This window comes from Diabrotica undecimpunctata, chromosome 3 (genome assembly GCF_040954645.1).
Source record: "Diabrotica undecimpunctata isolate CICGRU chromosome 3, icDiaUnde3, whole genome shotgun sequence".
In the NCBI taxonomy this organism is placed as follows: Eukaryota; Metazoa; Arthropoda; class Insecta; order Coleoptera; family Chrysomelidae; genus Diabrotica; species Diabrotica undecimpunctata.
In genome coordinates, this window is record NC_092805.1 from 2,798,783 (window position 1) to 2,870,871 (window position 72,089).

The 72,089-nt window shown below is 33.4% G+C and overlaps 4 protein-coding genes across 7 annotated transcripts in view; 2 read left to right on the top strand and 2 right to left on the bottom strand.

Moving 5' to 3' along the window:
* Positions 1-13,701: 13,701 nt before the first annotated feature.
* Positions 13,702-16,155, bottom strand: LOC140435452 (uncharacterized). The gene is made up of 2 exons (XM_072524184.1): positions 15,996-16,155; positions 13,702-14,967 (listed from the first exon to the last, which is right to left on the bottom strand). Exons 1-2 carry the CDS (start codon positions 16,113-16,115, stop codon positions 14,260-14,262), a joined length of 828 nt encoding a protein of 275 aa, XP_072380285.1. The 5' UTR covers positions 16,116-16,155; the 3' UTR covers positions 13,702-14,259.
* Positions 16,156-20,234: 4,079 nt separating this feature from the next.
* LOC140435431 (uncharacterized) lies at positions 20,235-22,263 on the top strand. Its single transcript, XM_072524166.1, has 3 exons — positions 20,235-20,710; positions 21,658-21,759; positions 22,113-22,263. The coding sequence occupies exons 1-3, from the start codon at positions 20,238-20,240 to the stop codon at positions 22,261-22,263; spliced, it is 726 nt and encodes a 241-aa protein (XP_072380267.1). The 5' UTR covers positions 20,235-20,237.
* Positions 22,264-32,100: 9,837 nt separating this feature from the next.
* LOC140435453 (uncharacterized) lies at positions 32,101-46,968 on the top strand. The gene is made up of 6 exons (XM_072524185.1): positions 32,101-32,221; positions 34,985-35,478; positions 41,321-41,422; positions 44,123-44,225; positions 44,947-45,105; positions 46,580-46,968. The coding sequence occupies exons 1-6, from the start codon at positions 32,102-32,104 to the stop codon at positions 46,637-46,639; spliced, it is 1,038 nt and encodes a 345-aa protein (XP_072380286.1). The 5' UTR covers position 32,101; the 3' UTR covers positions 46,640-46,968.
* Positions 46,969-53,474: 6,506 nt separating this feature from the next.
* Positions 53,475-72,089, bottom strand: part of Cpr (Cytochrome P450 reductase) — a 113,850-nt gene continuing 95,235 nt past the window's right edge. For all 4 annotated transcript variants that reach the window (XM_072525084.1, XM_072525082.1, XM_072525083.1 and 1 more), the window contains exons 6-11: positions 68,294-68,479; positions 67,851-68,174; positions 63,954-64,225; positions 62,103-62,322; positions 59,296-59,544; positions 53,475-54,144 (exon numbers count right to left, since the gene is read on the bottom strand). In XM_072525084.1, the coding sequence (XP_072381185.1) occupies positions 54,000-54,144; positions 59,296-59,544; positions 62,103-62,322; positions 63,954-64,225; positions 67,851-68,174; positions 68,294-68,479 (1,396 nt within the window). In that variant the 3' untranslated portion in view covers positions 53,475-53,999. The remainder of the gene's footprint in view (positions 54,145-59,295; positions 59,545-62,102; positions 62,323-63,953; positions 64,226-67,850; positions 68,175-68,293; positions 68,480-72,089) is intronic.

The window sequence follows — 72,089 nt, forward strand, 5'->3', positions numbered from 1 at the left end:
TTTAACTTCTTAACCCGATTCTTTCTTTGGGAAATTTGAATGTAAACAAAAGATACCAAAATTTATATAGCCCAGGAGTGTACTACAAAATTTTTATACTTGCATTTAAAAGGAAATTATTATGCTACAATGTGACATTTTGTGCCGTCTTATTGAAACGACAGCTCCTGCTGTCGGGTTGTTCAATTGAGGAATAAATAATGCAGTAATCATGGCTCTATAGTGCGGTTCAAAAATTCCACCATACCATAAAGCACATCAGTCAGTTGTTTTGGATGTAATGGTTTCTCAACATATATTTGAGGATTATCTTAACTTCAAATAGAGTAGTTTTGTTTCTTGACGTAGCCATTTAACCAAAAGTGAGCTTCATTGCTAAACAAAATTCTTACATTTCTATACCTCTAAAAAAACACTTTATAAGAATATTTTTTTATTTTAGCCCCATGGCAGATTTACTAACACGTCTAAGTTTATTATGTATATACACTATCGAATTTACATTATTCTATATATTACCAGCACAACTATTGACTAACGAGGTAAGAAGAACGAATTTTTATTTTTATTTAAAAATGTACGTTGCATACCGGTTACTTTTTTCGGTCTTATATCTTTGGTACAAAGTAGTAATCTTGGCAAAGTTTTTCAGCTGATTTTCCTTTAATATCCATTCATAGCAGCTTGTTGTAATAGTCTTTAGGTTAGTTAGGTTTTAGTTTAGTATTTAACCGTTAGAATTAGAAACATAAGCTTTAATGAAACAAAAAATAGAAATTCCACAAATGACAAAACAGTTAACAATCGAAATGTGCCATAGGGTCATAAATCGGTGATGAAGAGAGTGATTTCGACTTTTTTTATCTCAAATGTTGCAGAAATTTTAATAAACTGTTAATGTAAGTAGCTCTTCAGGTAAAAACATATTATTATGAAGAAACACATAAGTAGCTGATGACAAATCAGAGAAAATAAAAGAATATTCTTCGAAGACCTAGAGCAAGCCTACAGAAGATGTCCCAGAAATGATATTAAGATTGTATTAAGGGACATGAATGCAAGAATTAACAAATTGAAGAACGGAAAAGCTCCAGGATCTGACAATATACTGGCTGAATTTCTTAAGTACGGAGGAGAAACTCTACATAGACAAACATACAAACTAATAACACTTATATGGAACCAAGAGAAAATACCGACAAAATTGCACGAAAGTGTAATAATCCCCATCCATAAAAAGGGAGACATGCTCTAATTATAGAAGCATCTTCCTACTTAATACGGCATATGAAATCTTATCGAACATCCTATTAATTAGACTAACACCGTTTGTAGAAAATTTCATGGGGGAATATCAAGCCGGCTACAGATAACATAAATCGACCATAGATCAGATCTTTAGTCTAAGACAGTTGCTTGAAAAATTATGGGAATTCAATAGAACTATCAGTAATCTCTTCATAGATTTCCGGCAAGCGCACGACAGCATTAAAAGACATCAGATGTGGAATGCAATGGCAGAACTTTCAGTTCTAAAAAAACTTATCCAGCTTGTTAAGTTATGTGTGAATAGCTGTAGATCCAGAGTACAGATAGGTGACAAACTCTCAAAATCTTTCGAAATAAGCAGTGGCCTGAAACAAGGACATGCGCTGTCACCTCTCCTCTTTAATATCATATTGGAGAAAGTAGTAAGAGCAGCACACCTTAAAACAGAATTACTGACAGTAAATGGACCAAAATTACTACTAGCATTAATAAATAAATTGGAGGTAGAGGCAAAGAAAACTGGTTTATGGGTAAACGAAGAGAAACCAAATACATGTGCATCAACAGACAAAAGGGACGAAATAGAATAGGGCAAAATGTTACAATAGACCCATATAACTTTGAAAGAGCGGAGAGTTTTAAATATCTCGGAGCAACAATCACTGCAGATAACGATATCGCGGAAGATGTTAAAGGAAGAATTCAGGCAGCAAGCAGATGTATGTGCAGCCGCCACAATACTATTAAATCTAAAAGCCTAACACGAACATCAAAGATTAGAATATATAAAACAATGAATAGACCGGTGCTCATGTATGGGTGTAAGACGTAGACCCTGACCAAAGAACCTGAAAGAAAACTTAGATGTTTTGAGAGGAAAATCCTCAGAAGAATCTTTGGGCCTTGCCACGACATTAATAGCAACCAATACCGAATGAGAACAAATGCTGTGGTCAATGTAGGTGCTGGCACTGGCCACAAATTCCTGGCAGCAGCATTGATCCCCATTTGTCGACTTCTTACGGCATATATGACTGATTCGAGTTGATTTTCAGTCCATAAACTACGTTGGCAATTTTCTTTTTTGTTATACTTCGTTGGCATGGCTGAAAATAAAGTTTTCTATTAAAAATATCCTTATATAAGTAACTAAAGAGCTAGGCCATATCTCCCCACGTGCTTGACGGAGCAAGGCGATAAATAGGGGCGACTGGGGAGAAATTCTTGAGGGAGGCTAGGATCCACACAGGGTTGTAAAGCCAGAATGGTGATGAACACATAAGTAGTTTCTAGGAAAGGATTTGGTTTATTTTTATTATTTTTTATGTAAAGTCTTTAATTTGTATACTGTTTTTTATTCTATGAAACCTAATACACAATATTTTATTGATTTTAGTCCGAAAACACTGCAGAAATAGCTTTTGCTTCAAACTGGGATGGAAGTGGAAGCGATTTAAAGAAATCCTATATTATAATGATTTCAAATTTTGCCCGCAGGCCCCTGTATATTTCGGCGCTAGGTTTCTTCTCAATGACTTTTACAAACGGTCTACAGGTAATAGCTATCAACTTTATTTTGCTATCAACAAAATAGCAATATAATTTCCTCAAATTCAATTAAAAATTCGATTTTCTAAATATTTGTATATTTTATAATAATTTTTATATACACCAGGTATTCATTACACGTTAATTTTTATAATTTTTTATTTTTTAGACGTACAAGATGGTTTTTTCATACTACACATTTCTAAACAATGTCAACAATAAAAGTTAAGAAGTAAGAAAGAAGCTAAAAAGTTAAAAGGAATAACAACTGATTACACGTTCTAAGTATGGGAATAGGATTCATAATGTTTTATCTATGTTTTAAACATTTTATCATTTATGTAGAGCACTTGATATTTTGTCTTATTATGTGATATAAATAATAATAAATAAATGCTATAGAATACTGTAATTTGGAATATTTAAACGACGGGTCCCTCACTCTTGCTATTTCCAATAAACCTTCTGCTGTAGACTTAACCATTTGTTCCCGAGATATTGCCTCTCATTTTCGTTAGAATACTCTACAAGAACATTATAGATCTAATCATGTGCCAATTATTTTTTCATCACAAAGGTTCTCCGCAGCAGAAGCCAATCCAGTAGAACACATAGAATATGGAACCTTAGTAGAGCCAATTGGATGATGTATACCAGTACTTTGGAAACGATAAAAATACCATTAATCTACGAAGAATTGTTGACAAATATAATCCAGGCAGCCAAAGTCGCTATCCCAAAGGTCATATTCCGAAATCATGGTGGAACAATCATTGTCAGTTAGCAGCTGAAAAATAGAAAACATGCGTTTATAAATTTTAAACAGAATCCAAGGCTCCAAAACCTAATGGAGTATAAACGACTAGATGCTATTGCAAAGAAAATCTTCAAACAGAAGAAAAAGAAGAATTGGATTGATTTTTGCGAAAGCCTAAACTCAAGAACACCAATAAAAGATGTCTGGCGAAAAGTAAATTGTTTTAAAAACCGCAAACAAGCCAACAAAGTACCTATTGATCCAGAAGATACATGGTTGCAGGAATTCCATAGAAAATTGCTCCGGCATGGATTCCAAATGACGACACTACCAGAACTTATACAAACAGTACCCAGACACAACCACAATTTTGACGAAAATTTTTAGTTATGGGAATTGCATCGAGCCCTTGAACAAAGAAATAATACTTCTCCAGGTATTGACAATGTGTCATATTCGCTGTTATACAACTTACCTATAGAATATAAAATTTCACTAGTAAACATTTTCAACAATATTTGGACAAATAAGACATCAGTACCAAATAGTTGGAAAGAGTATCTGGTAATTCCGATTAAAAAACCTGGCAGACCAGAACGTGATCCAAGTTCTTACCGACCTATCTTCATGTCAAAAAACATTTGAAAAAATAATTAAAAATAGATTTGAACATTGGCTAGAACACGATGGTATACTTCCAAGTTCCCAATATGGTTTTACCAAGTCTAGGTCCACTCAAGATGCAACTACAGCTCTAGTTACTTCAATTCAGCTTAATTTTACATCTAATAAGTCTACAGCAGCTGCGTTCCTTGACATTTCTGCTGCTTTTGATAATGTGAATTTAGACATTCTTTGAATTGAATTTAGACCAACTTTTTTAAAAATTAATAAAGAGGAATTTTCATACCCCCGACTAACTAATGTTGGATTACCATATGGGAGTATTTTAAGCTCGATTTTATATATCCTGTACAACATAGATCTTGAAGTTAGTATACCCAACCATACAAAAATTCTTCAATATGCTGATGATGTTGTTTTATATACAGCAGGAAAATTGTTAAGTACCTGTGAGGATAATTTGAAAGTCACATTAGAAATTGTAAATCAGTACTATGAAGAAATAGGATTATCAATTTCTGACACAAAAACTGAGGTGTGTTAGTTTTCTCAAAAACATAGAGTTCTTCAAGGCAATCTTAATGTGGGAAAATTTAATTTCCCTATAAAAAACTTGTTAAAAAATCTGAAAACTCAATAAATATTTTAAGAGCTTCCGTAAAACAAATTGGGGAGCAGACCCAAATATTGCTTTGCTGTTTTACCGTAAGATGATCAGGCCGATTTTCGACTATAACTGTCATTTATTTGGATCAGCGACTAATACACATCTAAACAAACTTGAAGTTCAAAAAAATAGATGCCTAAGATTATGTCTAGGTTATTTAAAATCCACTCCAGTCCAAATAATGGAAAATGAAACGATGGAACCCCCATTGCATTTACGCCGCCAATTCCTAAGCGACAAATTTACAGTCCGAATTATGTCCAAAAATTGTAAATACTTTCAAGATCTTAATGAGCTATCAGTTTTAGATCTCACCCATAGGTACTGGAGAACTAAAAAATCTATTCCTTTGGTAGAAAGCTATCTAAGTACGGTAGAATATAACGATATTCTTTATAAAAGCCAAATTCCGCCCTACTATGGTGAAATGGCAAAAACACTATTTTCTAGAAAGATTAGGATATGTTACTTTAACTAAACAATTAGGAATAAATGTAATAATTACATGTATCAATGGCCATTCGGGAATAAAAGGCAATGAGATCGTTAAGAATTTGGCTAAATCAGCATATATGCTTGGAGAAAAAGTAAACAAAAAATTAATTCCAGCGACAGATATTGACACCGTTAGTAGACAAAAACTTAAGAATAATTGGCATTTATATTACAGAGAATGTAAGACTGGCTTTTATCATTGTAACACTAGGATACCTTCAAGAAGATGGTTCTACACAGAATCTAATCGACATTTTATAATACAGGAATTAGAAAAATGACGCAATGTGTCAGCAATATTCATTACGTATACAGAATGGATTTTACAAACACACATGTACATGGACTAGGCCTACACTACAACAAAAATTAATAACCGACTACATTATAGCCAGACAGACTTTCGGGCATCGTATGTACGATGTCACAGTTTACAGAGGGGCAGAATGGGGAACAAGCTATTATCTTGTAAAAGCATTTTTTCCATTCGCGACTAGTCCCGTCCCGCACTTTGTCCCGCGGACGGGACGGCTAAGAGATTTTTGATGCGGGACGCGACAGGGACTTTTCTGCGGGACGAGACACGAGACAGAACTGGCGCTTTGTCCCGCCGGACGTCCCGCTTCTCCCGCAAAAACTGCCTTTTTATTATTATAGGAATAATTTGGTAATTAAAGTTATACAAGTATGTGAATTATGTTTGCAACGTAAAAATATTTATATTGATAAAAGGTTTTCTGTGTTGTTTTAATAATTCATTGTAGTAAAACATAACTATTAATTGATTTAGAATAACAGAAAATTTTTAAATGTTTTCAAAAATTCCTTTTGATTTATTGTGATGCACGCCTGGTATGCAAAAAATTGTTTTGGTCTTAATAAACTGTCATCCGACATTACAGCGACACCAACAGATGATGATACCTTTGAATCTAACTGTGAACTTAATAAATAAAAAGAACTTTCTTTCCCTTAGTTTCTTTTATTTCAGTAATTCAAAATTAATGCCATTCAAGATCCAAGAAGCAGAATGAGGTTTATTAAAACCAATAAGTAAAAGGTTTCTTAAAAAACTTCAAAAAAATTATAGGCTTACTAGGAGGGGAAAAGTATATCACGGTTCCCAGTATGGTCATGTAAATAAATTTATTACTCGACTACTTCGTCAAAAAAATATTACAAATTAATGCTGATTAAAACATTGACGAGAAATTCAATTTGAAAAACTCTTTTACAGCAGCAAGAAATAAGATTATGAAATACTATAATGAAACAAATTGAATGTACTGTATTTCTCTAGTAATAGATCGCCGCCACAAATTGGAAGCTTTTGATTTATCTCAATGGGGCCGTTCCTTGAAACAAGAAACAGAGACAAAACTCAGAGAATTATATAAAAAAATATGAAAAAAGAGATTCAACCTGGAAGCAAGAAGGAAGTTGGATCTTCTTCTGGCGAGTGGCGAGTAGGATCTCAAAATTTTGTTATTGTACAAAAAAGGCACCTTGACGACGAACTGGATCCATATCTAGCAGAAAAACGAGAAGACAGACACGTGGACATCTTAGCTTGGTGGAACGATAACCAGAATAAATTTCCTACCATGGCTCGTTTGGCCAACGTCCAAGAAAAATATGACAGGAGGGCATCAGACAAGCTATGACCGAAAGGCATCTACAGGATGATGACTGGCGAATTAGAAAGAGGTGGAAACTAGGATGCGAGGAACAATCTGCGATGTAGAAGGGAAACCACTTAAGGATTAAATTCAGCACATAATTATATCCGGGATAAAGATGCCATAAGGTAAGTATGCTATTGTATTTCGTATAATTACGTATTTCTTTTAATATAATAATATAATATAATAAATTTCTTTTAAATTTTAAAAATTTTCTTTTCAGTTTATACGTACACGTCATCAATCACTGTACAGACACCAAAAAATTCTCAATATGCTGAATACCCAATAAATGATGTAGAATAGATTGGTCATAAAATTTTTATAATAGTGATATGCAAATTAATAATATAGAGTTTTGCGACAAAATTCTATAGGTAATTAATTGTCCAATGAATAATATAGCTTATCCAAGATGTTTGTATAGAACTATTTTATTGTTAAGAAAGAAAAAATGTTCTTTCAAATCTTTTTTGTTCTTTGATAATATAATATCATAAAGTATTGTTTCAAAAAATTTGAATTGTTTTCATTGCACGAATTCTTTAATTATGAATAACCACTTATCCATTGGCGGTTACTAGTATGGGAATTAAGAAGGTAATATTCTATTTGTAGAGTTAGCTTATTTTTATACCGATATTTGTTCTTTAATTACTGATTTAAACAAATATGCTGGAGATGTGGGATACAGTTGAGGGTAAAACGTAATCGCGGATTAAATCATTAAAACTATCTATCCATCTTGATCTTACAATGAAAATGATCAGATAAGAGCTATAGTCAACATATATGAGTGTAGCAAAAAATGTGGTTGGATACTAAGCAAGAACGCTGCCAAAAATTAATTAAACTATCAAACTTTTTAAAACAGAGTAATGTTTATCTAAACCCTCCATTGACTTATTATTTAATAAGGAAATTTGGCCACCTTGTGTTACCATTAAATGGTCTATAGAAGCTTTATATTCCGAACCCACGCCTTTATCTGAGTCAAATACGAGTCCGAAGAACATCAGAAGCCCCGTTAACTTGGAAAATCCAATTACTATTTAAAGTAACAACAAAAATGAAGTGAAAACACTAAAATTGTCACAGACAAGCAGGCCATCGAAATTTGCAAATCTAAGAATGCTTTCCATTCACATATTAACTTTATTAAGAAGGATGCTTTGGAACCATCGATAAATCTGGATCCTTTGACCTCACCAAGAGTTAGATTAAATAATAACTCGAACAGTCGATATCTTTTAGCAAGATTAAGAGAAGCGGATATCTTGAAAGCCATTAAGCTACATCTTGGTTTTCTATATAGCCAACCTGCTTCAGTATGTGACGAAGGATTTACCAACACAAACGTTAAACTCTAAGACTGAATATCTACGAAAAATCCTTCTAGAATTTAATGATGCCTATGAAATTGGTTCAACTGAGATGGAAGTTGAGCTTCCTGCTCTCACTTCGGAAAGAATTATTCACCTACAAAAATAAGGAAAGTCACTAAAACATACTATTCCGTTGGCTCTCCAAAACGAAAAATTATTTAAGTGATTACAACTTTAGCATGGTTCTGATTAATATACAGTCCATCTAATTTACAAACCGTTGCACGTCATTATCTACGTCAGAGATCGAAGTTGACATAGTTGCCAATATATAAAAAAAATCCTACATTCATTTTAAATCAAATAGGTCACATAATGATTATTATACTCTTTACAACGACTATTTAAATTCTTATGTGACATTTTTGAAACAAAATACACTAATTTTGTTCTAAAAAGAACACATTTTATTAAATAGGTAAAAATATACAAAAAGAGGTATTCACTTTAAAATTTAAAATAATAAAGTACAAAAAGTGTCAACACCGCAACTGTCAAATAAGTGTTACCAATTTATGCCAAAATTTCACCTTCGTTCGATTACAGTTACAGTGTGTTCCGAACAAATGTTCTTCATCAAAACGCTTTATAATGCATTTATACAAATTAAATGAAACATATTGTTGTCTATTTCTTTAAGATAACATTAATAGAAATCTTTAAATATTAGTTCTACGCGTATATAATAAAATCTGTCTAGTGGCTGTAATGCCAGTGTACTCGGCAAAGTGATTATAAAAAAGAACACACCTACCGCCAAAATATTTCGTGTTGGTATCATGTGACGTCACGGGCTATGACGCCGATGACGTGCAACGGTTTGTAAATTAGATGGACTGTATATTCGTTCTATAAGATATAAAACAAAAGAATTATTTTTGTTTCTAGAGAAATTAGGATTTCCCCCGATAGTTGCGGTTACCGAACACTGGCTTGAAGTGAACGAGCCTTTTTTGTAGAAAAATATACCACTATAATTGCTAGATATGATCGTACAAGTTCAGCTTATGGTGGCACTCTAATATTCTTTCTACCAATAAGAATCGACACATTGCACTCTTTTATATTCCTTTTCATAGGACTGATTATGCTCGTCATTTTCCCTTGTCGAAAATGCTCAGCTCTTGCAATGACCACCTATTAGATCCTTTCTGCCCAAACAGTAATGCTTCAAAAGGCAACTTAAGGATCTAATTATTAATCTAGATATGTGATATATTTTTTTAACTTTTGTGATTTGATATACTGTTTTAATGTACAAATTTTAACTGTTTACTTGTTTCTTTGTTGTTTTGATGTTTATTGTACATGATCTTTACTTTTTACTATTTGTTGTATTTTATTGTAAATGGTTCTACCGTTGAAATAAATAAATAAATAAAATAGATAAATAATGATTTCTCTCCTGTAACAGAATATGAATTTCTGTTGAATGAAGCCTTTCTTTAGTTTTCATTGGTTTATAACAAGAATCTTAATCTATACATTCTTTGCATTTATAGATCACCTGTTTCTTCCACGGAACTATTTTTCAGAACCTGCTAAATTTGTTAAACGACCTGCCCAATAAAAGCAGAACAATTCTATGCGGTGACTTAAATATTAATTAGGCTGTTGATTGTGTTACCCAATTATCCTTGGTCAATATATTTAAATCGTATGGTTTCACAATGTACGTTACTTCTTCTACAAGAATTACTAAAACAACATCTACCATAATTGGTTAGTCTCAGATTTCTCACCCCCTCGACGTACGCTCTACAATTATTAATGCAGGACTATCTGATCATGAACCAGTATATATTAATGTGATATCAAGAATTTTAATTTTAAAACTTTACAAAAAATATATATAAAACATTATTTAAATTTTTGATTTATGATTTATATCACACCTTTCAATTTTGTTATCTCAGGTTTTACTCATGCTTCAATATCTATACTTTACAGCTGATGGGTTAGGTCCAAAGAATAACGGAATAAAACAACATAATATGATATGAAAATAATGTAATAAAATAAACTGATTAAAATACCTCCAAAAATTATTAGCATACAATGTTTATCACACAAAATTCGTTCTACGTACGTGAACCTTCAATAATGCATGGATAATATAATACGATTACAATCTAAAATCCAGCTTATTATTCTACATAAACAAATCAAGTAATATTCAGTGTCCTTCCTAATGCAATTTTGGTATATCGATTGTACCAAGAAAAATTTGTATGAATTATCCAATTCTCTCCACAGCTCCGTGTCCCCTCTCAGAACAAATTTGATCTCCTTCGACTATCGACAACTTATTCACACGTTACTAATATGATATAATATTATTTGATCCAAAATTCTCAAATTGAATATATTATGAATGTTTCTGCCGTTGAAACGCTTCCTCTGCCTTGAGTTGTCCAATTCCTTGTTCTATGCAAAATTAACTATCAGTTCTCAGCAGCCTCCTATGTAATTGGCAATATTAAACAAGATATTGCAATTTAGTGTCTTCAATGCTCTCCTTCGAATGCACGTACCTTTCCAATGATGCCAGCCTCTTTTCCTCTCGCCAAACTTAATCTCCCGTTCCGAAATAAACAGCGATACGTAGAATACAAGTAGGAAAAGTTTACTTATAAATTTGTACCAGATCAGTTACCGTCGGACACACTTACTTCACCAACTCACAACTTATTCTCTATCACTTCCTACCCCTGGAGACCACCTCGAAAACCAACCATTCACTTTAAGAAACTGGAACTCTCTACCTCTCTCATCTCCTCTATCCATCCATCCAACCTCTCATTATACACACCCATCTCACCACTTTCCAAATTCTCGGCCAATCAGAAATTTGCATACCACTCCCCACATAAAATCAGAAATACCTACAAACTATCCTAATTCATATTATTTCTACAAAGACACTTAATTTCTACTGGGTATTTACAGATTCCGAAAAACCATTTACTTATTAACTATTTTTATTGTCCTGTTCATGGCGCAAACCGGGATTACGGAACACTTTATGGCTTATGGGAAAAAACCATCGTTAACTTCTATTCATTATACCCGCACTATCCACGTGTTATATTTATACAAAAGATTATTTATGACTAAGATTACCTTTGGTTAATTCCAGGCAGTTCGGAGTATTTTTACTTTCTATAATTTCTGAAATATTGATTTCATCGTACATTTAATATTTTTACTCTTCAATTTTGAATACCACAACAATATATATATATATATATATATATATATATATATATATATATATATATATATATATGTATATATATATATATATATATATATATATATATATATATATATATATATATACCGCTATTTAGGCGCCACGCCCTTCCGGTAGGATCTATGGAGGAGTATCACCGAGTTGTTTTGCAAACATCGAGCTCACTACTAACCTTACGAACAGAAGTGTGCTCATCTTCTTCAAAAGCAAGTAGAACATCTAATGTTGTAACATAATTTACAGAGGGACGACCTTATTTGTGTGCATTTTCAATGGTACCAGTTTCTCGAAATTTCTTTTCAATCTTACTTACTGTTGACTGCGTGATGGGTATTTCTGAATATTTATCATTAAATAAATTACACACTTCCATCTGAGTTCGCGATTTGTCTCCATACCCAATCATCATGAGTATTTCAATTCTTTGCTTTACACTCAAATTCATTTCTACTTGAACTTAATTCTAAGCAATAATACAGAACATTCACGAATAAATACAATTATTGTACTACTTAATTGTTATTGAACGTTACTAAAAATAATTACAGTTTACCAAAAACTAGAGGTAGGCTACTTTTTTGCAATTGATAATAAATAATTTATTTTCTAAGTCTTTCTTATATTTCAAATTATATCCATTAGACCCGAGTATTATACTTTTTTGAAATCAGTCATTTTTATCGATCTAAAAATGTCCTAAAATACAGGGTGTTACGTTTAAAAAAAGAGCAGATGACGCCATCACTGTAATGTGTATCACCTTGTATAATGAAATTTTATTGTAAAATGTAGAACAATAAATTTAAAAATCGACGTGTTTCAGATTTTTTTAAAAAGGCTTTTCATTTAGGAAATATCGAATTTATACCATACTTTACGGACACAATGTATATAAATTTGGGTATCACATGCAGGAACTTAAACTTATTAGTTCGTAAGGTATTATTATGCAATTTGCAATATATTTAAATGCATGGTTGAACATCGCCTTTAAGAGATTTACACCTCGATACATTTCTATCCATTTTAAGATTTCCGTATGTGATACACCCCTGTCTTTATTCTAAAACATATAAAAAGCTGAAACAATGGTAACTGTATTGACACTTTAACCATGTCTTCGGAGCTGTTTTTTAATATCCGCATGTGCCTAAACATCCAAAGCCTAGCGGGCCTTAATTCATTGAAGCATAACACCATGAATCAAAAAGTGCTCTATGGCTGTGCCATGCTAGTATTGTTATCTACTTTGTATTTGTGTTGTCTACAATTTGTCTATGAGGATAATTCCAATATCGTCATAGATTTACTTCGGTTGGAGTCTATTTTTTTATTGATACATGTAAGTATTAATTTAAATGAAATTTACCTTAAAATCATTACTTCACATCCTACATTCGAAGCGGTGAGTTTTTCGGCTCATCTAACCATCTCATCTGTGATTTCTCTCGATTTAATATACAGGGTGCGGCATTAGTTCGAAGATAAAATGCTCTGATCAAAAGATATCGAAGTTTTACTGTCAAATTAATACAAATTTTACACAAAACGATTTATTTTACACAAAAAGTGCTGATAAACATTTTTCTTCAAAATTATTTCACCTGCATTTATTATTTGAAATATTTTTTTCTACGAAGCACAAATTCTTGATTTATCGATTTTTTCGGTTTACTTCTCTATGAGGCGGGGGTTATTTTAGGGAAAAGCTGAGGGGTAGGAATAGTAAACTTTTTTGGGGTCCCAAAATTAATATTCTCTAAAAAATTCAGCTTGTGCGTATAATTTTTAGAGATTCAGTGGCATTTTCTTCCCTGACAACTGGAGTATAAATAAATTAATTTATTTATAACAAAACTAAAGAATCTCTGGCATTTGGTAAAGGCGCGTCCACACTGGAGCAACATTTGGCAACTTGTAGCAATTTTATGTTGCAACAAGTTGCTAAATGTTTAATTTATTAAACTTTTGACATAAAACAAACTGTCCTCACTAGTGCAACAATGTTAATGAATGTTTGAACTTGTTGAATCACAAATTCAGTTGAGTACAACATTCTGTCCATACTGCTGTAGTTTTGTGACATGATGGAGGAAGACTTATTAACTGCTACCGCGTGCTTTCTAATTTTGTGTGGTGATTCACGAAAACGGAAGCGTAAATGTTGGGTCCGTCCAAGTTTGAAGAAAAGGGAAAAATATGGTGGAAAGGAAATATTATCGGATTTAAACAAAGATGACGTTTTATTAGAACTTCGAACCGATGGGTGCTTCAAAAATTTTTTGCGCATGAGTAGTTCAGATATGGAATTTTTGCTGCAAAAAATTGCACCAGTGATAAGAAAAGCAGATACTAACTGTAGAAAGGCTATACCTCCACAAGAACGATTAGCTGTAACATTGCGCTTTCTGGCAACTGGAGATTCCTACAGCAGCTTGATGTATTTATTTAAGATTTCGAAACAAGCTATCTCAAAGATAGTACCAGAAGTATGTGCTGCGCTAGTAAATGCAATTAAAGACCAAGTTAAGGTAAGTAAACTTTATTGTACTTTTTTATTGATAACTTTAGAAGTTTTACATGTTACTTAATTGAAATGCCTCTGCGAGAATGTTTGAGGAACCAAAAGCAGTAGAGGAGTCTGAAGAGTTTTGTATGTATGTCTCCGCTGGTGATATAGCTGGTGTGCTGCAATACGATGAATCTGATTGTGGTCTCGTGGAAGGTTGCATTGATAAAATTGGCTCATATGTGTTAGTTGATTGTGGCATTCCATAATCATATTTACCCATACTTGCATCGAACAAAATATTACCTATAAGATGTTCTACAATATTTTGTGCGCAGGTGGTATTCAAATCCCTAATTTTACACGCCATATGTTCTCCAAATACATCGAATTTGTCTCGCTGTTGTTTATTTTGTATGTCTTGAATTATTTTATATGCCTCTTCTTTTCGAGCGTTATCATCGATTTTTCTTGTAAGTGTTTGTGTGACACGTCTAGTTTTATTAGGGTGTTTAAATTCATCAAGATTTGTGCTGTTCGGATTTTCCACGGTTTTTTTACGAGGCTCTTGAGAGGATTTGTTAGATGCCGAAGGCTTCTCACAAGCAGCGTTAGATGTTGATGGGTTTTGAGAACCATCGTTATACAAGTCTTTCATGCCTTCGTTGCCATTTTCTGCATCTTGAAATTCTTGGGTCTCATTTCCACCTTCATCACAATCTGTTACTTGTGAATCATCTAAATCCGTTTCGGAGGAAGAGTCATTAAGGTCATCCTGCAAAGAAAAATACATTGTATAAAATGTAAACACTACAAAGTAGGAAAACGCCTAATATTACAGTGATCTACATTTTTAGCATAAGTAATGATATCTTTGTATTTCAGATGCCTAAAACTGCTCAAGAATGGGAAACAATTACTAATGGTTTCAGTGTTCTTTGGAATTTTCCAAAATGTGTAGGCGTCATGGATGGCAAGCACATTGCAATACAAGCACCAAAAAACAGTGGAAGTGATTTCTTCAATTACAAAACGTTTTTTAGCATTGTTCTGTTCGGCGTAATGGATGCTAATTACCGATTTTTGTATTTTCATGTAGGCTCCCAAGGGAGAATATCTGATGGAGGAGTATTCGAAAATACATTATTCAAAAAACTATTAACTCGTTGCAAACTCAACCTTCCAGAATATAGCTCTTTACCAGGACGTGAGAAATTAGTCCCTCACGTATTTTTAGGGGATGATGCCTTCCCATTATCACCAAATTTACTGAAACCCTACCCTGGGGCGCAGGACAAAGGGTCTCCCAAAAGGATATTTAATTACCGTCTCAGTAGAGCGAGAAGAATATCAGAAAATGTTTTTGGAATGTTATCTTCGATTTTTAGAATATTTAGAAAACCCTTACTTTTAGAACCAGAAACTGCAGAAGTTGTTGTTATGGCTTGCATTTACTTGCATAATTTTTTAAGGAATAGTTCAAGATCTAAAAATTCCTACAATCCCCCAGGTACATATGACGGTGAAGATAAAGATACAGGACGTGTTTTAGAAGGATCGTGGAGAAGAGAAACTCAGAGTAATACATTTACTTCATACAAGAAAGTTGCACGAAATGCATCAACTGAAGCAAAAGATATTAGGCAAGAGTTTGCACATTTTTTCGTTACAGCTTTGGGGATGGTGCCGTGGCAGAATAATTATTGAATTATAATTCATGTATAAATTGAAATTGCCTATTTATTTGTTTGAATAATTAATAACAGAAAAGTTAATATCTAAAAACATTGTGTGTTTACTTACCACGTTCTCAGCTTCACTTTCCTTGCATGGGCGGACTTTGTTTTTGTCTCGAAGAAATACTAATGCATCGTAGGCAAACCACTTGGAATGAAACTGAGCGCCTGCTCCAGATTTTTTCATGCTGCGATATTTTTTTTGCTCTCTATAAAACTGAGCCACCAAATTACGGATTTTTCTTTTTGCCTCTTCCTGAGATCACCTGAGCACCCTACAGCTGAACAAACTGCATTCCATGCATCATTTTTTGATTCTCTTCATTTATATTTAACATTTTTAGGATTCCAAATACATGGATGTTGTCTATAATTGTCAATTAAATTTAAACAATTCTCCGAAGTCCACTTAAACGCCATCACTAAATATAGACGCGGCGGTCTGTCTACTGTCTAGTCACTCAATTTGCAACAGGTCTCAACTCGCAACAATCCGTCCACATCGAAGCAATGTTGACAAATGTTTCACTTTGTTTCATTATCCTTTGATCTTTACCGCTAGAAACGGATTTATACAACATACTACAACTTGTGTTGAATCGCAACACCAACTTTATGCAACGCAACACAACATATTCCAACAAATATAAACATTTTATGTTGTAACAAGTTTTTGTTGTATTATGTTGGAAAATGTTGCTCCAGTGTGGACGCGTCTTAATACGTAGATAGCTCTATTCCATTTACGTCGAAAATTGTTGTTTTCTCCGTGTTGGAACGAATTTTTGCTCTAACGTTCTGCTATTGACCACTTGAGGTCGGTGCAATAATTTCGCTTCATAAATATAATGACTTTGGAATTTAGTCAGACTTGTGAATTTTTCGTGTTAAAAGTAAATAATTAGCGACAGCATAAAAAGTCGGTGTGTTACAAAGTTGTGGCTGGTTTCATCTATAATTTCCCTGGTAAGAAATATACTATGTTTGCTATTTAAAACTTGTGTTCACCAATCCATAAAGTTTAGATAACCTTAAAAAATTAATGTGTTTTGCTAGTCGTAAACATTGTTGTACCTTGGAACATTACGTTTGTTGTAAATTTGGCCTGGCCAGAGGTACAACTGGCAATGGCCAAAGGTACAACAAGTGAAAACATTTTATTTTTTCTAATTTATCTGTAATTTTACTGGAAGTAGACACTAAAGTAAGGCGAAATCCGCACTGACCTGTGTTTTTAATGCATAGGCAATAAATAATTTTCAAATCAGAGGAAGCTCAGTGGTCTCTTTGCTTTAATACGCACCGCAGCATTAAGAGCGTAGTAGGCTCAAAATTTCGGGCCAATGCTTTTTAAATGCATTCGTTTTTTTCGAATCTTGAGAAAACTAGTAAATATTTTTGAAAAATTTAAACGCAGAATGAAAGATTACATTATTACTGAAGACCTAAGGTCCCTGAAAACTTCTATAATGTTTATTTTAATAAGTAACAGGGGTCAAAAAGAAGAGAAAATTTAGTGTGATTTTTAATTTCAAATATCTCATTCAAAAAAAACTTTTTGTTAATTCTCAGGGACTTTCGGCCCTCGGTAATAATATAATCTTTCATTCTGTGTTTAAATTTTTTAAAAATATTTATTAGTTTTCTCAGAATTCGAAAAAAATGAATGCATTTAAAAAGCATTGGCCCGAAATTTTGCGCCTACGCTCTTAAGGCAATTTTTATCGCTCATGTGATTTATTAACCTCACTGCACTCGGCTAATAAACTCTACAAAATTGAACTTTAATGCTTTTTTACTTAAATAACAAGTAAACTGACACCAAACTTCTTTACAGAAAAAATGCCACGAAGCAAAAGTGGAATAAAAAGAGACAAAGTGGATGTAGGTGCTTTGCAGAAAGCTGTCGAAGACGTCATATTCGAATTCATGTAAACTCCTAACATCCTACATTCGAATACAACGCAAACAACGATGTTAAAAAAATGTTTTTACTTGAACAAGGGTCACAGTTAGAGCAGTACTTGACACAGGCATAAAACAAAATACATGAAAATAGGTACGCAACCACAAACACTACGGCCACTTATTATAGAAAATGACGTCATCGAAGCAGTTAACGAATTTGTATCCCTGGGAACGCTCGTCAATACTGAAAATGACACTACCGCAGAGATAAACCGCAGAATTTGCACGGCTAATAGATGCTATTTTGGGCTTAATCTCCTTTTTAAATCTACAGTTATATCAAGAAATACAAAAGTAAAACTCTACAAAACAATAATACGCCCAGTCCTAACATATGGTTCAGAAACCTGGACTTTAACAAAAAGCAATGAAAACATGTTAGGATGTTTCGAAAGAAAAATACTAAGGCGCATCTATGGAGCGGTAAATGAAAATGGTGTCTGGAGAAGACGATACAACTTGGAACTCTATAGGATATACCAGGAACCAGATATCGTAAAACACATAAAGATAGGACGTCTGAGGTGGGTAGGCCATGTAATGCGGATGGAGCAAACCGACCCAGCTAGAAAAACGCTCCTTGATAGACCTATTGGTCAAAGAAGAAGAGGAAGACCCAGAACAAGATTCCTAGATAACATCGATGAAGACATGAGAAATATGGAAATACGTGCTTGGCGGAGGAAGGCGAGGGACGACTGGAGAAAAATTCTTGGGGAGGCTAGGACCCACACAGGGTTGTAAAGCCAAAATGATGATGACGACAATTTAAAAAATATATTTATTTAATTCAAATAAATGTTTCAATCATATACTCTACGACACTCGTCGGTTATCTGTAAACAAAATACCTTCGTAATCGGATTATTAGGTTGACTGCCATATTGTATTCCTTCAGATACAAGGTGGGTTAGTCGAAAACATCTTAAACCGTCAGTTTCAGGTTGGTTTTTACTATTATATCGTATTACCTATCCTCTCTGTATTTCAGTTCTCTAATTAGGGTTAAACTTGTAGTGAGCTATCGACAAATTGTGTACCGATTGTACTAGATTTTAAGGTAATGAGCCAATAAAGTGGGAAAATATTAGAAAAACACGATTTTTTCGCAATTTGAGAATTTCTTAGTTCAAAATGATTATTTTAACAATGATAATTCATAGCCCGTAAGAAAATAAATGTAAAAGCATACATCTAACTATTTGATATTGATGTAAGATAAAAAAAAGTGCGAAAGGAATGAAAAACGTGGTATTTTCGAATTTTATCTTTATGAAAAAGTTAAATCGGGACTTTTACAAAATAATATAGTGATAGTGTGGAAGAAAAAATGTTGAATTATTAACTGAGTTTTGAGGTTATGTGCAAATAAATGAGTAAAAAACGGTTTTTTTCATTTTTCGATGCTTTCCTCTTAGAAATTAAAAATTCTGCCTTAGTCATTCAAAAGAACGAAAAAAAAATACATAAAAAATTACTATTTAAAAGTTAGCCAAAAATTATTAACATACCTATGAAATTATTGAAAATTTCAATGATTTTTCCTAAGCTCAATTTTCAATATTAAAAAAAATCAGGCTTTTTTGTATTCAAAAGATACATCTTCATGAATTTTTTTGATTTTTTAAAGCAAAATTGCGTCCAGAAAAAAAATAAAGTCTAAAAATGCTTCTTTTTTAGGTTTAAGAGGTTCTATGGGCTCTGGGAAGCTAAAAATTTGCATAAAGTCATGTTTTTATATGCTTTATTGAAAGCACAAGTCGCGGTGCTGATTGGTGCGGGGGCACTTTTGACCATCTTATCCCGCTGTAGCCTTTTGTCAAAGATTTCAATTAAACTTAAGGGTAATTATTTACCTTAAGGATTTTGAAATAAAACTTTTGAGAAAAGTTTATTAATCAAATTTAAAATTATCTTTTATCCTCTTTTACCTTTTTCCTTTTTTTACAATTATATTTATTTATTAAGGGCCTGCGTAGCGCAAGCGGTAGGATTCTTGCCTCGCAAGCCGGTGGTCCGGGGTTCGAATCCCACCGCCGGCAAGAACATCTAGACATTTTAAAAAATGTCTATAGGCCCCAGGTCGACTCAGCCTGAATAAAAATGAGTACCTTGGGTAAAACCAGGGGTAATAATAGACGGTTGAAGCGTAGCACTGGCCATGTTACCTTCCTTGTATACCGTAGGCCCTAGATATAGCAGACTACCCTGCTATACTCCCAAAGCCACGACAGCGGTATAAAACGGGAGACTATTATTATTATTATTATTATATTTATTTATTTACCATAAAAATACTAAAAGATTTTATTTGTTTAAGGCAATTGTTAAATGCACTGTGATGTTCGTAAACCACGATAAAATATCAAGCTTACTAAATGATACGCTTCTTTTCTGGAAAATCGATACATACCCATTTAAAAAAGAAAGAAAAGTAGCTCAGTTCATGGAGAAGGTCCTTAAATTCTTCTTATTTTGGTATCCAGGCGTTGCAACTGCCAATACTCTGCTTGTATTTCTTCTTCCATTGATAATACATAAAAGGATCTTGCCTGTATCAACATTCGTTCCAGAATATCCTCCGTATTGGCTACTATACTTAATAGAGTGCTATGGTTTTACCGTCATATATATTGGCGTAGTATATTTTGACGTACTGATTGGAACTTTGGTAATGATGGTAGTTATTCAATGGAAACTCTTAAACGGAAAAATTCATGATGTTCTCGAAAGACCTGTAACCAATCAAAAAGAAAAGAATTTGTTGCAAGCAGATATTAAGACTTGCATAGATTATCACAATTTTTTATTGAAGTAAGTACTAGTTTTACATGTATTTCTAGTTTGACTTTTTTAATTTTTCTTAAAATCGATGTAAATGCAGGTGTGAAATTGCTCTAAGAAGTTGTTTTGGGGATGACAAAAAACTAGCTCCAAAGATTAACACACATCTTTAATCCAACAGCCAAGAAATACAATGTAATAATATCAGCAGAAAAAAACCAAATTTATGACAACATCTAAATACTCACTAAGATGTAAAGTGATGGGAAAATAATAAAGCAGAAAGCAAGGTTTAGATATCTGGGAATAGATATAACTATTTACGGAGATAAGAGAATTAAAGAAGAAGTACGACAACAAAGCTTAAAAGCAAGTAAAGCGGCGGGATCTCTTAATGACATAATCTGGAAGAACAAACACCTAAGACAAGACGCAAAAACAAGAATCTATAAAGCAGCAATTAACCTATATTAACATACACGGCGGAGACAAGACCTGACACATCTAAAACCAGACGACTACTAGAAACAACAGAGATGGAAAATACTGCCACGAATATCAGGGAAAAGTCTGTTCGATAGGGAGATAAGCGGAAACATAAGAAGAGCATGCAATATAGAAGACATAAATGGTTGGGTGACAAAACGGAAACAGGAGTGGAATGAACATAGTACGAATAGCACGAGATAAGTCACCAAATGGACGAAGAAGTAATAGCAGAATAAGTAAATAAGACAACTGAAGTATGGGTTTAATACTTTTAAGGTTAATTATAGCTTAGGGATACTCAGCTAGGAAATACACCAATCCTTTGGAAAATGATAAATAAGGATATAATCTGTTTGTTAAGTTTATTACTATTTTCCTTAATTTGTTAAAATCATGAGCTATTTTATTTTAACCGCCGCAAAATAGAGAACATCTTTATATGAACAAGATCAATTCAATGCCTCTCATGAATTACATATTTTTTCTAGTTTTGTTGCCAGAATTAACGGGACTCTCTATGTCACATTTTTATTTTATATCGTTGTGACGGTATTATCGGCTTGTGCAGATACCTTCATCATACTAAGGGGGTAAGTTTTTAAAAAACCTTTTTTAAATGATTATATATAACTTTTAAGATAAGAATGTACATTTATTTTCTTTTGAATAATTAAAATATTCTTTCATCCTTCCTTGTCGAGTGTCTATCTTCTCCATCCCCTTACTACAATCTCTCTTATTGTTCTGCACATAATCAGAATACAAATGTCAAAAACGACGGTTTCAAATCATAACTCGGTGGTGTAGTAAAACGTGGTACTAATTGTGGATTTGATCACAATTGAATTCAAAGTATGAGGTTCTGTAACTGTTTTGTTGTGGATCCATGTTCATTCATGGATTTTACTGTAAAAAAATTTTAATTCTTAATTACCCTTTCTAGAAATTGGGGCCCCAATTGGAAAAACTGGGGCCACTCGGCTAAGGATAGAAGGCCCCTACAGAAATCTTCCCGGTCCACCAGGATTGGAGGTTGTGGCGATGGGCCTGCTCCTCATCGCACGGAAAAAAAACTGTATTGCAAAAAATCCTAGAAAGAAAACGCCGGACGGTCTTAACGGAAAACGACCCAGCTTACGAAAAAGGTTAATGAGTTTTGGAACATGGAATGTGCAAGGTACTCGGACTAAGCTTGATGAGGTGTTGAAAGAAATTAAGAGATTTCAATTAGATGTAACAGTCCTTACAGAAACAAAAAAGAAAGGGAAGGGGACAGACGAGTTTAAAGATTTTGTTCATTTCTATAGTGGAGTAGGAAAAGACAGAAGAGCAGCAGCAGGTGTAAGTATATTGATAAAGAAAAGGCTGTCACGAAATATTAAGAACTGGGAACAAATAAACGAAAGGCTAATAAAAGTTGAGATGAAGCTAAAAGGACGTGACATAGTGATAGTGGGCGCATATGCACCTTCTGAAGATGAAAAGGACGAGGTAAAGGATAAATTTTACGACGAATTGACGGACCTGGTAGAGAGTATTGGAACTAGGAAGGAAGTAATTCTACTAGGTGACTTAAATGCTAGAACCGGAAGAAAGGTAAATAGCAAAGTGGTCGGTCCATTTGGAGAAGAAAAAATAAATAAAAACGGTGAGAGATTAATAAGTTTCTGCGATCATATGAATTTAAAGATAATGAATGGATATTATCAGCACAAGAATATTCATAAATTCGCGTGGATTCAGCCAACGAGGAATTTGAAATCAATAATCGATTACTGTATATGCAAAGAAAACTCCACAATAAAGGTTATTAACGTTAGAGTCCATCGAGGAGCAGAATGTGGATCTGATCACCATTTGCTTAAAGCGTCACTACTATTTACATTTAAAGGAAGCCAACGACAAAATGAAAACGAAAGTTCAATGATACTGCAAGACATTTCAACAAAGAGATATAATGTATAAGGTTTTGAAAATGAGTCTACCCAGTTTCTGTATCGAATGAGGTTGAATCTGAAATTGCACGATGTTTGTTACTCCTCACCAATTAATACGTACAACGAAATTATGAAAGCTCTTGACGAAGCTGCAATGGAAGCTATTGGAGAAGTGGATAGCATAAAAAATAGAAATGAATGGTGGAATAAAGAAATAGAAGATCTTGTGGGGAAGAAGAAGAATATATATAACAAACGGCTAGCAACAAAGGACCCTTACTATCGACAACAGTACAACAGCTTAAACAAAGAAGTAAAAAAAGAGGTAAATAAAGCCAAAAATTAGATGTGGAATAAAGCCTGTGATAACGTAGAAAATTTTATGGGTACAGCAAGAAGTAAAGAAGCCTGGAAAACAATTAGAGGTAGTAGAACAGATAGAAAAGAATGCAGTAGGTTAACTCTAATAGCCCCAGAATTATGGGTCGAATATTATGAACAAATGCTGACAGAAGATCGAACAGAATTCCAAGATATTGGCTACCAAAAATATGATATTTCCTACCGCGAAGAAACTGAAATAACACCAGAAGAAATTAAAAAACACGCCAACGCTATGAAAAATGGAAATGCTCCAGGACCGGGGGGAGTATCCATTGAACTGATTAAATATGGCCCTGACAAACTATTTCCGCTATTGGCTTATACTTTTAATTTATTCTTGAGAGGAGAAGAGCTACCCCCAGAATGGAAAACTGCATATATCAGCAATCTATACAAAAATAAAGGCGACAGAAATGTTTGTAAGAACTACCGAGGGCTTAGTGTAACTAACTCAATCTGTAGAGTCTACGGGAAGATAATTAAAAGCCGAATTGAAGATTGCTGGGAAGACGCTGAAGATCAGAGTGGCTTTCGTACTGGTCGTTCTTGTATAGACAAAGTGTTCTGCCTAAAACAAACAATAGAAAAGCGTTTGGAACATAATATGGAGACACATGGTATTTATTGATCTTCAAAAAGCGTATGACAGTGTCCCATTAGCCAAGCTATGGCAGGTGCTAGAAGACAAGAATATTCCACCGATTTACATTAATGCTGTAAGGGAGTTGTACGATGATATGACGAGTGTAATAAAGATTGGACAAAAAGTGACAAAAAAGATAAAAGTGACCAAAGGACTTCGCCAAGGCTGCTGCATTGCACCTACACTCTTTAAAATTTATTTGGAGGGGGTTTTGGATATTTGGAAAAGAAAATGTGAACCTATGGGTGTTAAAATTGGAGACCATACACTGTAAAGCTTGCATTTTGCTGATGACCAAGTAATACTTGCAGAAGATCAATATGATATCCACTACATGTTACGAAAAATAGATGAAGAATATACAAGTGGGGCTTATCAATTAATCCATCAAAAACAGAGTACGTAGTAGTGGGAGGTGAAGGAAAGCACTTAGAACTAGGAAGCAAACAAATTTAAAATACTGATAGCTATAAATATCTCGGTGTAAACATTACAAACAATGGTCGGAATACAAAAGAAATAGCTACTAGAATTGGTCAAGGAAATTCAGCAATACGTCAACTGAATAGTATACTTTGGAATAACCACATCACCCGAAACACAAAAATTAGGATATACAAAAGTATCATAGAAAGCATTGCTACATATGGTTCAGAGCTTTGGGTAATAAATAAAAATGACGCATCCAAAATAAAAGCAATGGAAATGAATTATTGGAGAAGATGTTACCAACTCACTAGAAGAGATAGAGTAAGGAATACTGAAATCAGAGAGCGTATGGGCATAGACATTGACGTCCTGGAAACTATAGAATGCAAAAGGCTGAAATGGTATGGCCATGTAGAAAGGATGAATGATCAACGATGGCCAAAGAGAATGTTACAGAGGATCCCCACCAACCGCAGGAAAAAGGGAAGACCAAGAAGATCGTGGAGACAAGAAGTAATAGGTGCAATGGAAGATAGGGGTCTACAAGTAGATGATTGGAACGATTGCAAGCATTGGAAGCTAAGTTGCGAGAAACGGCGGCAGCTGTAATAAACTCGTTATATATATATATATATATATATATATATATATATATATATATATATATATATATATATATATTCATCGATTTTAAGGGAAATATCTTTGATTATTTTCATGAGTACTAGTCTGCTGACTGGAGTTTGAATACCTTTGGGTGGCGGTAGTCTCCATTCTCAAATAGATCGTTCTTGATCTTTTTAAAACCACTAGAAACTTCATCATAGTCATCAAGCTGTTCGTGCAACTGCTTCACGATAAAATATTTTAGCAGCATTGTTGATCGGACAGTGTCAAATTTTAAAAATGTAATAAATAGTCTGATCCGAAAACCTTATATACAAGGTTTTTTTAACTTGGCTAAAGTGCTAATCTCGCCCAAGAACCTTATACCTTTATCCGGGCTTAGGACCGGCAACAAGAGCATTGAGGTAGTAAATCTACTCAATGATCTGATAGGCGGAGTTAAAAAACGTTGACTTACCGAGATGTAAAACTACTAAGCTAAAAGACACTATCACTATAAACAAAATTTATAATATTAAAATATACATATAGCAACAGTTGCTATCATCACGTCCTCGTAGACACTTTGTCTTCTTACCAGCAACTTCGTGTAGAGTCGTACGTTGCCATGTTATCAAATCCACTGGTAACTTTAACACATTAATACATAAGATCTAATAATGTAAACTTAATTTTAACCTACAACTTTTAACGGGTTTTGCCCAGATATTTAGTGGCTTTGAACATGTATACCTAGACACTGATGATGGAATATGGATTCCGAAAACGTTTTGTCTTTATGATATATACCTTTTATATACCTTTTATAAAGGATTTTAATAAATTTTTTGTGATACATGATATACAGCCAGCTACAGGAATTTAGTTTTCTTGTGGATTTTAATTTGGCGAAATGGAAAAAGCTGAGGGAGACCTATGTCCAGCAGTGAACGGCTACAGTTTGATGTTGATGATTATGATGAAAGCATAGTTCTTAGTAAATTGAAAAATATTTCTAGCATTTTAAATTGTTTTCTCATAATTTAATAACATTATTATTATCTCTTATTATAATTTTAGTCAAGAGGAAACGAATTTATCAATACGCATGGTATTAATGGTGGGATATAATAATGAGTTTATTATGTTTTACGTTTTACCAGGACAACTTCTTACATCTGAGGTAACACACATAACAATCTTAAAAGTGCATATTATTGTGTATACTCTTTGTGTTTTAGGCTGAAAATACTGAAAAAGCTGTTTTTTCTTGCAATTGGTATGAAAATACTACCGGCTTGAAGAAAACTGTTATTACTATGATATCTTGCATAAGTCGCAAACCAGTTTATATAACTGCTGCAAATTTTCTTAATTTTAGTTTTGAGAGTGGTCTTAAGGTAGGTTGATAATATAAAGTTCAGATTTTTATACTGTATTTGAAAATTTTTAAACATACCAGTTTATTTCAATTCTTGTATAAAATTTTGTAGTCATTTTAATCAAGAAATGATCTAAGTACGTAATCTCTACAGGTACAAAACATTTACAATTTCAAAGAAGATCAATTTAAGTAGCCCTCAACATTCTTAGAAAGTCTCGGTCACTGAGGCATTCAGTTATTGGATAATCGCTAAGGGTTCTACCTTCCCCAAATCTATCTACAATTTATTGTATCTTAACAGCAGGTAAACCGCTAATAGTTTTGTTCCTAATTTAGGGATTTTCCAAAATCTCCCAGTTTATTGAATTAGGTACCTAAACATTTCTAATTTGATGCTCAGATTTGTAAATCATTTTTGTTTTGATATTCAAAGCGTAAACACTCGTTGTGCGTAACAAAAAGGAAGATTGTGATTTTATAATGCCTAAAACAACCAGTGCTTCAACTTGGATTAAACCTTATAAAGAGCTGTCTATGGATATGGGAAAAATCTACTGTTCAGTCTGTGGCAAAATTGTAAGTATCTAATATTTTCTATTAAATATCTAATATTTCATACATACAGGGTGTTTCCAAATGACACTTACAACGTTTGACTGTAGATACTTCTCGAAAAATTGAACAAAACGATATAGTTAATGAGGGGTCAAACTTATTTACTTTTCGAGATACAGGGTGTTAAAATTAAAAAAAATTAAATTCTTTTAGTTAATAACAACAATAACTTTAAAACCAATAAACGTATTTACTTGAAATTTAGTACTCGTAGGTTGTTTTTAAATGAAAAATGCTTCCTTTAGTGAGAAAAAATTGTCCATGGTACAATACAATGGTGTGTATTTAGAAAAAATTTTCACCTTTACTTTTTTTTATGAAGTCAGCTATTCTAAAACACAATTATTTTTATTGTAATTGAATTAACAAAAAAAAAACTTTTGTTGAATTTTAAAATAAGTTATATGATGTACTAATGGTTAGTAACAAAAACTAATTTGTGGATTAATACTGCATTTAAAACACTTAGCGAGTGTTTTTTTTTCCAAACCAGTTATTTGATTAACCAAAAACACCTTGTATATTTTTATATTTTAAAGGTTGGGTTAAAATAAAGGTTTTTATTTTTATTTATAGATAGCATGTGAGAAGAAATTTCAGATAGACCAACATGTGAGAACTGCTTCACACATTGCAAAAAAAGGAAAAATAGGAGGAAAACATCAAACTTCAATGGCTAAATGTTTCCAATCTACTTCAAAAAAATTAGATGAGCAAGAAACTTTTAATGAAGACTTGTGTCGCGCATTAGTGTCTGCAAACAAGGCCGCTTTCAAAATTAGCAAATGTAAATTTTAGTTCGTTTCTAAAAAAATATTGCAAACTTAATGTTCCAAGTGATCGGTCTCTAAGAAGAAATAATGTGAACGGGCTATACTCGTCGGTGTTAATTAATATTAAGGAAGAAATTGCAGATAATTATTTTTACATATCTGTAGACGAAACCACTGATTCCTCAGGAAAGTATATTGCTCATTTATTGATTGGTGTTCTTAAAGAAGATACCTTACCAAAATCTCATCTTATTTCATGCCAGCAACTTGAGAAAACAAATGCTTTAACAATTTTGCGTTTTATACAAGAAACATTAGCAACTTGTTGTCTTTCGACAACTATTCCTTCTAATAAATTACTGATTATTTTATCGGATGCTGCTCCTTATATGGTGCAAGCAGGACAAAATTTAAAAATATTTTTCCCAGATTTAATACATGTTACTTGTGTAGCGCATGGATTAAACAGAGTTGCAGAGGAAATACGAAAAAAGTTTCCTCTTGTAAATACCATGATATCCAGTGTCAAAAAAGTATTTCTTAATTCTCCTATAAGAATTCAACTTTATAAAGAAATGCTACCTAACATTCCTCTTCCACCACAACCTATTTTAACGCGATGGGGAACATGGTTAGAAGCAGCTAATTTTTATGCAGATCATTTTGTTAAAATAAAGAACATAATTGATACGTTAACAGATGAAAGTTCCCAATCTCTTTTAGATTCTAAACAAACTTTTCAGAGTAACTTGCTTCAACAAGAACTTTCATTTATAAAATCAAATTTTAGTTTTGTTCAAAAAACAATTACTCAGTTAGAATCACCAAAACTGTCATTGTTCGAAAGTACAGCATTAATAAAAGAATTTGCGTCATGTTGTCGGAACGTTAGAGGTAATATTGGAAAAGATATTTTAAAAAAATTTGAAGCTACTATGGAAAAAAATAAAGGTTACCATATTCTTTCTGAAGTAGTCAGTGTTCTAGCTGGAAATATTTCGGAAACAATTAATTTAGAACCAAATGTTTTGGTTAGTTTGAAAAATGCTCCCGTTACATCAGTTGATGTTGAACGAAGTTTTTCCATATATAAATATATGTACTTAGACAGAAACCACAAGTTTTTGTTAGAAAATTTTGAACACCACTTGGTCATTCATCATAGGAAATATTTAGTTATGTACACTTTTTTTTTAAATAAAATTGTTACTATTTTACGATTTTTTTATTTATTTGTATGCATATTTTGTAAAATATTTGCATATTTTCGAGTAAACACGTGCATATTTATGCGCATATTTTCTATTTCATATTTCATATTTCATATTTGTCTTATTTCCTTACTTTTCCGCACAATATGTTCAAAGGTTGTAACCAACACACTTTGATGAATTTCAATGATGTTACAACCTTGTTCCACTAAACTAATTTTCTATCGCCGTATATAGCCTTAAGTTTTTTATATATAAAAGTTTGTGCTATATTATCATCTCATAAATCTTTTTGTTTTCCTTATCCAATAATAAAAAGTACATTATTGATCTTAAATTTGATTACAAACGAAAAAAACGTTTCCTGCCAAAACATGATTTTGTGGGTTACAACCTTATTCGGGGCGGCCATTCAAATATACTCCTGTATATGTATTTTTTTCAAAATAATATAATTTTTATTAAATGTTTTAGGTATACAAGATGATTTTTTCCTACTGTATGTTTCTGAATACAATAACTGGAAATTGAACTACAAATATTGGAAATCTATAGAAGACATATTTCCTAGTCATCACTTATTTTAGATTAGAAATATTTTCTTAATCACCATTAAATGTACTTTTATTCTCCTGCTTTAGTATAATAATAAACATGAAATAAATTTTAATAATGTTATTTAAAACTAACAACATATTTGTTAGCTCTTGCAGATTCTTATAGATTATAGTCCTTTAATCGGCCTATTTTTTACTTTCACTTATTCGCATAGGGAACTGTCGTTCCGTGACGAATGATATCGAAATGCTATCACGAAATCTCAAAGTCGTCCGTGTAATTGTCCAGGACATGCGTGGTAATTGTTGCTTTCTGAACATACGATGAACGCCACATAAAAATTGAGACCATCAGAAAGAAAGGAGAATGTCTATGTTCAATCTAGAATTCGCTGGTGTCTCCCTTTTGCTTTGGGTATATATATATATATATATATATATATATATATATATATATATATATATATATATATATATATATATATATATATATATATATATATAGAAAAAAAGCAAGAGAACTATATGAATATTTATTTAAAAAGTAAAATCAATAAACAAATTATATATACATACAGAAGATTATATAAATCCCTAATATTTACAAATTAAAATATGCATGATAAAGATACAAAAAAAATCAGTGCTTATTCATAACCCAGATTGCTTTACAAAACACTAAACGAATTAGCGGAGAAATAGATATTTTCAAAAACTAAATACAATATTGCCCAAAAATAAACAGTACTGAAACTGAAATATAGATGTCTCTTTGTGCACGCTGTCATATTCAAATTAACTAGTATAGATCTGTCAAATAATCCTTAAACAATTAATTATTAAGGCCTAATTGTTAAAAATGGTGTTAAGTAAAGAGGAAAAATGTTTCTTGTGGAGCATTTTTTTCGGTCATACGGAATATGCCGACGTAATAGTGCAAGTCTGCAATACGAGTGTGATCAATTCACACAACGGTTTAATAAACGTTCTCCAAGTAATGCTGTAATTTTGAAGGTTATTGAAAAGTTTAGAAATACGGGTAATGTATTTTGCCAACGAAAAGAAAACTCAGGGGGTCCCAAGACAGTTAACAACAACGATAACCATGAACGTGTTTTTGAGCGAATCTTGGAAAATTCGAAAGCCAGTGAGACAAGGACAGCGTTACATCTTGGCTTAAAACGAACTTCCTTGCAAAGAATCCTGAAGGAGCTAGTTGCATTTTCGTATGTGAATTGGGTACATCAACAATTACATCCCAGGGATTATCACAGTAAAGTGGAATGTTGTGCCAGAATACTTGCATTATGAAACTTCTGAATATTTGAAAAATGTATGGTTTTCACACGAAGCCCATTTTTATTTGTCATGCCATGAAAATCGTCGCACAAATTGATTTCTGGGCTTTGCCCGACCAGATGAAGTTCAAGAAGTTCCTTTACATGGCGCAAAAGTGAGTGTCTGGTGTTCAGTTTCGAGACACGGAATCATTGGTCCATACTTTATTCAAGAAAATGTCATAAGTCACATATAATCAACAGAGGTACATACAAATTTTAACACGCTTTAATCCTGATCTACGTTAATTTTTTAAAGGTTAATGAAAAGGGTCGTAACTCAATAAAAACTGTTGTTTGAAAAAAGTGATAAGAGGCAAAAAAGTTTTAAAAATAATGTGTTAAACTAATGATGCCACAAAATTCATTTGATTTAAACGTACTCAAAAGTTTGGAGGGATTTTGGGCTGCACACCCCCCTTAAAATTTTTCTGTGCGCTTAGATTTTATTGTTTCTTATGTATAAAAAATGCATTTTTATTAAAAATGTCAAGTAGTTTAGGAGATAATGCAAAAAAACAATTTTTACTTTGGAACTTCAAAGGTCTGTAACTTTTTTTGTCTACACTTTTGTACTAAGGTAAGTTGGATTCAATCAATTTATTTTTGTCCCCGAAATGCGTGATTTAATTTATGACACACCTTTTTGAAACACCCTGTATAATGTGCCACTTACAAGAAATTCAAAACACAAAACGTATTAGATCATACTATAAATTCATTAGTCGTGAAAGAAACACAACTTTATACCCAATAATTACACATTTATAATCAATTATCTCAGTAACTTTGATCTAACTTTCAAGCTGTGTTCTGAATAATTAAAAAAAACTCCCAACGAAGATTAACCCCAATTGTAATAAAGTTTTACTTTAATTATTACTCATAATTAAACCTACATGTGACCCAAGAGTATAAAAGAGTAGACACTAATCGAGTATATCTATATTAAAAACCATGAAATTTTTTACAGTCTCATTGATACTGAAAATGTTTAAGATAATCGGTGTCCACCCAAAAGGGCATCGAAATCCGATACAACTGTTTCTGTTTCTTATGAATTCTTTTGTTTATTTAAGTACGATTTATTTGTGCTTTTTGGTTTTTGTATTTGAAAAGAATTTGGATTTATTGAAAATAACCGACACTCTTGAGTCCTTGATTCTGCTTTTTCATGTAAGTATACAATATGTAAATGTGTCTATATATATATATATATATATATATATATATATATATATATATATATATATATATATATATATATATATATATATATATATATATATATTTAAAAACCAGAGCGAAATTTATAAGGTTGATTTACACCAAAAAAAAATTACTAAAAATGTTATCGTAAGATGGGGTGAAATTGATCACTCAAATGATTGTAAATTCCCGTGGTTGCAAACGAAGAAACAATAATTCGTTTTATAGCGCTGTTTTTGTCTACTGTTTTTGTTTTTTTTTTGTCCATGTGCTGAAGGGTAGTGTTTAACAAGTTTGGAAAATCTTTCTTATCTGTTGTGGTTAATGTGGAGTGACAGTTTTTTCAATCACTAAGAGTTTTTCTCTAAGCCATCTGAAAGGGACGGAAAAAACCGACATCAAGTGGTTGGGTCAAATGTGTTGAGTTTTTGAACATATAAAACCCACATTGTTTTGTTCGCATAAAGATATCACCTCATCGGTAAAATGTGAGGAAAGGTTATCTCCTATAATGATTTTTCGCCCTTAAGACCGTTTGCATGTGGTAAAAAGGTCATAGTAAACCAATCCGTTTGATGAAAAAAGTAGAGGCCTTCGAAATGTGGGCTTACCGACGTATATTACTTATATCCTGGACTGAGCACGTGACCAACGAAGAGGTACTACGCCGGATAGGTAAAGAGAGAGAGGTAGGAATAAGTATAAAGAAAAGAAAGTTGGAATACTTGGGTCACGTTATGAGACATAATAAATATAGAGTACTACAACTGATCGTTCAAGGGAAAATAGACAGCAGAAGAGGTCCAGGAAGGAGAAGACACTCGTGGCTCCAAAACTTGGTGGCAATGGTTCGGATTGTCATCTTCTGAACTATTCAGATCTGCCGTAAACAAAGTCAGAATAGCCATGTTGATTGCCAACGTTCGGAACGGACAAGGCACATGAAGAAGAAAACCAATCCGTAAATGTCTGTGAATCTATCCATCCATGATGGATGCGATTACATTGAGAACCTACAGAGCAGCATATGTTAGTACAGCAAGGTGATTCTTTTGTCCATTTTCAGTCAATTGTAACCACATTTGTTCTGCTTTATAAATTAGATATGGTGGTAACAGCAATCCTGAAGCCAAAGTACACATTATTATAGTCGTTGCTACTTTAGTAAAATTAAAAACCTGTTTGGGATATTTGGTGCCGCGTTGAAATATCATTTTCTTATTTCCGGCAACTAAAGTTTCTTCTGAAATATTAGCTCTAGGTCTTTTAATATTGATCGCCATTTTTTAAGTAATTTCTCCTTTATGCCGTATCAATAATGAATATACCTAGGCAATTATAGGTAAATTGTTTTTGAAAAGAGGCATTTGTCGAACCTGGGTACCCAACACATTTTGTGTTAAATATATTATATCTCAATATTGTTCTGAAGCTATTTTCTTGTGGCATTTTAAATTAATTTATATTTAAATGGGAATAAGCCACAATTAAAGGTTAAAATACGTTTATTGACGTTTCAATTTCCACTTCGGAAATCGTTCTCAAAATACAAACATTAGTAAATTAAACAAATTTTTTTTTTTTGTTAAAAAAAAACAAAATTTGTTTAATTTACTAATGTTTGTATTTTGAGAACGATTTCCGAAGTGGAAATTGTTATTCCCATTTAAATATAAATTTATATTATATCTCGAAAGTCAAGGTCAAATCCCCACTCGCCGCATATTGCAGCACGCTGTATAATGGTTTTTTCTTCGTTCGCGAAAAATACAGTCTGCCCATCAACTAAGCAAAAATCCTTGGCGAATTGGTTTCTAGTACTCACTACTACTACTACTAGTTGAGGAGATATGTTGTGGAATGCAATTTTAGATTCCCCGTGTCTCTAATTACATCTTTATCAACGTCTGTTTTGCCTTGCAATTCTTATAAGGCACAGATTAAAGCAGAAATCTGAATTTGGTTTCGACAATTAGAAATCTTTGGATTTCGTTTCGTATTTTATTATTAGATGTCGCTATTGCGTCCATATCGAAGCCATTTGCTAAAGGAAAGATTGTTTTCACATTCAAAGCAATTGTAAATAGCCGCTCCGAACATTCCTTTTAGGATGAAATACGTATAAGCGGATATACGGAGGCACTATACGTGAAAACAAATCTTAACTGTCTTTCTTTTTATTTCGGTATACTGTTTATGAGTACTAGAAACCAATTCGCCAAGGATTTTTGCTTAGTTGAGGAAACATATTGTGGAATGCAATTTTAGATTCCCCATTTCTTTAATTACATCTTTATCAACGTCTGTTTTGCCTTGTTAAAAGTTTCACATATATTCTAGAGTGATTATTCTGGATCATATGTTTGCTCCATATTTCTTAGCCATTCTGAAAGAATCCATGCGACTGTATTCTTTGTTTCCTTATCGTTTAGTCTTCTCATATTACATTTTTTGTTACTATTCTTTTTTTTTTAACCTTGTTAAATCTAAAACTAAATTCACCAATAACAGGAATATGATCTGACGATCAGCACCGGGCATCCATTTCGGAATCTCTTGTTCACCATTATGTAATCAATTTGATTCCTTATTATGTTTCCTGGTTGATCCTGCAAAGATACCCTAGTATACAAACGTCTTGGTGGTAGTTAAACCTATATTACAAATACAGCAAAGAAATTAAATACCCTATGTTAACTGCACCATATTAATCTAACCTTTTAATTCCAGGGACTTTTAACATTGGTAGCTGCATATATGAAACACGCAGAGATACTAGATTTGATACGTGATATGAAAAATTTTTGGGAACTGGATGATGTACTAGACGAAGATGAAAGAAACGCTAACTTCGCTATATTAAAAACAGTCAAAATCATATTTATTTACTTTTTAGGTTTTGCTGTAATACCTTCATCGTTTTTCTATTTTAGACCATTCATTTTACGAAAGAGGGTGCTAGCGTTCAACAGTTATATTCCTGAAAGTATCCCCTACCCACTATTGTATCTTCTTGAAACTTACGCATTTGTTGTGATAGATTTTTCTTGCATGGCTTGGGATGGATTCTGCGCAACCGTTATCATTTTGGCATATGTGCAATGGCGAATCTTAAATCGAGAAATTAGAAGAGTGTTAGAACTCAAAATTGAAAGTGAAGAAGATAAGGAAACGATGAAGAAGAAAGTGAAAAGATGCATCGATCACCATCATTTTTTGTATAGGTATTTTATAAAACATTATAAAAACAACGTCCATTATTGTTTAAGTAACGTTTAACAGGTTGACTGCCAAGCTGATTGAGCATATTGGTACATAGCACCATTTGCCAACGGCTAAGTGTGTACCTATATAGTGTACAGCAAGCTGATGTAGTCGATCATTTTATGTACCTGTGTAGATGCACATGCTTAATATTTTATATGAAAATTTGAAACAGTTGGCCTCCTACACCAATTTTGGAAATATAGCCCATTATTTTTTGGAAAGGGTGTTTCAAAATAATACACTATTTTAAGTGAAAAGAAAAATAGTTTATTCATCGAATAAAAACATATCAAAAATACGAATTAATGCAATTTAAAAAAACAATCAGTTCAAAGGTATTTACAACAAATCGGACAATGTGTCCACACTTTTTTGGAAATTTGTTGTGCTTCTTTTCGTCCCTCTTTCTTCGCGACTTCCTTATAGCAATTTTGGCGTCTTTCTCTTTTGTTTGTTTTCTGTAAAATGTGACGATTTATATTTTCAGAACTTTCTGCTGTCTTTTTTGTTAAGTCTTTTCACCAACTCTTCTTTAAATTCTGTAATTTTCAATTTTTGTTTTTGTTGTCACTGAATTATACAGATACATTGCACTACAGCTGTATTTAGAAAAATCTCGAATGCAACTTTTCGATACCATTTTACAGATCTTCTTAAAGCTCGATGGTAGGATTCCATCTGGTCAGATAAATCAATAGCAGATTTGTCGATATTATATTCTATTATAGCATATGGTTTAGATTTTATGCCACATCGAGTATGCACTTCTATATGATCTTCTTTTGATCTGTATGTTTAGTGGTTAATAACAAAACATCTCTTTTGTCTTTACATTTTGAGAACTGTAATACCACAGTTGTTTTGACGAGCAACAACATCGTTTTTCTTTAACTTATCTTTTACTACTTCAGATGGTATTTGCTATATATCTTAGAAATAGGCAAGATAAAGTGACGGGAAAAAATTTTAAAATTAGTCGACCATCACATATTTACAGAATTGATTTTGGATTACGATTGATGTTAATACATTCTTTGGATCTACGATAGGCTCAGCAACAACATTTTTTTTTATTTCAATAGGGTAAAGATTTCTTGCAAACCGGTCTACTTTTATACGGGTGGCATTCAAGTATTACGTAACGCAATTTTTGAACACAACATCCCATAATTTTGTTTTTATATCTAACTATAGAGTCAATGACCACATATCACAGTTTAAGACCAATTCACTAGAAGCAAGTGCGGTCTTCCTTTTTCTTAATCTCTTGAGGATTGGTAGTCTATTATAGCACTTTTTCTTATATTGCCTTATAAGGACAGCTAGTTTCTCTATATATTGTTTGCATGGGCGCCCATAGGGGGGGGCAAGAGGGGGCAGTTGCCCCCCCCCCCCTATCATTAGTAATATTATTTAAAAAATCAGTATGTATGTAAGTATATTAAAAAAAAATACATTATTTACGCATATTGTGGCGAGAAACTTGCAACAATACCTGAAAACAGCAAACAACCGGAAACTAATCTAGCGAAATACCGAGAAATGCGGTAGGTACTTCCTTAACAATGCCTCGAATGTAGCTACCTACCATAATAATATTGTACAATGCAAAGAGGGATTTTGAGATGTCGTAGGTATCAAGCCTTAATTGGTAGAAAGTGAACCTGTACCAACAATTTTAAACTTTATTTCGTCCCATGTCAAATGCAAAATTTACTCTCACAAAAAAATATCCGCTTAATAAATGCTACACGTTTTTACTTGTTTGACTTAAATATTTGGTATAGTGGCCTAGTAAATTTTATTGAAATCAAAAATGTTTTAGAAACAATAATAGCAGATAACAAATTTAATTGCTCAACAAGATCAAGAGCACAGCAGCTTTCATGTGCCACATCTGATTCCACTTTTATAATTTTCCTAAATTTGATTTCCAAATATTCTTCTTTCTTAGAACCCATAGTAAACATTTTACAAACTAAATCAATAGATATGCTGGCAGTTAAAAATCATATACAGTTATTTCTTGATATGATAACAAAGCACAGACAAGAAGCGGAAACAACTTTTAAAACAATTTTTGAAAAGAGTACAAATGATGCCGAATCTCTAAGTATTACCCTTGAAAAACCACGAATCGCTCCTAGAAAGCAAACACAACGGTCAAACCATGCGGTTAATTCCGCTGAAGACTTTTTTAGAGTGTCATTATTTATTCCGTACCTAGATTCTTTAATTAGTTCTCTTGGTGTCAGATTTTCAGAAGACAATGATCCTGGTATGTTATTGTATAACTTGCATCCCAAAAACATAATAAAATTAACTGAAGAAGACCTCGCCAAAATAATAGAAATCGTAAATAATTTATACAAAATTACTAATCTAAATGAACAGGCATCATTGTAGCTCTATTATTGGAAAAATCAAACCAATTTAGATGTAGAAGATATTTCAATGATAGAGCTACTAGACCATTGCTTATTTTACCCAGCTATAGCCCAAGCTATAGAAATTTCTCTGTGCCTTCCTCCCACTACATGCACGATTGAAAGATCATTTTCAACTCTTCGAAGGATTAAAACCTGGATTAGGTCCACTATAAGTGAACAAAAATTAGATGGACTATGTATGATGAGCGTTCATAGAAATAAAATAGAAAACAATCGAAATAATTTTATTAAAAAAGTAATAGATGAGTTTGGACAAAAGCCCAGAAACCTTCAGTTTTTATTTTCACAAGATACAGAGCACTAGCCTTCAATATCAAGTTTACTTTTTACGTTTTGTTGGGTTTAACATTTTACCATTTTAGATTCTATTGGGAAATTATTCGTTTTAATAAATTATAATACATACAATACTAACTGAAAAAAAATGTTAATTTTTTTATAATAAACTATAACAAATAAATTTTTAATTAAATTTCTTCAATTGTTTACAACATAGTACAAATTTTTAATGTCAAATATACATAAGTTGGCACTCAGCGAAGTATTTGAAGATTGCACACATTTGACTATTTATGCAATTTCGGCTAAGCATGGTAGTAGAAGGGTGTACTGTACACTCTACCCTAACCCTTTCAACGTAGTACAGTTTTGAATATTTGTTTTAATTTCCTAGTAAAAGAAATTTTTCAATTCAGATATTATGTTACTTACATATTATTTAAACTACACTATTGCTTGAGTTGCATTTCGTATCTCAGAGTACCTGCCTTTTTTATTACTATTTTTTAACATCCTTGCTTAAAATTGATTTTTTTATTCCTACATAAAAAATTTTGTATAATAAAATTTGTATGTATAAAGTCATACCATAAAATATGTTGTTAATAATTTTTTGTTTAAGATTAATTTTACTTTTCTGGTATTTCTTTACTGTTTGTAAATCATGTTTATATTTTTGCATTTTTGCAATCCGCTATTTTAGTTTTTATTAAGTTGTATGGGTCAAAATAAAAATTTGAGTTGACTTGCCCCCCCTGGATTTTGATATATGGGCGCCCATGATTGTTTGTAAGAGTTGCCTCTAAATTGACTATTTCTTTGATCCTGTCGTTCTTATTAATTTGATCTTGAAAATAATATATTTGTGCAGCACCTTCGCCAAAAAATGCTTTCACTGCGTTTACTTTTCCTTTTGATATTCATTACTTTATTTTCAAACATCAGACTCTGCTATTGACTACACATCCATCACTATGTTATAGATCAGTATTTTTTTATGTTTTATTCTATAATAATAAGTTTAACGGACTTGTGATAGTGCGGTCTTGACCTATTTTCGGCAGTTCATTTGTATGGTTTCTATGGTCAGTTTTGCATGACAAAATCAAGATATACTTGGTACGAACCTTGTAGCACCTTCTATGAGATTCAGATATAAAAACAAACTCGTTGGATGCGTCAGCTTCCAAAACATATTCGTATAAAATTTCATTACAACATTGTCAGAGTTTCAGCAAAATCGTAATAAATGTGTAACATTTTTTTCTTCAACCCCCTTTATCTTGAAAAGAATGGCGTTACAATTTTTTTTACTAAACAAACTCCAAATATTTTTCAGTGTTTTACCTATCCCAGAAACGGTGTTACCTTTTTTTGAAACACCCATTCTACCCTCTGACCTTAATCTTCCTTTAAAGATATGGTTACTCTATGGTTGTGTTGCGGTTTTGACTCCGCGTTAAATAACATGGTTAGAGAAACCATTGTTTTGACGACGTTTCGGCAAGGTAACACTTGCCATTGTCAAGTCAGATTAGTTCCACTTCTTCTAGATATTCGAGGAGATCATAATTATTCAATTTAACCGAGTCAGAATTATTATTCCATTAATACATATAGGTCAGGAAAAATATTTAGAAGAAAATACCTAAAACCGGTCCACCATTTTGTTTTTCAGTACATGTGTATGAAAAATAGCAAAAATATTATAAAAGTATATACCATTTACTTTACATTATTTTTAATCATTTATATTCAACTTTCATTAATAATAATTAAAAATTAATATAAAAAATACGTATTTTCGAAAATCCAGCGTTTGGTGAGTTCGGAAAATAGTTGCTAAAAGTGGACCCCCTTAAAAATTATTAATAAAGTAATACGATTATTGGGAAAAAGTATTAAATAAGAGAAAACATGGTCTACTTTTTAAATATAGAGTATACAAAGAGTATACATAGAGTATACAAAATAATTGGGACCATTATTAATTTATCTACAAAAATCGCAGATGTAGGCATCTTTATCAGCCCCAGTACAATCCACTTGGGCCCACAACGAACACATAATGCACAAGTCCCAAAGTTCTCCTTTACAATCTTCCAAATATTTTCTGTCACAAAACATGCACAAAGCGACATCCTCTTTAGATGGTGACATTCCCGGAATAATGTCCAATTCAGATGTTCCAGAAGAGACACTGATTTCATCTTCAATGTCTGATTCTTTTATATTTTTCTCACAATTTAAAAAAGGTGCTGCTGCCGAAAAACCTTTTCTATCGTAGTTGCTTTTGAAACCTTGAGCACGTTATTGCTGTTCAGTTTTCATGGCTATTTTAGCTTTTTTAGATTCCATTAACTTGGATTTATAAGGAGAAGATGTGATGATTGTTGAACTGCAGGCTTTCCGTCCCCTATAATTGGTCCTTTTTTGGACTATGAGGATTTTCAAATGTAAACGGTAACACAGGATTGTCCTGCCCTGTCAAAGATGTTGACGGTTGATTCGGGTCAAACTCTGCATTAACTTGTGATGACATTGATTGCAATTTCAGCTGTTTGATATTATCCTTTGTTTGATATTAAGAGCTCCATTACATCATAAGCTGTAATGATTCACTCATGTTTTTTCTCGGAAAAATTACTAAAGGAAGTACGAATGAGCCAGTGGGATTTATACAAGCAACAATCGTTATAAGGGCTCCACGTTCTCCTGATGTCAGGATGTTCTATCAAGACTAAATTCATTTTTAACGTACAAATCCTTTAGAAGTTTCTGATAAAGTTTCTGATAAAGTTTCTGCGTATTTTCCTTATTGAACCTAAGAGCCCTGCTATAAGATGTTCCAGTGGGCTTTCTTTCTGACAGTTTTGTTTAGTGCCGTTTAAGAAATAGATTGGCCAACTTTTTACTAGCTATTTCTCGGAGGTGTCAGGATTTGGGCACTTTCCTCTATTAATTGTCTCATTGTTTTATTGATTTTTTATGCTGTAAGTAGACATTGTTACTGAGACCTAGTAATTAGCGATACGTGTCTTATATTGGATAATATTTACTAATGTTTTAGGTATTCAAGTAAAATAAACGACGCCATGTCCAATATTTTGTTGATATTTTTTGCTCTTACGGTGTCAGCCAACTGTATTGAAATTTTTAAAATTTCGAATAAGTAAGTATAAAATAACACATATATCGGTTACTAATACACTAAAGGATTACTATTTTGTAAATGTACAATTTTTATACAGTTTTATTCATTTAAAACACTTTTTTTACTCTAATTTAATTATTGAAAAAAAAATTTTGAAGGACGTTTGACAGAGTAAGACGCAAAGATGTAATCCATTTCTGTATAATACATAAGTTCCCTTAAATAATATAAAAACTATCGAAAACATCTACCAAAACAACAAAATGAAAGTCAGAATAGATGGAAAACTTACAAAACCTATAGAAATAGGCAGCGAAATAAGACAAGATTCATTGAGCTACATGCTCTTCAATTTAACCATGGATGAAATCATCAAAAGCGTTAACAAAGAAAGAGGATACAGAATAGAAAACAAAGAAAGAAAAATACTCTGTTTCGCAGACGACGCAATATTGATAGCCTAAGATAAAGATAGTCTGCAAAGACTGGTCCACAGATTTAACATTTAAAGAGCAAAAGAATTTAATGTGACAATATCATCTCAGAAAACTAAAACAATAGTAGTCAGCAAAGAACCAACCAGATGTAAAATAGAAATTGATGGCATCAGTATTGAACAAGTAATGGAAATAAAATACCTGGGAATTACACTGTCTAGCTATGGAGACCTGGGCAAAGAAGCGAGAGATCAAGTACAAAAAGCAAATAGACTGGCAGGAAGGATGCCTTAATAATACTATATGGCAAATAAAGAATGGAATAACCACATAAGCAGAATGGAGAAGACTCGTGTTGTTAAAATAGCAAGAGATAAGTCACCAATCGGCAAAAGAAGTATCGGACAACCTTCCATAGAGGTATTAATCTGCCAATGAACAAGCAAAATTACTTATAAAGAGGAAAAAGTAGAAAAAAGTGTATTCTGTGTTTTTCTTTTAGTGATCTTAGTTATTTTGTCCATAACTATATTAAACAAAAATGGACTATGGCTATTTTCTTCTTCTTGCACATCTTCTTTCGAATAGTGACAATTTTAGCTTTGTAAATTGCTGCACGAAGTTCTGAATAGCAGCTGCAGTTGTTATTGCATAGTTGCCCATGTGCTATGGAAAGTATTTAACGAGGCCTAGGAATCTCCACCCATGTGGTTTCGATATGTCTTAATCTAAACTAAAAACTAAAAAAACAAAGCTTGTGTTAGCAACACGTATTTTGTAGTATTGTGAAGCTTTTTCCCGTTTGTGGATTGTACAATGGATTGAAGTAAAGTTACCGATGAGAAAATTTGTTCAATCATTATTAGTTTTTTTAATTCTGGAAAATTTAATTCTGAAATCGCGAATATGTTGCAATTGTCACGCTATAGTGTAAGAAATATAGTTAGAAGATACAAAACTGCAGGTTCGGTCGTCACGAGAAATATACGAAAAAGTAAAATAACCGAAGCAGATCGAAGGACAATATAGTAAAAAATCGACGAGCAAATTATATGGAGCTAAGCATTTTATAGAGTGACGTTATTGGAAGACACATTCCAATTAGGATTTGGTACTTACAAAGTAAATTTTATAGTTGATTTTATCAATGTTTATGTTCATTTTATTTTACACTAAGGAAAAGCCACTTTTAACTTTACAACAAAAAAATAGACTAAGATAGTCAAAAGAGCATAAAGATTGGACTTACAATGGAGTAATGAATCCAGCTTTGAAGTGTGTGTTGGAGACAGTAGGAGTCACGTCATTCGCAGGAAAAATGAAGCTTTCCATCCTGACTGTCTGAAGGGAAAAGTCAAATTTCCTGCATCTGTCATGATCTGGTTCAGCATGTCGTCTAAAGGTGTGGAGAAGTTACATTTTATCGATGGGATTGTAAACACGGACAAATATTTGAATATTTTAAAAAAATTTCTTTTACCGATTATGGAACACCGTTTAAGACAGCGCAGGTTGTCATACCTCAAAAAAGAGTTTGAAATGGATTAAAGACTTTGTGGAGCGAAATGAAAAAAGCTTTGAGAAAACATCCTGCCTGGTCCATCAACAAATTAAAGGAAAAATTGCAAAAAATATGAAATTCGTTTACATTAGAATTTTGTCAGAACTTGGGAAAAAACTATGTCTCGAAGAATTGTAGACGTCATTAAAAATAAAGGGAATGTAACTCAGTGGTAAACTTTCACATTTTTTTTTTGTGTTAATATTACACATTCTATGCGTTTTTTTTTAGTTTATTATTATTCTGTTTAATCAACAGTTTTCATTACGTTATAAAATATTTTCCATTATTAGGAAATTCAAAACTGTTGTTGCGTTGATGCATTAAAACTACTAAAATTTACGCTGCGCTTTTATTTTTGTTCTCTAAAATTTAATTTTCTTATCAATCTAACGTTGGGCCTACTGATATGGGAAGGGGCTCGTATATTCACTCCCATATAGATGTAATTGTCTTTGCTCTCAAACCTGTAGATGTGTTGTTCTTAATTTCGAGATTTTCTTCAATTGCTTCTTTATCATTTTTCATCAGTATATACTTTCTCTGTACGTTTCTCTTTATTTCTTTCTAAACCGTACTTCTTTGCAGCCTTTATGGGCATTATAGATATCTATTTAACTTCTTTCTTTGTTCGTTATATTTTACTGTATTCCTGGACATAAAATGTGTTGTAGATTTTCGCTAAGAATTTCACCATTGCAATATTTTTTTTATTTTAAGGCCACCCATTAAAGAAATATTATTGTGTGTAACCTATGTGGGCAGTTTAACAAACGAATTCGTTATATTTTACTGTATTCCTGGACAGCTTTTGACATCTGAGGTAAGTTCTTACAAAGAAAAATTTATTTATAACTTTTGACGTGTAGCACTTTTACACAGCAAACTCAGTAAAACACAGGTTTAAATTAAATAAAAATATATTTGAAATAAATAAATAACAAAATAAAATTAGATCCAAGGTAATACATACAATAAAAATTAAAACGTGAATCCTGGCGACGACGGCGGTATGATCCACTGTTTAATATCTGCGACAAATAAAATACAATTAATGACATAAAATCTAAATAGCAGTTACGGTGCGTTAATACACACAGACGAAGGAATAGAGATGGAGCGGGCCAATAAATACTCGGCCCGGCGAGGAACGGACAATGGGAACAATCAGTATTTGGGAACACAGGAGAGAATAGGTATATCTCAGATCAATACTCCAAGACTGGGTACGAAACTGCTACTAAATTAATACTCTAGCAGAAGCGGTTGGCCTTCAGTCAATACACTAGCTCCAGTGGAGTTGTCAGATCAATACTCCGACGAAACTCCTTTTCTCTTGCCGAGACTGCTCTTTTATACGGTCTAAGTCTTCCGTCTCCTCTAGCCCACATCGATGAAGGAGGAACTTGTGGTGGGGATGCGTGTGTACGAAGCGGTGACGGTACCGAGGCGATTCATATCGTTATAAACTTTATAAAATAATACAAGAGCCGTAAAAAAGTCATAGTAACTCTTCTCATGTTTTTTTTTTGTTTAATTTTTAGGCTGAAAGAACTGACTTCTATTCGTATTGTTCCAACTGGTACGAAAGTGGAATAGTCTATAAAAAGTCAATTATGAGAATGATTTGCATGATGAGCCGTCAGAAAGTTGTTATTACTGCTGGGAAAATTGTCAACATTGGTATGGAAACTGGACTGCAGGTGAGACACATTTGAGATCCATAGCGAGATATTACAACTTTAATATTATCACTATCACTAGAATTCTCTAGTTTATATTACCATCTAAAAATTTGAGACCCGTTTCTTAGATATCTATTTCTTTTTGTTTATATCTAGCTCCAAAATTTAGTATTTTTAATTTATTCGTTCGTTTAGTACCCTTATCTTAGATAAGGTTCGTAGGTACCCTTATTTTAGAACACCATTTTCTATTTCTTCGTATGGAGACCTCCTCTTGTTACCCTATGGCACCATATGCAGAACGGATAGAAGGCTGGTTTCAGAGGTGGTAAATTAACAATTTATCAGATTGTAACCCTGAAACAAATTTTAGAAAAAACATATAGACTACAAAGCAGCCTACGACTCTGTAAATAGAAGAGAAATCTTCAAAGCAAGGAAAGAGCTAGGAATACCAAATCAGTTCCTAAGTTTAACAAAACTAACTCTTGAAAAAGTTTATTATAGAGTACGAATTCAGAGGGAACTGTCTGAACCTTTTAAAACAAATAACGGGCTGCGCCAGGGGGACCCTCCCTCCTTTATGCTGTTCATTCTGGCTCTGGAAAAAGTAATACGTATGTCACAAATCACAACCACTGGTTCAATATATAATAAATTAGTGCAAATATGAAAGCTTCTCCGAGATCTCACCAACACAGATGTGGCCTTTGATCTTTACTTTGTGATCAGTCCATGGTATTTCATTTATAATGGAAATTTTTTGATCAGTTATTGCATTGCTTGCCAGGGAGTTCACTTCCTCATTGCCACTTATTCCCATATGGAAAGGTACCCAGATAAAGGAAATGTCTTTTTGTTGAGCCTGTAGATGAGATAATTCTTTTTGATCTTAAGGAGAATAGCTTGAGTTGTATATAACTGTTTCATTCCTAGTAATATGCTCATTGAATCGGTCGTTTAGATACAGATAATAACAAACCTCCTTTCATGAATAAAACTACATTTTTTCTTGGCTTGGTGAATTACCGTAAGTTCTACGGTATATATACAACAAATTTGTTATAATTTGTATGGTGGACTTAAGTTTTCGCAGATATAAGCTGCAGCATGTCCTTCATCACATTTTCAAGCATCAGTGAAGACTTGTTGGGTTGTTGGGTATTTGGATATTAAATGTTGCTATTAAATGCTTGCTGGATACGGAAAAATGTGAATTTGAAATTCATATCAACGGATTCTGCTTGTTAGTGATAATAAGCAATGCTTTTGGTGGGTGCACAACGTTAATTTTTATGTATTTTCTATTTCAAGTGTTTCGTTTTTAAAATCACTTTTATAAAACAACAAGAAATGACAGTGATGAAAATCGTTGCCAAAAAGCTGTAGAACCATAAAGTATGACGAATACTTTTAGTAATAATAATGAATATTTTCAAAATATTATTTATTTAAAAACTTTTTATAGACTGATATTTTCTTTTTGTTTTAGACGTATAAAGTGGTCGTCTCATATTATATGTTCTTACGGACCATTCAATCATCACAATAAATCACATCTACAATACATTGAGGATTTTACGCAGCATTTAAGTTAAATAAGTTTTAACTGAACACACAAATTAACAATGTAACAACACTGCACTGTTAAAAATTTATCAAATAAACTAAAAAAACTCAATTATGTGAAATTGTTCTTAAGAAAGCTTGGTGCTAGTAAAGTAATTAAGCTAGCGGTGTATCTATGTTCTACAAATAGAAATCTTTTCGGTGCTGTAACAAACCACGTCTAAAGTTACCGCAATAATAAACAGATGGCGTTAGTTTAGTCTCTGAACAATGTGTCATATTATTTCGAGACAGAGTGGATATGGGCCAGTAGACTGGTCAGATCATGCTCAGTGTATTTATCGTGATCGTTTATGATTAAAAATGGATTCAAATGACGACTTTAGTAATTTATCTGCATCGTCATCTGATAATTATATACCTCTAGAACAACACTCGTCTGCAGAATCGAAATTAGCCAAATGTGATCAACTGTCCTTAAAAATAGCTGCAGCAACTGAACCTGAAACATCCAATTCACTTATTGTTGAGCAAAATGTTCACCTAGCAGAGGCAAAACAAGCTCCTAAAATTGTACAGTGATGACGCATCCGATGAACACTATGTTGCTACTTTTGACCTCAAAAAAGCACTGCCATAGCCGAAATTGTCAACATCCATTGCACATTACAAAAGAAATATGTATGTCTATAACCTAGGAATTCATTCCTAGCTTATAACAACGGCTTTATGTATGTGTGGGACGAAACAGATGGTGGTAGACGATCTCAGGAAATATCTTCAATATTGACCATGCATCTGAGAAAACATGCCAAAAATCAAAGCCACTTAACTCTCTATTCAAATTCATGTACAGGACAAAACATAAATTTTAAAGTGGCTGCCACGTTACTAAATCTTGTTCAAGATGCTTACACAAACATAAGATCGATAGATCACAAGTTTCTTATATCATTTTTGCCAAAGGAACGATATTTTGGGGTTGATGACTAGATTGATGTAATAAAAACTTCAAAATTGACAGTCTTTTGAAGTAACTAACATAAAGAGGAGCGACATTGTGTCGACAAAAAACATAAAAGATGTGCTTGTAAATAGAAAAAAAAAGATAGTGATGGAGCACCTGTGAAGTGGTTAGAAATGAGATGGATAAATTACGAGAGAGAAGATCATTGGGTTTGGAAGTATAAACCTACGCTGAATAAAAATTGTCCATTTTTTACTGTCTCGATGGCCAAAACAAATGTCTCAAAATTCATTGGTAATCAAAGTCATCTGTACTCCACACCTAGACTCGTGACAGAAACGACATACAGGATCATGAACTGGTCTATGATGATTAAAACTAATGCCACTTAAGCTGTGAGAGTATGTTATTATGTACTGTTATTATTTTTTGCAACTAAAATTCCAGTTTTGTCATACATCGCTTTTTAATCCATTTTTTTCCACCAAATATTTCAGATTAATAATGGATCAAGTCTAATTTTTTTCAAGAGTCTCCAATTATTTCCAAAAAGTTTGTAATATTGTCTCATATGTAATATGTAGTTTAATTATTTAAACTACATATTACATATGAGATTTTCACTTAGATTCGGTTCGTTGGTGTATTATGTATTAGTGGAGAGCTTGTTAACTTTAACTCTAAATATCTCTGACTTATGTATTATGGACATGATCCACTATGGTTCTGAACGCCTCAAATATCTTGACAGTCTTCTGTACGCCAAAGAAAATGGCATTGTACTTTTATGTTTGCCGGCTCACTGTACACATCGGATGTAACCTCTCGATGTAGCATTCTTTGGTCCACTCAAAACCTATTATGAAGAACCTAGTTCTGCTGAATGCTGCTTATTGATTTTCCAAAACTGATATCTACCCAATAAACCCCGATGTATTCCCCGACTACATGTTTCAAGCATCTGAAACTACAAATATTGTAGTAGATAGGTTCAAACCTGCTGTAAACGTTTATGATAATAATGAAGAACCTAGAGCTTCCTCTTCTACCATATAAGTCCCTAATGTGATGACAGCTCAGTCAAACTTGAAAAATCCATCAAGTGGTATTTTACTAGTGGTTATTTCGGCAGATTTAAGTCCAGTTCAAGTAAGACCATTGTTTCCGGCCAGGGAAAAAGAAAGGCAAGGAAACGTCTATTATTAACTCAACTCCAAATTTAGAGGAGGCAAAAGAAAAAAACAAACCGAAACCAGAGATCCCTCCAAAAATAAAAAGAACGGTACAAAGAAATGTTTTTATAGAATGCGAGTCGGAAAACGAAAGAGAACCTTTTTCTGCTGATGAAGAAAATGATGATGATGTACAGAACTGTAAAAGTTGTCTAAAAAAGGTCAGCTATGGCTATGCTGTTGTTCGTGTCAAAAGTGGGCACATGCTGAGTGTGCCGGACTAAACAAGAAAACAAAAATGTTTGTTTGCGGGCTTTGTACCGACTGAAGAATATCAATCGCTATTAATGTGTCACTTTGCCCGCCAGGTGGGGTAAAATGAACTTTTCTTATTCATTCATTTTTTATATGTTTGGTTAAAAGTTTATATTTTCTCCTACTTTGTTAAAAACGTGTCTGAAGTGTTTCAAATACTTTAGTTTGTGTTCTATCCAAGTTTTCTTCAAAAAAACGTTTTCTTTAAGTAAAACACCACGATAAAGCACTGCTGTAACTGCAAATATCTAGGTATCACTATTTCACAAGATGGAACATTAGACAAAGCCATAAGAGAGAGAAATACGTCATGGACAAAAGCCATCACAATGTTAAACGGCATTTTATGGGAAGAATCCATTAGCAAAGAAAATAAAAAGAGGGTATATATGACTATAGTAAAAAGTATCACTTTGTACAGCTGTGAGGTATGGCCACTAAAAGAAAGAACACTGGTAACGCTGAAAGTGACGGAATTTTGGGGAAGAGCTGCAGGAAGATCTAGAAGAGAAAGGATTACCAACGAACGCATTAGAGAAATAATGGGAATCAAACGAACAATCACAGATGACCTAACAACAAAACAACTTATCTGGTTCGGACAAAGAATGGATGAATAACGAATACCAAAAGAAATATTAAAATGTCAACCAGAAGGAAAGATAAAACGAACTAGACCGAGAAAAAGTTGGAGCAAAGGAATAAATAAAAAACAGAGAGGGGAGGCCATAGAAGAAGACCTATGGAACACCCGGACTAAGTGGCGATTGGAAGTCGGAAAACGGCGGAGGACGTTATAAACCGACAAGTAGTAGTAGTAGCATGTCATTTTGTACACCCTTCCCTAACCCTGGCTCAATACTAGTTGTTGATGAAAGTATGATTCCCTTTCGAGAAAGACTACTTTTCAAACAATATATACCTTTAAAACGTCACCACTATAGCTTGAAACTGCTTAAATTATCTAATCCAGCAGGTTATACTCCAAAAATAATAATTTTTATGTACCGGCAAAATGACTAATAAAGGGAAGGATTTATCGGGAAAAATTGTACTAGATTTAGCAAAAGACTATCTAAAAAAAGGAAGAGTTGTAATAACCGATAATTACTACACGTCTGTGCCTTTGTAGCATTTTTAAATTCTTTGGTATATATTGAAATCACCCCGTATATGTTAAAACACCGAAAAAGTATTTCAATCCTTTTTGTGTCGACGAGTTGATAATAAACACATTTCAAAGTTTGTTTATATATCACAGATGAGTATTTCCTCTGTATTCTTTGATCGATAGCCGCTTAAGATTTCGCGTTAAATAAATATTCCCGTTTATGTTTTGTTTATACTTTGTTGGGGCGAATGAATTTTAAAGAGAACTACATCACTCTCGGTAAGGCCGGCTGCTCTTAAAGGCGTGTTTAGTTTTATTGGAGTCCGAATTTCTCTTCAAATTCGAAATCTTTTCGTTTTTCTTTTTTTGTCATGGAAATATGGTATAAAGTGACAGTAGCAGGTAAATGTGTAGAATTGAGGAGTTAATAGTTACAGTTTAAGTGAGGTTTGGAAGAATCGTTGAAAAGTCGAGACGCTGTGAGTGTCGGCGTCAAAAACCGGCAAATTTGTTGAAAAAAGTGAATTATACTCAATGTAATGTGTCAATTCTGAACGAGTAATCACTGTTTTATTTTCCATGTCGTCTCTCATGTGAGATATTTGTAAAACGGCGTTTACAACAACTTTGAAGGATAACCACATGTTTCCATTTTGCCCAGCAGCTTCCATCCTCGTTTTGTTTGTCCAGGAGACTCATGTAAGTACCCCTTTTGTTTCATTTGTGGTAGTTACCCTATTTCAGTCCCCTTGTCATTCAATATTCCACGACCCAGTTCTCCAAATAAACCCTGAGTGGTTGTTCGCAACGTTTCGGTTTGTTTTGCTTGCCCTATCTCCACCCCAATAATTTCTGTCCTCCACTTTCAACCCCCTATAATAATACCCAATGTGGTAGGCAAAATAATCGTTACACCTTTAGGAAAACAATTATTAGATGCTAATAATCACTTATTAGAGCCACTACGTAAAAACAAAAAATATATTCCAGAAGATATACTTTCCGCAAAATTAAAAAAACGAGAGATAATTGGAAAGAACCATCGTCATGGCATTGTAATAGGCAAATGGCACAATAAACGTGATGTTCTCTTCTTGACGACCAGACATGGAATCGAGATGAAAGAGACAAGTAAACATAAGAAATATGATGTAGCTATAATTAAACCCAAAGCAGTTATAGACTACAAAGGAAAAGGTAATGTTGACGTCTCAGATCAACTCGCAAACTATTTCTCACCTCTGAGAAAAACTGTTCGCTGGTACCATAAAGCTGCAATTGAAGTTTTATTGAATACAGCTGTCATCAATAGTTTAATAATATATAAGTCCTTCAACATACCAGAACAGCAAGTTTCTCATTCAGGAAATGCTAATTTTTTGTTTAGTCAATTACAGTCCGATGCCTGTAAAACTACAAACAATAGGAAGAAGAGAAAACGTACCCAATGTTACACTGAAACAGTTGCAACAAAAAGCAGTAAAGAAGCTCAAAAGAAACCCAAACTTCTTTCTACATTTTGTAATGTTTTCGAAAAACTTTACTGGATGACGTGTTTCACTAAAAAAGCATTAAGTTGTTCACGATCACAGGTGACACTAGTGGCACATACGTATGTAATATGTTACTGCAGCGCCATTAGAATCACCCGTGATCTTGTTATTTTTATCAAAAAAAAAATCGGTTGCCTGTAAAGTCGGTTTTACGGGCGAAGATTTTACGTGACAACGTCTTTTTCTCGGTAGAATATTTATTGATATGAATATTATTAAATTGCACAATAGGAACAAGGAATTGAATGAAAATAAGAATTGCATTACCGATTTATTAGATATTTTATATATTATTTATATTTTATATATTATATTTTTATATATTATTTTATATATTATTTATTTTATATTATATTATTGATCTTATTATTTTCTACAAAATTTATTTGAAAATTTTTTCGATATATCAATTAGTTGCGGAGATATCGATCATTGAAGTTATTGTTTGCTACCAGTATTTTATATATTTATTTTTTTCAGTTATAAAAAATTACTATTTCCAATTGTGTCTACCAAGTATGGCCACATGTATTTGCCTACATATTAAATAATAATAAGTACAGATAATGTTATGTGACGTTCACTTCTGATTATATATATTTTAATATTTTTAATTTTAAAGAATCAATTTGAAAATCAAAACACTTATTCAGATCGAAGGTTCAAATTTTTGCTAAATAAATTTGAAATTAATTAAAATTTGTAAATGTAAATGGTAAAGTTGAAAATTAAAACATTTACTAAAATTGGAATTTGAAATTCTTGCTAAACACAGTTAAATTCTAACTCCGCGCGTGGTGATTGGTCGGTTTAGTTCGTTTGTTTGGTCGCCCTGTTTTGACAGGTTAGAAGTTATAATTTGTTACTTTAAATGTTTGACTAGCAATACGCGCTGTTTCTTCTCAATCGACTGAATTATGATTGATTGCAGAGTGATTTAAACTAATAATTTACTTAACACTATCAACATTTGTCAATAGTATGACATAACCTATAAACTCAGTTTCTCAACTTTTGTGTCAATCTAACAATTAATCAATCAATCATAGTTTACGATAATGAAATATTAGTGTACAATTATTTACCTTTATTGTTGTAGTTGTTGTAAATGACGAATCTAAGCACTCCACATTTTCACTACAGACACAGCTGACGATACTTTCAACGATTTTCAACTTTAGCGATTCAACGCGCCTAATTCTCTAGTGCCGCGCGCAGCGGACCGATCATGTTTGAGTGGGAGAGAGACGCAAGGCATTCGCCGGTCCGGCGGGCCTCTCCCTCGTTCGGCGACTCACTGTAACAGACGTGAGCGGGCGTTACACTTTTTCTTAAATGACTCCGAGCCAATTTAAGACGTTGTCACGTCAAAATGTGTTAGAATGTAAACTTACTTTGTATTTTAACCATTTGTATAAATAAATATTGTTTTGTAAGTATTTTTCACTTTGGCACCTGGAGAACTTACCTAACATTATGGTGGCAGCCAACGTGTTAAAGTTATAAGCAAGAAACTGAGATGGAGATTGGGAGATTGGAGATGGGAAAATTGAGAGGGAGAATGAGTCAATTATTATTACTGAAGTTATCAAACAACTTTTTCTGTAAAAAATCAAAATGCCACTTCTCACATCCACCTCAAAACAGATCCCCCTGGTCTATGAGCCTATTCATCTCGTTCCGACTATAAAATAAACAACTTCTCTTATGAATAATTTATTTGAATTAAATAAAGAGCATATAAACAAAAATAAATTTTGTATAATACTTAACATAAATTACAATTAAAATAACAATTTTTCACCTAAAATTTGACAGTTCTTGCAGGAACCGCCAGACATTACAAAACCAATTCCTTGGCATACAAACAGTGATAAAAATCCTATATCAAACATGTAAAAAGTTGCACATTACAATTTGCGTATTGTAACATTGAATAATTACAACAGGAAAAGTCTCCAACGCAAAAACATAAAAGACTTCACTCGTTTACAATTTCAAATAACTTATTTAAAGGCACTCAATTGGAATGAATTTACACATCTATAAAACTTCACAATTTTGTTGCATTTAGTATTTATATACAATATAGGCACCAATTTATCAGCTTACAATTGTCACAAAAATATACAAGAATAATTATCCACCGAAAAGACAATGTGTCGGTGCTGCTATGTTAGATGTCTTAATAAAATATAAAAAAATTGCTAATGGGGCAGATTTTATTAGCTCCATACGTCGGCGGACAGACGTTTCTGCGTTTCCATCTTCTTCAGGTATGCTGTAGCTTGTTCTTCGGTCAAGGATCCTTTATCTTGCAATATTTTTATAAGGATAGCACGAACGTCGGTGGCCATGGACTTAGCATCACTAGAAATTAATAAACAATCATTAGTAACAGTACAAAACGAAAGTATTAATCTTATAATTAAAGCTGTCAAAAAACCTTGTTATCTTCTGACAGACAATGAAAGATTGCAGTTTCTCATTCCATCATCGGAAATAAGTCGAAGATCGACAGGTGTCAATAAAATTGAGGGTATGTATCAAATTGAAGGTTATACCCACAAGGAATACAAGCGAAAGGACACAAATGATCAAGAATTACTAAGAAAACATTATGCAAAATTAAAGAGTGATATATTTGACTTAAACTAACGTCTACGAACAAGAAAAGAAACTAATAAGATCAAGGTGAAAGTCGTCGGCCATCAACTGTAGAACATATCCTGGCGCAGACTGTGGAAGCGATCATCAACTCCTGGTATTAAACGTTCGACTTCGTTTTAAAGTCCCTAAAAGAAGACCCCTAAGAAAGGTCATGTCTCTAAATATATTGATATGGAATGACTACCAACAAAACCTAGAAGAAGCTCTTTATTTATACCAAGTAGGTAGTGACCATGAGAGTACTTGGATCTATCTCAAAGATAAGGTCATCGAGGCTGTAAAAGACTGTGAGGCAGCGGTTTTCACGGGTCGTAAGCCGTGGATATCCGATAATACGTGGACTGTGATTTAACGCAGAAAAGAACATAAAACTAGATACGGAAAAAACGATAAATACAGAGCGTTATCGAAAGAAATCAGAAAACAGTGCCGCAAAGACGAAGCTGATTACATCTCTCAAATATGAAGAGAAATAGAGGAACCGAGGAAATGAATGTCGAAATGAACCGAGGGATTTATTTCAGAAGATCACCAGCGAATTTAAATCTCAAACGTGGCCTGTAATAGATTCTTCTTCTTAACATGCCATACACCAAAGTGCGTAGGCGACTATCTCATTACTAGAATTCTGTTCTTGGCGGCGTGACACAGCTCGCCTGTATTGTGTATTCCTGTCCATTCTTTAATATTTCTTAACCAGGATAATTGTTTGCGGCCGGCTCCTCTCCTACCTTCGATCTTCCCTTGTAGGATTAACTGTGGTATTTCATATTTTGCTCCTCTGAATATGTGCCCAAGGTAACCAATCTTGCGTTTTTTAATTAATTTAAAGAGTTCACTTTCCACGCCGGCTCTCTTAAGGACGTCATCGTTTCGAACTCTATCCACCCAAGGTATGCGCATCATTCTTCTTAATGACCACATTTCAAATGCTTCAAGTTTATTGATAGATGTTTTTTTCAAAGTCCACGTTTCCTTGCCATAAAGCAAGATGGACCATATGTAGCACTTGACCATTCTGTAGCGTATTTCGAAATTTAGGTTTTGATTACATAGGAGCGGTCTGAATTTCACAAAAGCTTGTCTTGCCATTTGTATTCGGGTTTTTATCTCTTGTTGTGGATCCGATTGGTCATTGATTGTGGTGCCAAGGTATTTAAAAGTTTTCACGCGTTTTATGCGATCGTCACCTATGCATATTATCGGGTTTTCTGGAGGGTTTCTGCTAATGACCATATATTTCGTTTTCAAAATGTTGATTTTGAGGCCATATTTTTTACCTATGCTATTCACCCTATCAAGTAATAACTGCTGATCTTCCAATTTATCAGTTATAATCACTGTGTGGTCCGCATAGCGTAGGTTGCTAATTGGTATGCCGTTCACCTTAATGCCTAATTCCGTGTCTTCTAATGCTTCCGCAAATATATTTTCAACATATAAATTAAAAAGCATCGGAGAGAGTATGCAGCCTTGGCGGACACCTTTCCGGATTTCAAATTCATCCGTATATTGGTCTTGATCAATCCTCACCTTTGCCATTTGGTTCCTGTATAGATTCTGAATAATTCTGATCTCCTTCTGGTCAATGTTGGCCCTATGTAGTAGTTCCATCATGATATCATGTTTAACATTGTCAAATGCCTTCTCGTAGTCGATGAAGGTGAGGTAGACATCTTTTCGTTGATCTAAACAGTTTTGTATTAAACTGTTCAAACATAAAATTGCCTCTCTTGTTCCTAGTCCTCCCTTAAAACCGAATTGTATTGACCTGCTAAGTTCTTCTAGTATCTTGTACATTCTTGAGTGTAATATCCCAAGGAAGAGTTTCAGCAAGTGACTCACTAAACTGATTAAGCGGTGTTCATTGCATTTTGTGGCATTAGCTCTTTTTGGGATCATCACAAAGGATGACTGCAGCCATTCTCGCGGAATGTAACCAGTATCATAAATTCTATTGAACAGCTTTACCAAGATTTCGATATTCTCCTCGTCTAGTAGTTTTATTGCTTCTATATTAATTTCATCTGGACCTGTTGCTTTATGCATCTTTGTGGTTCTAACTGCATATTCTATTTCACTTCGCATTATTGATGGCCCTGATAAGTTTTCGGAAGGAAGTTTGCGCGTTGGTTGTGTTGGTCTTTCGTCATTAAAAAGTCTTTCTGCGTATTCTTTCCACGCCATTGCTATCTCCTCTTCTGACTCTATGTATTCGTTTCTGTCGTTGCGTATTCTTGTTCTGTGGTGGCTTTTGTGTATATTCGATATTTCTTTGATCTTCTTATGTAGTCCAAAACTATCTCCTTTTTCCTGCAATTGTTCTATTTCGTTGCACCTTTCCACCATCCAACGTTCTTTTACTTTCTTAATTTTCTGGCGAATTTCTTTGTGTATCTGTTTGTATTTGTCTTGATTACGTTGTTGTTTATGTTGCCTTCGCTTTTCCATTAGATCCATAATTTCGTCCGTCATCCATTCGTTATGCTTTCTCTTTCTGATCTGTGTTTTAACTTCCCTGTTTACTGCCAGAATCGTTCCTTTAATATAATTAACCATCTCTTCGATATCATCATTTTGTTCTATTATTCGCATTCTTTCATTAATTTGATTTGCATAACTCTTCTTCAGATTTTCGTCTCTCATCAGTTCTCTTGTATTTATAGGCGTGCTGGTGTTTGTATTTGTTCTCTTAATTTTTGCTAGTTTTAACCTCACATCTGCTATTAGCGGATTATGATCGGATGCAATATCAGCACTTGGATATGCTGCGATTCTTTTTATAGCGTTACGAAATCTTCTGTTTATTAAAACGTAGTCGATTTGGTTTCTAATTATTCGATTTGGACGGTCTCCTGGTGATTTCCAAGTATATAACTTACGAGGTGGGAGCTGAAACCATGTGTTCATGACGACAAAACCGTTCTCCTGGCAGAATTCACACAGCAGGTCGCCTCTTTCATTTCTAACTCCAAGGCGGTACTCTCCAATTATGTCTCCAATTATGTAATAGATAAGGAAGGTAATCTAAAGACCAATACTGACGAAATATTGCTAAAGAGAAATAAATCCCCAGGCATTGATTCCAGGTGAAATACTACAGGTACTAGGTAACAAAGGATTACATATCATCCACTCTATCTGTGTTTGGATTTCGGGAAAATGGCCATGTAATTGGTGTACCTGAATTTATATCCCGCTACACAAAAAAGGAACTACTACCAGATATGAAAACTACCGCACACTGTCACTAATAACACATGTTAGTAAAATCATGTTGCATATCATCAAAGACAGATTAAAAACCTATCTACATTACCAAATACCTCAGGATCAAGCGGGGTTTGTAAAGGGTAAGGGTACAAGGGAACAAATCCTGAACCTGAGAAAACTCATTGAAAAGTCTAGAGAATTTCAAATATATATATATATATATATATATATATATATATATATATATATATATATATATATATATATATATACCCGGTATTTAGGCGTTCCACGCCCTTCCGGTAGGGATCTATGGAGGAGTATCACCTAGCCGCAAGCCCTTATCTCTTGCCGTACTGCTCCACCATAGGCCGATCAGATACCAGAATTTCAAATACCTATGATTATATGCTTCGTTGACTACCAAAAGGCATTTAATTGCGTAAGTTGGATAAATATGTGGTCCATTTTAATAGAAATTGGCACACCAATGCACCTGGTGACGCTTAATAAAAATCTGTACCAGTCCAATATAGCAACAGTACGACTAGATCAGAAGTTCTCAAACCAATTTAAGACCAAGAGAGGTGTTAGACAAGGATGTGTGTTGTCATATTTTCAACAATTCAACCACACCATAAAAGTTTACCATAAAAGTTATTCAACATTTATGATAAACATGTCATGAAGATGGCTTTAGATGGATGATGGGCCAGTTGGTTAACAGTGGCTGGTAAGAAAATCTACAATTTAAGATTTGCTGATGACACTACACTTACAACAATAAATGAGCAAAAAATGTTTAATCTCCTACGAAGAGTTGAGTACAAAAGTGTTGGTCTGAAAATCAATAAAGTCAGTCTTATTTGGAGAAGCAGAGAGTTTAAGAAGCCGGCGCAATTGGAATAATTGCCTCTGACATGATTTAACTATAGAGAATTTTGATACCAGTGAAGTCCATGATCGTTCATGGTAATGACATGTTGCACAAGGGCACACAAATGATTAATTACATTAATTAATATCACTTCTGGTATGTAAACTTAAAGCACTGATACACTATGTTACTCAAAGGCACCGTTGCTCAGTCCTGACAGATTATGGGAAGGGATCGATCAGAAAAGTGAGAAAATGCAAAAATAAAATATGCTATGGAACAAAAGGTGCAAAAATAAAAATCTCACAAGTAGAATGATCGTTCACATCTTGATTGCAAAATAAAAGGAATTGAGAAGGTATGCCTTTTCATAGACAAATATTTAAATGGATAAAGCACCGTTAGCTATCGTTTCTAAGTGGTCGATTTAGCCAGAACTCTTCTAACGGAATCAGTAGTTGGGTTCTTTGATGGTATTGGGTTTAAAAAATAAAGTGTTATAAAAAATTTAGTAAAATAAACGAAATTTGGACAAAATGTAACATATGGACTTTTCTATACGTTGCAGTATATTTTTATCAAATATTTCTTTGCAAACGAACGGCAATTATATAGATCAAAAGCTGAAACGACAAATTGAAGAACCTATTGTATATTCTGATAAAAACTAACATTTCACAATGACACAGCCTTGATAACAATGCTTCACAAATCGATTATTAAATTAAATTAAATTCAACTAATTGCGAAATCGTACTTACCCACAAATGTAGATATGTCCGTTATTCTCTCCAATAATCTTCCAAACTTCGTCGGCTTGTTTCTCTAATAGATGCGTGACGTAAACCTTTTTGGCTTGATCCCTAGAGAAAGCTAAATGCAATGTAAGTAGACCGCTCTTATGGTATTCAACTAATTCTTCTTCGTAAATGTAATCTTCGGTACTCTTTCTGCAGCCGAAATAAAGCACTGTGTCCCCTACGGGTTTTCCTTCCTCTTTACAAAGATTCCTAAAATAAATAATATTTTAAGGAAACAGAAAACAAAAAATAACAATATTTAACACAAAAACAATAATAATTTAATTAGATATAGATTTCCAAGTGTTTTATGACTTCCAGTAGGGATCAATGAATGAGTTTGACCGACCCTTAAAACCACATCATTTTTTATAAGCCGTGTTTTCTCGTCTGTCTATCTCTCTTTCTCTCGATCTCTTTCTATACTTATCTCTATCTTTCTGTAACTTTATATCTATATTTTCTACCTCTGTATCTATCTCGCTCTCTCTATCTCTTGGGAAAGTGAAAATGTAGAGGAGAGAGATTTGCTATATTCTACCCCTAGTCTCATTCCGGAAGTGCTGGAAGGCGAACGTGGTGGGTGAGGGAATGGGCGAGACACTCGTGAGATGCACAGGAAAAATAAGAAAAAAAGGAGAGATATAGTGGTTAGAGCGTTGGAGAGGAACAGAGAAAGAGTGGAATATTGGAGAGATAGTGTGGGATACTTCATAAGAAAAAGAAGGAGAGAGTGATCGGGAAGGGGGGAGAAACATTTGTTTTCTTTTGACTGTAATCTCATTCTGGATGTGTAGGTAGAGTGTGTAAGAAAAAGGAAAACGAAATGAAACAGTAGGGCACGGAAAAGGACTGAGATAGAGTGAAAAAGGGACAATTAGAAAAAGTCGGAAAAGAGAAGGAAAGAGAGAAAGATATAAACGCTTTATGTGCCCTTCGAAGCAGGATGAACTGCTCGTATCCTTTTTATAAATGAAAATGTCGTTGTTGGTGCCGAGATTCGAAGGAGATGAGTGAAGGTTAAGTAAGGAGAGAGAAAAAAGAGAACGACCGAGAGAAAGACTGAGAGAAAGGCAGAGTGAGAGTGTAGAGGTGATTGATTTGCTATCTTCTACAAGTAGTCTCATTTCGAATATGCTGGGAGAGTGTGAGTGAGCGAATAGAAGAGATACTCGAGAGCAGTACACAGAGAAAGAATTAGAAAAAAAGGAGAGATATAGTGGATAGAGAGCAGGAGAGAAAAAGGGGGAAAAGAAAAAGAGACAGAGTCAGAGAGTGGAGAGAAAGTGAGTGAGTGTTTGAGAGACCGGAAGAGAAAGGAAGAAAGGGAAGCATTTGTTATCTTTTGACTATAATCTCATTTTTTTTGTGTAGGGAGAGTGTGTGAGAGAAAGGGAGTGGATAAAGTATGAAAGGGAGTATGACGCAGAGAAAAAGGGAGAATTAGTGGAAGTAGTTCACGGAAAGAAACAGAGACTGGGAGTTTTAATAGGATAGATTACGGGAGGGTAAGTGTGCGAGAGAGAGCGGGGTCATCTCTTCAGTGAGAGAGTACGAAAAAGAGAGCGAAGCCTTCTCTTCGAGGGAAAGTGAGGAAAACGATGTATAATCCTCTACATATAATATTAATGGGGTCGTGTAGCAAAAGTCTTCTTAAAATTTAATTACACACTAAAAGCTGAATTATAATCCTCCAATATGTTCCGTAAACATACGTTCTTAATTGCTGTATGTGAGTGGGGGAATCGGATTGAGATTAAGCGTAGGATACAGAGAAGGAGTGAAAGAAAAAAAAAAGGAGTAGAGACATAGTGATGTAATGTGAGTGAGGAATGGTATAGAGACATGAGTGTAGACTACAGAGAAAGAGTGAAATAAAAAGAAGGAGAGGAGAGATATTGAGTAGTTACGGGGAAGGGGAGGGATTAGTGAGAGAATTTGTGAGAGACGGGTAGGGAAAGGGGAGGAAAGGAAGACAAGAATTGAGAGAGACAAAATGAGAAACATGTTATCTTTTGCCTGTAATTTCATTTTGGGTGTTAATTTCATTTTGGGTGTTAAGTGAGAGAATGAGAGAGAAGAAAAGAGATAGATATAATAGGACACAGAGAAAGCGTTAGATATAGAGAAAGAGGGAAAATTGTAGAGACTGAGGAGAGTGGAGTGGAGCCTTCTCTTAAAAGAGGAGAAGAGAGATAAAAGAGTGATCTTAAAATTTAGTAACACTCTTCTGACCCGATGTCTTCCAGTTATTAGCTAGTATTTTGCATATTCCTTCCTTATCTCCATTTTTATGCCTTTTACTCAAATGTAGACAGATAGTAGTAATATTTACCACTGGAATAGACTTCTATAAGGTATTTTATTCACAGGTCTAATTGATTACAACTGTCCAGGTTCAATTGTGATGCATGATTTAATGCTATAGCACCTCTGCCCCACTTCTTTGATTAAAAGCGACTTAAGTGGTAATTATCAAATTAAAAATATTGTTAAAACGATAATCTGGATGAGAAACGACAAAGTCTTAATGAATTAAGTCAAGAAAAGCGTTGTATAATAGTAAACATGTGGTTTAAATTACTGGAGAGAAGATTAGCCATTCTAGAATATCAAATATATTCATAGACTATTTATCAATTGACATAGACAAGATTATAGAAATAAAATAATGTATGAGACTTATGCGCAAAAGAAAAACTTTGACGAACAAACATCTCAAGAGTTAAAATTAAGCTTACAATTATTCAATTCTCTATTCCACTTACCTATCCTGGATAAATCCTCTGAACGGCGCAAAACCAGTTCCAGGTCCGATCATAATGATAGGAGTTTGTGGCTTAGTGGGCAATCTGAATTGAGATTTACGAACGAAAATTGGAACTGTGGGAAGTTCCTTCTCGGGATCAGGCATTTTAGTTTTCAACCAAGTGGTAGCGACACCCTTATTGTGGCGACCAGTTGGAGTGTCATATTCGACTAAGACCGCTGAAATAAGAAAAAAATTGTCAATATTACACACAAATTGATATTATCTAAGTAAAAGATAAGTTTCGGATTGTACGAGCCCCTTCCCATATCAGTTGGCCCACTAATTCAAAAAAATTTCACTAAACCCTGGCTATGCATTCACTTATGTCAACATACGTTGATTTTTTCCTCTTCTTCTTCTTCTTCTAATGGCGCTACAACCCTTTGTGAGTCTTGGCCTGCTTAACCATGTTCTTCCATTCTGCCCTGTCGGATCCTTTCTTTCGCCACTGCCTGATGTTCATGGTTTTAAGATCCCTCTCTACGTCGTATATCCATCTTTTACGGGGCCTTCCTCTTGTTCTGTTTCCTTGGGGCTTTCATCTCTGGACTACTTTTACAGCTCGATTATCTAGCATTCTTTCTAGGTGACCAAGCCAGTTTAGTCTTTGTGACTTTACAAATCTGACAATATCTGCGCTCTGCATTAGTTCATCCAGCTCGTGGTTCATTTTAATTATCCACGAACCATCGCTGCATTGGGTTGGTCCAAATATCTTCCTTAGTACTTTGCGCTCAAATATTCTCAGTTGATTTTCATCAGTGGTTGAGAGGGTCCACGTTTCACATCCATATGTGACCACTGGTCTAATTACTGTTTTGTAGATTCTCAGCTTAGACTCACGATTCAGTAACTTACTTTTCATTAAGTCTTTGTATACATAAAAGCACTTATTACCGCTAAGAATCCGTGCTTGTATTTCTTGACTGATGTTGTTGTTGTCATTTATTATTGAGCCTAGGTAGGGAAAACTGGAGGCATATTTGTAGGTATGGTTGTCTACCTTCAGAGTCTCATGTTCATTCGATTTTGTGCACTCCATATATTTTGTTTTGCTTTCATTTATATATAGACCAAACGTAGCAGCTTCTCGTTTCAGTTCTATAACTTTTTCGCTTAATACCCTTTCGTTGCGGCTTATTATGGCAACATCATCCGCATATGAGCATATTTGCATTGATCTTATATTAATACAGCGGTTTATATCCAGTTTTCTAACAACAGCTTCTAAAGTTAGATTAAAAAGTGTTGTTGATAAGGCATCACCTTGTCTAACTCCATTTTCAATATCAAAGGCCTGCGTCATATCTCCATCTATTCTCACCATAGCTTTGGAACCATCCAGAGTCATTCGTATAGGTTTAACCAACTTATTGGGTATCCCTAACATAGATAGTTGCTTTAACATCTTTTGTCGATCTACTCCATCAAACGCCTGTTTGAAATCGATATACAAGTTGTAAATAGGTATGTTATATTCAACACATTTTTCATGTATACCTATTAACATATGATTGATTTGTTGATTTTACGCTGCGCTTTAATTTTTGTTCTCTAAAATTTAATTTTTTTATCAATCTGACGTTGGGCCAACTGATATTGGAAGGAGCTCGTAGATGGTAATTGATTTAATCTCCCGTTGCATGGCAACGGACAAAATCACTAGTTTTATAAAAAACATTTTTTTGTAGACTTGGCTAACAAGATTAAAACTTTTGGACGATATAAAAACTGCTATAAAAAATATTTTCGTTCATTTTTCATCGCTAATCAAAAGCAATTTATGTGAAAAAGTTTATCAACTCACCTGTGATGTGAACTGTATTGGGATATAACTTGGGCGACGAGGAAATCGAATAATATCTGGGCTGTAGTCTGGGCAGCAATTCACAAAGATGGTCCAAAGCAGGATGACAGGAAGGCATGTCTTCCAAAATATGAACAATGTTCCTGTTGTCTTCGATGATCCATTTCTGGTAAAGAGCTTTTCCCTCCGGAGTGGTAGTGGACATGGATTTTAACTTTTCTTTTTCGGCTGGATCAGTACAGTACTCAGCCAATTCTTTTAGCACGTGCGTTCTGTTAACAAAAATACGTAAGTTATATAAGGAAGTAAATGAGTTTTTTGAAAAAAAAAAGAATCGTAAGAAATGGTTTGTATTGTTTCCATGCTACAACAAAAACAAATCAGGAAGTAATTAGAGTTTGCCTTCTCGGAAACTAATAGTTACCAGTAAAGTTATTATGTAAATAAATAATTTATACTAATTTAACCTATAAGTGAAATGCTAAGTAATAAAGTTGCAGCGTTAAAAAAAATAATGAAAAAGTAATCTAAAATAATGTTTGTTAAAAACTATCTATAATTGGTATTTGGTTCTCACTATAATGGTTCATCTTTCCATTTTGCATTCGGTTCCATATTATTATTATACATAAGCAAGGGCAGGGGGACAAGTCCCTATTATGCCCAGAAATAAAGAAATCTCATTAGTAACCTACTAGTTAATTATGAAATTACAAAAAAAAAATTAAAAAATTACAATTTTTGAAAACCGTCAAGTCTGTTTTTGAACGAGTTGGTAGAGGGAGCATAGACAATGTTATCGTTAAGGTTATTCCAGCACTCAAAAACTCTATTTGGTAAAAAGTTCTGTCTTGATCTTGTAGAAAAGTTTTCATTCTTTAGTTTAAACTGATGACCTCTGAGGCGTTCATCTTGATTTATGCTAAACATTTCATCGAGATTTCCACAATTGAATTTTAATATTTTAAATGTAATTAAGTCTCCACGTTATCGGCGAAGTTCAAAAGAAGTTAGGTTAGCCATACATAGAGGTCTCTCTGCATAAGAAGGTCTTATCGGTCTGGAAGTTAGGCTGTTGTTTACGATAACACCAAGGTCATTATACGAGAATACAGAATCTAATGGAATGTCCGTTAACAAAGTACGGCACAAGTGGGTTATTTTTACCAATTTGAAGCATTACACATTTGTCCGAATTTAAGGTTAGTAGCCACTGGGAATTCCAAGTTAAAATAGAGTCCAAGACCATTTGGAGGGTTAGCTGGTTTGTGATTGGGTTGGCATATATTTTTGTGTTATCAGCGTAGAACGATATTTTACTTGGGACATAATAAGTGACATCGCTGGTATAAACCGCAAAAATCAGAGGTCCAAGAACAGAACCCTGAGGCACTCCACTTTTCACTAATCTGTCCTGTGAGAAAGATCGACATTACAAATCGCCAACTCTAACTTTGTAATGTCGATCAGTCCGGAAATCATCTATCCAACAAAGTAAAGTACCGCGAACTCCGAAATGTTCTAGTTTATGTAAAAGTCTGCGCTTAGGTACGCGGTCAAAGGCTTTAAAGAAATCTAGATAAACAACGTCGACCGGCTGCGAACTGTTAAGGGATGACGTCCAGTCGTTAACACAATGTGGGAGACTAGTTATAGTAGAGCAACCAGAGACAAATCCATGTTGTGTTGGAATAACATGTTCCTGGAGAAGGAATTTGGTCATCTCCTCGGAAATAATGGCTTACATAACTATGCAAACTACTGGCAGCAAGCTAATCGGACGATAATCATTGGGGTCGAGTTTGTTGCCTTTTTTAAAACTAGGGGGGACGGATGCTAATTTCCAACTAGGGGGTAACGAGTTTTGGATAAAAGAAGTTTGCATAATTAACGTTAAGGTATTGCAGCGCGGCTGCGCATCTTTTTAACAGTTTTGGTGTTAAACCATCTAAACCTGGTGAAGTGGCTGTGCGAAGTTAAATTAAGTGTTGTTTGACATGATCCACTAAGAATTCAACTTGCTGTAAGGATTCGCCTGACGATTAGTAGGTAATAGCAGGTATACCTGTAAAAATGCTAAAGAAAGAGTTTCCGAAGATTCTTTGTCAGAAGAGCATAAAGTCTGGTTGTGTTTTTGAAGTAGAGGAATAGAAAGTTTAGACATCAAGGAGGAACGTATATATTTGTAGACTTTTTTATGTTACCAATTTCAATAACATTTGCTTCAAAATTTTGTCTTAGAGTTTTTATAGATGTTGAAAATCTGCGGTGGCTTTTAAAATCACTGAGAAGCCCGGTGTGTTTAAATTTCCGCTATAAATGTCGTTTGTGATTAATTTGTTTTATTGCTGTTAGATTTATCCAAGGTTTAAAGTTGTTTTTATCATGAAATGAAATTAAAAAGACAGTCAAGATTTGATTTCACGTACAAAGCGTCTATGTATCTGTTTATACGTATTTCGCCTTAATAAGGCTCATCAGAACAGCTATTCATAGGCGTTCTCAACGTGAAAAATAAATATTTCCTGTCTTTAAGAAGCAACACTAAAATGGCTTCGAAACGGACGCAATAGCGACATCTGATAATAAATCCGTAAAATAGTTTCGAAACACAATTCAGATTTCTGCCTTAATCTGAGCCTTCTAAAAATTGCAAGGCAAAGCAGACGTTGATAAAGATGTTAATAGAGACATGGGGAATCTAAAATTTGCATTCCACGACATGTCTCCTCAACTAAGCAGAAATCATTAGCGAATTGGTTTCTTGTACTCATACAGAGTAGATCCGAATAAAATGAAAAAGACAGTCATGATTTGATTTCACGTACAAAGCGTCTATGTATCTGTTTAAACGTATTTCGCCTTAATAAGGCTCATGAGAACAGCTATTCATAGGCGTTCTCAACGTGAAAAATAAATCTTTCCTGTCTTTAAGAAGCAACACTAAAATGGCTTCGAAACGGACGCAACAGCGACATCTGATAATAAATCCGTAAAATTTGAGATTTCTGTCTTAATCTGAGCCTAATTCTGAGTTCGAAACTATTTTACGGATTGTTTTTATCAATTTTACAGAAGGTGGTATTTATAGAAATTATATTGTGGACGGTATCGAGAAATCCAGTCCACATTAATAAGAGGTCTCGTTTAAGTCTGCAAAAAATAAATGCCAGTCGATTTGAGAGAGTTCAGAGTCAACTTCAGAAAAGTCGGTAGTAGCATATGTTACAATATTATTTGTGCGGGGTAGTATTTGATTGAACTGGATGTGAGCCGTCTTAGCCGTCTTATTGATAGATTATTTGCATTCGTTATCAAACCACTCGGTTTTACTTCGTTTTTGGTTTTCTTGAAAGTACATATTTGCTTCTATTTCAATAATTGTTTCTATCTTTCTAAACCTTTCTTCTCTACTCCCTTGGGTTACATGAAGGTTGCCTCTTATGACTTCGTAAACACATTTTTGTCAACAATTTTCCTTCTTTTAGCTGTTATATTTTTAAAGTTGCTTCTAGGATTAAGGTGCTTTTATTATTTGTAACGAAGCTTCTACACTGGCGTTGTATTACTTTTTTTCTACAGTAAAATACTAAGGCGAGTGTCACGGAACTAGCGTCACAAGATGGCGTCGTCACGGGGAGTGTCATAGAATAGCGGTTCTTGACATATATTCACTACTCTCGATCAATTCCTTTCTAACCGTCACATATATACTCTAAGCAGGTTTAAATTAATAACTGTATGAAACAAAATATAGACATTAAAAGAGAACTAAAAAAATTTAGCAAAAGTCATAAATGTCATCCGATATATAACACCATTGAATCATCTGTTTTTTAATAATTCTCGTTTGAAAATAATTTCATATAAAATAAAAATAAGATAAAAAATACTAACCTTGGATTTTGTGTTATGTCCACATAGTGCATCAAAGCAGTCCTGTACGAGCAAGGACACGGGAAGGGGTGTTTCTTGCTGGAATCTTCATCGGTATTAATCAAGCTGAAAATGGTGTTAAGATCTTTGCCGCAATATTTTCCCAACTTCTCGACGAGTTCTATGTCGTTGATAGGATAGACGGCAAGATGGTCGCCAGCATCGTAACGCATTTTGGAACCCTCGATGTCGAATTCGATGTGCATACAAGATCTGTCGCCACTTTTGTGGAGTTCTCTGTTGATTTTGACCTTCGAGAGGAAGGGATTTTTGGCGTCGTAGGGCCTGAAAAACATTTGCATTACTTACAAAATTATTTGCACTTTTTACGAACATTTAAGGGTAGATTGACTTGTTTACTCGTCGCAAAAATATTCTAATTTATACACAGTACTACTACTTACGGTCTTTGGTTTTTGAGGGACTGCAACCTAGCCATTTCTCCGGTAAATACCCTATCAGGAGTTTCCTCGAACTCTTCAAGTCTGTATTGACGCATATTGATATCTTCTCCGGTCGACTCGATGCCGAAGTGTTCGCAAACAGCGGGCCAGAATTTGTCTTTCCACGTAATGAAGTCATCTTCGATGCTATAAGTGGATACAATAGAGAATTATTTTCAAAAATAATGTTTAACAATGGTCAATATATTTTCAATACCGCCTGTATGAAATATTAAAATCGCTATGCTATCTCGTAAGGCTTCAACTCTAAGCTAAGGTTCAGAAGACCCCCAGTCGCCCTAATAACGTGGAAGTTATCGTTTTTGTAGGTTTTATGTAATCCATATAAATTATCCATATTGTGTATAAAGCGTTTGTGAGTAATAATGTAAAATGGTAGAAAATGGCTAATTAAATCTTGAATATTAGCCTACTCCGAGAACAAAAGGAAGTACGCCTATGTATTCGCCTTAGCAAGTAAAAGGCATGTTAAGTTAACGAAAATTATTGAGATTCATCATCACTATATTCTGACAAATATTAAATCAAAAATCACGCGTCATAAGTGGTCAAAAGTAGCCGAAATCACGTGTCTATTATGCATTCTCGGAAATTTTAAATTCAATCATTGGCGGAGCAAAAAAAATACGTTCCTTTGCTGGTCACTTTACATTCCAACAATAGAATATTAATTTAAATGTATCAGAGAGTGAATGGAAAAAGTTTTTTAATAGTTTAAGTACACCATTTTTGGTGGCAGGAGACTTTAATTGTCACCATAATGCATGGGGTTGCGATCAGAATGATAGGGCTGGACTTAGTCTATTAACAGCAATAGAAGACTGTGAGTTATGTTTTTTAAATAATGGGGCCGAAACTATAATACCTAGATTATACACTAGAAATAAATCAGCTGTGGACATAACTATATGTTCCAGTGACATATCTTCCTGTTTTGATTGGAACGTTAAAAATGTAGCTCTAGGTTCTGATCACTTTCCAATAATAATTGAAAGCGATGTTGATAATATAACAATAGTTAATGAGAGAACCCGATGGAACGTGAACAGAGCAGATTGGTCGTTATTTTCTTCGATTCTTGAAACTATTGACACCAAAGATATAAATACTGATGAAAATATTAATAACATATATAATACATTTATCAATATAATTAATGATGCTTGTGAATTATCGATACCTAAGAAAAATGACGATCAATAGTAAATTTAATAAAAAATGGTGGAACCCAGAATGTGCACAAGCTATAAAATTTCAGCAAGAAGCTTTTTTAGAATTTAAACAAAATAGTACATATGAAAATTACATAAAATATCAGAAAGCAGAGGCAATTAAGAAAAAAACAATATTAAAAAGTAAAAAAGCTTCTTGGCGAGAATTTTGTAATAAATTAAATAAAAATACTCCGGTCCAAGAAATTTGGAAAGAAATTAAAAAAATCAAAAATACTTATAATGTCCCAAAAAATCAAGTAAAGAAAGATAATTGGACTGAAGAATTTTTAAATAAGTTAGCTCCACCCTGGGTTTCACCAAATTTAAATGTAAACCATCCTAAAAAAGTGAATAATAATAACTCAAACTATTTGTTATATGAATTTACTCTAAAAGAACTAGAATATAGTTTAAAGTGTCATAAAAATACTGCTCCTGGATTAGACAATGTCCATTATATTATGCTGTATTACTTACCAAGGTGTCAGAAAATAAAATTGTTAAATATAATTAATTTAATATGAATGAAAGCTGAATTTCCGGATTCATGGAAGGATTATGTAATTAAACCGATTTTAAAACCAAATAAAGATATAGACTCAGCGGAGTCATATAGAGGAATTTCATTAGGATCGTGTATTTTAAAAACATTCGAACGGATGGTAAAGAGAAGACTTGAATTATGGTTAGAGAAAAATAACAAAATTAGTGATACACAATATGGGTTTCGTAAACTAAGATCGACATCAGAAAATATAGCTAACCTTATCCTAGACATTAATATATCCTTTTCTGAACGTAAATCCCTGGTATCTCTATTCATAGATGTAGAAGGTGCATATGATAATATCAAATTAAATATCCTCTATCAACAAATGGAGAAGATAGGAATACCCAGTGACTTTGGTAAAAGAATAATAAAACTGTATTCAAATAGGAAATTACAACTTCAAATCAATAATGAACTATTGGATCCAAGAATTTCTAATGTTGGGTTACCGCAAGGAAGCATCCTTAGTCCTTTACTATATCTCATTTATACCTCAGACTTACACAAAAAAGTTAATACAAGAGGAAATGTTCTACAGTTTGCTGATGATGTGTGTATATATGTACCTAAAGTTGAAATCGACCAAGGTATCAATATAATGAGTAAAATGTTTTCGACAATAGAAGAGTATTATTTTAATATAGGACTCAGCATCTCTACAAAGAAAACCCAAGCATGTATATTCTCCAAAAAACATAGATTACCACAATCTATAGTATTCAATAACGTTAATTTTGAGGTTCAAGCATCCATTAACTATTTGGGTATGGTAATAGATAGGAAGTTATTGTGGAATGAACACCGCTTAATAACAAAAACAGAAAAAGGATTAAATGCAATAAGATCAGTGTGTCATACAAGTTGGGGAGCTGATCCAAATGTTACGCTTACCTTTTACAAAGCATATATTCGTTCAATAATAGATTATGGGTCAATTTTTTATAGTCAAGCAGCGAAGACTCACCTGAAGAAATTAGATAGGTTAGTAAATAAAGTCTTAAGAATAAGTATAGGTGCACTTAAAAGTACACCCATTTCAAATTTAAATGTAGAATGCAATGAACCTCCACTAAATTTCAGAAGAGATTACTTAACGGAGAAGTTTTTATTAAAAATGTATGCAAAGAAAAGTCCAGTAGTCCAAAAATGCTTTGAGCTCAGTATTTACGATCTAGTCAAAGAATATTGGCAAAAAAAGCCTACAATTCCTATTATTGAATCGTACAAATACGTAAGGATACAACTTAGTAAGGACATTTCGACTTCAAGAGAATTACCATGTTTTAAAATAGAATTAGAACACTTGGACAGCATAAAAGTAGGATATCTTAGAGACTACTCAGAATTTCCACAATATATCCGGAATAGCATGTTCCAAGCTGACATAAAGTCTATGTTCCCTAATTATTCATATATTTTTTCGGATGCATCTAAATCAGATTTAAAGGTTACATCTGCCTTTTACGATCCAGATCGAAAATTTAGTACAGTAGTAGATCTAAATATTAAAACCTCGATATATACCGCTGAATTAATAGCGATATTAGAAGCACTTAAATATATTAGTAATTTCTCAAGATCAAAATCTAATTACGTTATATTCTCTGATAGTAAAAGTTCAATACAAAAAATTGAAAATATTTCTAAATATAACAATATTGGATTTAATTATGTGTTATCTGAAATTATAAACCTGGTGGGTACAATAAAATTAAGAGGATCTAATGTAATGTTTTGTTGGATAAAAGCTCATTGTGGAATATCAAATAATGAAATAGTAGATAAAATTGCTAAATATAATGAACCATCTAAAGAATCAGAATATAAATGTGTAATTGAAGATCTAAATTCTCATCTAAGGAAAAAAATGATAAATTCATGGCAAAAAATGTACAATTTATCCAACAAAGGATTATATTATAAAGATATAAAACCAAAAATACAGTCCGCAACGTGGTTCAAAATCTCAAAT

Coding starts and splice junctions, on each gene's coding strand:
- LOC140435453 (XM_072524185.1), top strand. CDS start 32,102: ATGAATTCTTTTGTTTATTTAAGTACGATTTATTTGTGCTTTTTGGTT. Junction 35,479..41,320: donor CACCATCATTTTTTGTATAG/GTATTTTATAAA, acceptor CTAATGTTTTAG/GTATTCAAGTAAAATAAACG. Junction 44,226..44,946: donor GACAGCTTTTGACATCTGAG/GTAAGTTCTTAC, acceptor TTTAATTTTTAG/GCTGAAAGAACTGACTTCTA.
- LOC140435452 (XM_072524184.1), bottom strand. CDS start 16,115: ATGAAAAAATCTGGAGCAGGCGCTCAGTTTCATTCCAAGTGGTTTGCC. Junction 14,968..15,995: donor AAAGTGAAGCTGAGAACGTG/GTAAGTAAACAC, acceptor TTTTCTTTGCAG/GATGACCTTAATGACTCTTC.
- LOC140435431 (XM_072524166.1), top strand. CDS start 20,238: ATGTTCGTAAACCACGATAAAATATCAAGCTTACTAAATGATACGCTT. Junction 20,711..21,657: donor TATCACAATTTTTTATTGAA/GTAAGTACTAGT, acceptor TATTTTTTCTAG/TTTTGTTGCCAGAATTAACG. Junction 21,760..22,112: donor ACCTTCATCATACTAAGGGG/GTAAGTTTTTAA, acceptor TACCCTTTCTAG/AAATTGGGGCCCCAATTGGA.